Below are 72,089 nucleotides of genomic sequence, written 5' to 3'. Positions count from 1 at the left end.
TATAGTTCCATAATCTCTTTCTTATGAACAAATGCCAAAGATTATAGGGTAGTGGGGAATATTGAAGATGAGGTTTTACCAAAGGATTTATATATGAGAAAATATTATATTTTGGTTTCGGAAATTTACTTCACCTTCTGCTAGAAGACTTATTGTTTCCCCTATAAACAGATTTTTACGACATTTGTAATTTAGTCTGTCTTTACTGCCTTTAACAATACTGTGTTTGCATTATTTTTTTAAAACATTTAAATTAACCCCTTCGCGACCTTTGCCGGTTCAGGACCGTCATGACAAGAAGGTCACTAAATGACCTTTGACGGTCCTGAACCGTCAAAAAATTAAATAAGCTTAGAAAGTGATCAACGATCACTTTCTTCGCTTAAACGGCGTTACTGTAATGCCTCGATGTCGAGGCATTCAGTAACGCCGAGATCGGCATCGGGGGCCATGTCTGGCCCCTCCCCGGGGCGTCAACAGCCGCCGTTTTAAAAGCGTTTAGGAGGCGATCAACGATCGCCTCCTAAACTTAAATGGTGTCGCTGGAATGCCTCGATCAGGAGGCATCCAGCGACACCAAACACTTACCTTTGGATGGGCTGTGACCGCTCCGGAGAGCGGTCACAGCCGCAGCTGCCGGTGATCTTCGCCATCAGCAAGATGGCGGCGGCCCGGGAAAAAAAACAATAAAGAAGAAAGAGTTCGCTAGATGGTCTCCTGACCCTCTAGAGAACTCTGGCTCCACTTGCAGGTTGAATACAGGTACTGCATTCAACCAAGCAAGTCAATGGAACCCAGCTTTCTAATCACTATGTGATTAGGAAAATATTTAAAAAAAATAAAAATGTGCTAACATTTAAAAATAATTATGCAGTGATGTCACTTGATGAACCATCCAGTACAAGCAAAATGTGTAAAAAAAAAATATAAAAAAAGTATTAATAAAATAAAATAAAAAAATAAAGTTTATTATTTTGAGCAAGTGCTAAAATTTCTCAAAAATCTCAACAAAGAGTTAAAATAAAAGCACTTCAAATACCCAAGGGGTGTCTAATATATATAAAAAATGGCTGATGGGGTAAATTGGAGTGGCCGAGCTCAAAGATAGGGCATAGGTACAGACTGACCAAAATGGAGAAAAAAAGCGCACTTCCCAAATGTGGCATTTTAAATCTCAAACAACCCGACAAACCCATGCATGTCGGGTATCACTGCACTCAGGAGATGTTCCTGAACACACATTGGGGTGTTGTTTGACAGTGACATATACCAGAACCTGTATATCTATAACTAAAGTACAATTTGTGTGAAAAAAAAATTACTATTACAAAGTTTGACAAAGTGTAGTTCTATAATTGGTGCATGGAAAGGGTTAAAATAACAGCATTTGGAATACCCTAGGGTGTCTAGTTTTCAAAAATATATGGTTTGAATGGGTTAAATTGAGTTAACCGGCTTCAAAGATGTTCCAAAGAGGAGATGGAGGCAGAATGACCAGATTTGTTAAAAAAGATTTGGAAATCATAAAACGCTGCTTGTACTTATTGCCCTATAACTTACAAAAAACAGCAAAAAAACATAAAAACATTGGGTATTTCTAAACTCAGGACAAGTAGTAGAATCTATTTAGCTAGTTTTTTTACTTGCTTTTTTAGGTGAGTAAAAGATTTTTCAAATAAAAGTCATAAAATGTGTTTTTTTTCAATTTTTCACCATGTTTTTTTTATAGTAAATAAGATGATATGATCAAAATAATGGTATCTGAAGAAAGCCCATCTTGTCCTGAAAAAAACAATATATAACTTATGTGGGTACACTAAATGGGTGAGGAGAAAATTACAGCTGAACACAAGCACCACAAAAGTGTCAAAACAGCCTCGGTCCCACAGGGTACAAAACGAAAAATGAGCCCGGTCCTTAAGGGGTTAATGACTTTGCTGTTGGGTTCTATTATTTACATACTAGTGTTAATTAGGGCCCCTATTGCAGGTTTTCAATAGGAACAGAATATATCAACTTAAGTAAACTTATTTTATCATTCAATGAAAAAATATCAAGTAGTTTGTTTTATTATTAGTGTGTGTCTTGCACATCTGTGGCATGAATCAGCCAACTTGAAGTCCCTACTAATTAAATAAGCATTTGAAATGTTCATTTTACTTAAAATGTGCTTTTACTTTTTAGTTATGTGTGCTTTTGTTTTAAATTGCTGTTCCAGCAAATTTGAAATGGTAATACTAAGAATTTCAAGAACCAACCTAGACCCACACTATGGATAATGGACTTGTAAAGTAGAATTAAATGGTTGTAAATGGATTAACTAGGAGCATTATTGTACATGTCAATCTATGATCATAATGATTTATGAACATACTTTACAAATCCAAAACTAAGGCAAATAAATGCAAAGGGATACAATTTAATCTCATGGCTGTGGCATCATTAATTTGTGTGCTGATAAACCCATCACCCTCACCTAAATAAAACACACCAACACAATGTGATGGGTAAAATATTGGCCACCAACCAAATTGTCAATACAGTCATTTTCAGCATTACCACCAAACATCTCGAGTTGAAAATTGCACCCCGTCCAACCAGAAATACTCCAGGATAACTTCTTCAACTCCAAATGCCTAACCGCCACCATTTGTAGCTTCCTAAGAAAACTAGCTACCAGCTTGTTAACTTTGCCCCTATAGCTGGCCACCACTTCCTGATTCCCAGTATGCTATAAATTCAGCCAAGGCACCATCTCAGACAACACCACTACCACTTTAGGAAATCCTAAGGTTGTGCTTCATCCGTCTGTTCATCTGTCACCAACCACAAACATATACCCACGTGCTTATAACAAACACTCAACTGAGGGCAATATGGCAGCACTTGCAACGATGTCCTTTTTACCGATTGGAGGATCGGGGAGATGACGTCACTGCAAGTGCCATCATATTGCCCTCAGTTCACCTGTGGTAAAAAAAAGTGGTACGCATGTTCTAAAGGGCTAATTTGGAATCAGTTGGAGAAATGAATAGAAAGTACACAATGTGCAGGATAAGATATTTACAAAACAGAACTAAAGGCAAAGCCATCTGGTTGTTTGGTACCAAGGTAAGAAAGGCAAAGTACAGAAATCTTTTGGTTTCTGCTTCAATACCAAGAGAATCATGACAATGGAAACCATGTTTTTGTATAAATGTACATGCACAATAAGGGTTGCATTAACCCTATACTCATTAGCACTGTGTATTATGCTAATGCAACCCTTATTGATCCCCATTTGCATTGATCCCCACAAGATAATGATGAATTATTCTTAAACAAGCAAAATTGTCTTATTGTATTATCTGTCTATTGAGTGGGTCCTTATTTTACCCCTCTTTCCAGTAATAAAAAGGATTCAATGGAATTATTTGTTGGAATAGGGAATGCATTCATCTATGAAATGTTGAAATTAACAACAATTACCCTCTGGTAATCAGGCTACATCTTCAAATATTAACATGATTTAGCCAGACAATGATACAAAAAAATATCAAAATTATTAAAAAGATTAAAACAAGAATGAATTTATGAAAAGAAAACTTTCAACCAATACAGAATACAGAATAGTTTTCCCATTATCTGGTAATATTTTAATTCATGTTAAGTGTTATTTGTAGCCCTGTGCGTATATTTTTGTTATTATTTATCCATTTACACCATCTGCACTGTTGCTTTCTTCATAAATATTTGAAAATAAAAAAAATTCCCCCAAAGTTGTATTGTTGTATGGAATGTTAGATTTATTATATGAGCATGATGCAAATGAAAATAGCATTATCAAAACTTTAAAGCTATTCAGCAACATTTAATTGACCAATAATGAAGAGCACTGGTTAAAATCTAATTGGCCTCTTATGTTTTTCATTGAATACAGTTAACAGACACACGGCATATGGCCATAAATTTAGCAGGATTGTATAGAGGACTGCACATTACCCATTACCCTTCGGAAATTAAAATTCTACATGATTCTAGTGAATAATAACAGGCGTATAGCTGCTAATTTGAACATAATGTTTTTTTTTACGAGACAAAGGGGTTTGTGCAAGGCAGGTATTATGATTACATAATACTTTCTGTGGCTCATTAAAGTCACTTAGGGAGGGAGTTTTTTTCATTGTGCTGAAAATGGCAATCCAGATCAAGAAGAAGTTCATTTTCTATTATGAACTATGAACTATTATTGCATTTATAGAACTAAATATGACAATGGAATAGCTAATATTTAATGAGGTTGTTGAAAATATCAGACAGATGACTGAGAATAATTAAACAATATGTCACAGAGATATAAGCAACCTCATTTATTAGACTTTTTCATGACAAACAAAATTGATTGAGATACAAGTTTTGTTTATTTCTTGCCACGTTCGAATTTCGTTTTCTGGCTGTTCGGTTCAGATAAAATTCGGAGGGCTTTTTTGATTTGGAAACAAAATTCAAGGGGGGGGGCTCAAAGGTGAAGGTTCCTGCCACATTCTGGATTCACCTTTCACTTATAGCTTCAGTATGTCAAGGTTTAGGAAGAGATCCAGCCTCAATTTTGCATCACAGGACCACCACCAGCAACAGCAGCACTGCATCAACGCATCAACACTAGACTTGCGCATTTGGATTCATATGAATAATTTGCAGATTTCGTCAATTTATAGGAATCTCCAAAAACGAGTAGTACTCTCAACGATTGGAGAAACGGGGGAGAGGGTGTCTGGAGGCACTGAGAGACAAGAATAGATTTGCTGAAAAAAAATAAAAGCCAGAAACGGAGATTGCGACCCAAGCCTTCTCGTTCAACATCAGTGCCTTCACAAATTCTCTACTGATGAATGGGCAAAATTCCCACAAACACTCCACAGCCCTGTGGAAAGCCTTCCCAGAACAGTGGAAGCTGTTATAGCTGCAAAGGGGGGACCAACTACATATTAATGTTTATGTATTTGTACTGCAATGTCACCATAGTCCTTGTTGGTGTAATGGTCAGGTGTCTTTAATACTTTTGTCCATATGGGGTGTATAAGTATATGTACAGTGAAGGAAAAAAATATTTTTTTCCCATGCTGCTTTTGTACATTTTCCAACTGGCAAAGGCATGATCAGTCTATAATTTAAATGGTAGGTTTATTTGAACAGTGAGAGACAGAATAACAACAAAAATGATCATTGAAATTCCACGAGGTGAGATCTTGCTTGACAGTTATTTTGTGTTTCTTCCATTTGCGGATAATCGCACCAACTGTTGTCACCTTCTCACCAAGCTGCTTGGCGATGGTCTTGTAGCCCATTCCAGCTTTGTGTAGGTCTACAATCTTGTCCCTGATATCCTTGGACAGCTCTTTGGTCTTGGCCATGGTGGAGAGTTTGTAATGTGATCCATTGCTTCTGTGGACGGGTGTATTTTATACAGGTAACAAACTGAGATTAGGAGCACCTTTAAGAGAATGCTCCTAATCTCAGCTCGTTACCTGTATAAAAGACACCTGGGAGCCAGACATCTTGCTGATTGATAGGGGATCAAATACTTTAATAATACTTAAATACTTTAATAAATCAAAAATTTATAATGTATTTGAAATGCGTTATTCTGGATTTTTTTTGTTATTTCGTCACTGTTCAAATCAACCTACCATTAAAATTATAGACTGATCATGTCTTTGTCAGTGGGCAAACGTACAAAATGAGTAGGGGGATCAAATACTTTTATCCTATCTATCAATACATATATGTTTGGTACATGTGCAATGTGGCAACAGCTGAACATCACAGTCAAAGTTATTAGTTCCATTTAAGCCTTATCTCTTATTTAATTATTCCCATTTTGCACTCCTTAGCTTCATGAAGAACTTAAATTGCACTTTTATTTTGGTTGCTTTCAAAGTGTTGCAGAGATATTTGTCTTCTAAATGTTCTGTCTATTCTCATGTGTGGCGCTTTTCCCTTTTGAATTTGTTGTTAAAAGTTAAGAATTGGATTTAGAATTGCTTATTTATTATTCTGGAATGATAGGTGTATCTCTGTAGATACTATTTATTGCTCTAGACTCATTGATGCTTCAGTAAACTATTGCAGCTGTTACAGTCAGCCAACAAAAGGGCATTCCAACTCTGAGATGATGTTATCCCAGCGTTATTAATTTACAATGCTTTCTTTATTGCTGGGAAATAAAAATCATGTTTTTGAATGCTATTATCAATAATGGGGTAAATTATGGAAAAACAACCTTATCTGTAACATAACCACTTACTGTGATGATTATTTTGTATTACATTTACACCAAGTAGCACTCCTTGATACATTTTGCCTTTGTATTTTTCTATTAAAAGGGATGGATGTATGCTTTTAAGAGAAAGACTACACTGGGGCTAGGGTTCCCACCTTTTGCCATGCTGTTTCATGGACAATTTTCAAGAGATTGGGTCTAAGAATATTACTGGAGTGTTGCCATAGACATATTTTGATAGATCACAGTTAAAATGTTTATTTTATTGGGAGAAAAGCATGAGAGGGAAAAGAACAGAAAATAGGGAACAAAAATCAGGAAGGCTTCCCAGCACTCTCCATGCAAAATGCTAAATTATATGGCCATTAACCCAACATTTCCTGAGAAATAAATTAGATAAATCAGGGGCCTGTGACATACTGTGGGACCCTTAATCAGTATGAATAATAAAGTAATGAAAAATATAGTCAAAAATTGTAAAAGACAACCTTTAACATAAATGCATTACAACAGTATTTAATCCATGTTAGACAAGAAAATGAACACAGATTTGAGATGATCTGTTTACTAATTAATATGCATGCCAGCGAATGAGCATACACATCACAAGATAAGTGTAGCACCTGTTTTATTATTTTAATGTGTTTTTGTAATTTCATGAATTTTATTGTAATGCATAACCATTCCCTTGTGGTTACCTACATGACTTATCAGCTAACAGCTTTTTGTTGTTTTATAACATATTTTTTTCCTTGATAAATGTTTTAAATTTATATTTAAAAAAAAATTATACATTGTATGCTGATAATATAATATTTTATAAATGATCACCATGGAGACTAGAATATGTAGTGTACTGTTTTTAGGTTTTTGCTGTAAAATTAGACCATGTGTAGCAAAACAAGAGAGATCTGTTGAAAGGAAATCATGTAATATGTACTAAAATAATAATTATTAACTTAAAGATGACAACGTATTACTATTATGGAAAGCATGAGTTGATAAAAATGGCATTTGCCAGAGGGGTAAACTTGAACAAGTTGCGCTGGGCAAATCCTGAATGAATCCATGCTGGATTCTAAGGAGGTTTGTCAGGAAGAATAAAGCACATAACGTTGGATTCAAAGACCTTTCTTAAATGCAGGCTTCATCCAAAATCCATACCTTTAAGCCTTAAGTTCCAGAGAACATAGGCGAGTAATGGCTGGTAACAGCTGGGGGGGATGTGTCCAGTTTCCCTTGATACAATCTTAAACTGACACAAGAAGCTTTATATATACATATATATATATATATATATATATATTTAGAACCATACACATTTTTTTTATGATTATATGTTACAACTGTTTTGCATACATTCATTAGAATTTGAAAATGTCTTTAAATAACTGCAAAAAATGTTGGGTCAGTGTGGAATTAAATGTGTCAGCATTGCAAATATATACTCTAGCCATCAAATGGACTTGAAAGGTAAAACATGGCACAATCATAGGATCAAATAAGTAGAACGTGTATGTTGTAAAGATACACAAATATTTAAATATGCTTAATTCATAGTTTACCTCTAGAAACATGAAAAGAAATGGTAACAATAAAAACCATTTTCACAATAGTGTTTCTGAGCAAGCCTATTACTCAGTTAATCAGCATAGGAGAAGAGGTCATCACCACCTCAAATATCCATAAGGTGCACCTAGGAAAGCTATTTAACAGTGAAACTGGCAGTGCAACATAGCTACCTGAATTTTTAGATATACCGGGACGCAGTGAGGATAATGCTTAAAGAAACTGTTGCTGTGTAACCTTTGTCAGTGTAGAAATAGATTGTGATTATTGGGACAGCACAGACACTTTCCTTTTTTTGGTGTTTTTTTGTATAGGTGGTAGAGGAATGACACTAAATAAGAGAACTTGCTGCATGCCTCTAACACTAAGCCATATACATTTCTTTTTAGATATATACTGTAGGATTGTAATATTAATTGATAACAGTTGTTTGAATCGTAAGCACCTATATCTCTTTCACTGAATTGTTCTAAAATAGGATGCCACCTTTGCCATAAGTCAGTTTGTGAAATGTCTGCCCTGCAAGAGCTCACATAGTCCACTGTAAGTACCATTATTGTGAACTGGAAGCCACTAGGAGCAACAACCGCTCAACGACCAAAACTCACACACTCACAGAGCGGGGCCATTGAGTGAGGAAGTGTCTAGCGCATGAGGAAGATAAATTGCCTATCCTCTGTGGCATTATTCACTGTATAGTTCCATCATTCACTGCCTCCGGAAGCAACATCAGCACTTTGTGTAGGGAGCTTCATGAAATAGGTTTCAATGGCTGATAAACTGTACACAAGCTGTAGATCACTATGTGTAATGTCATAGTGATCTGCCAAAACAGTGAGAATGCGTTCCATGCACGTTTATGGAGGGGCCTCATTAGACCCTCCTATGATGTTCAAACAGCCAATGCTGAAGCTGTCTCTCCCTAAGTATATCACATGGATGGAAAATAGCTGGGGCGCAGGGGGAACTATAGTGACCAGCACATAGCTCTAACTGTAACCTTGTTAAAAACATTTGGGATGAATTGGAACACTGATAACAGGCCAGGCTTTAGAATGGGATATTCAACAAGCTCTTATTTTTGTGATGGTCAGGTGTCCATGCACTTTTGGTCATATAGTGTATATAGAGGCATAACCAGTTCACTCTGTTTTCAACCATGGAATATATCTTTAAACAGATTTAGTAAAGTTTATAGAACACCATATGAGGACAGAATGTTTAATGCTTATTTTTGCAGTTTATGAATAGAGATTCTTGACTTCCTGACTTTTGGAGACCCTTTGAACGGTAGGTCATCTGGTACTGATTTAATGAGCTGACATAAACATTTAGTTAAATCTGCATATGATTTGCATAAAATTGGTTTTATGAAGAGAATTTCAGCTTCAGTGTAGATGACTTTGCTAAAAGTGAATTCTTGCAAACTTTGCTAATTAATTGTGAAACACTTGTCTTTGTCTGGTTAGACATGTCTCTTGAATTTTTATTGGATTAAATGTCTTCTAGATACTTTTTATGCACAGGAAGCTGGACAGTCTATGTACTGCATTTGATGTGCCTGCTGTCTTTCTGTTGACTGACTGAGTTTATTATGACCTTGTTTCTGTACTCAACAAAGCAGATCTTTGAGGTTCTGCTCCAAAGAAACTTTTGTCAATATTACATTATAGCACAGAGTTGATGCACATTAACACCTTATCAGGTAGATATGCAATGTGTTCCTGGTAAACAAGACTGACAGGTAATCACTACTCTTATTAATTACAGAGGATTTGTTTTTTTGTACAAGTCATTCTAAATGTCCTTTTGCAATTTCCTATTACAAAGCTCATTGGCATCATTGATTATGAAACTTAGTTTATTCAAATGTCTTAAGATTTTGTAGAAAACATTTTATTTGTATTTTGAAAGTGGGAAGAAGGCATGTTTTATTTCTAAGGGAGTATTAGGAGGGAAGGTCAAGACCCATTCAGCTATATACAGTATTAGGACCCTAGAGAAAAAACACCAGTGTGTTACCAGTTGTTTTGATTAAGCAACCTAGGGAGCATGATGAATGCATTTCTGATTTCTTTTAACTGTGCAATATTTTTGTAATAATATGAAAAAAGAATGTGTCATACAAACATGACTACCCTTCAATTAGGACCCATAGGTCAAAGTAATGTTCATGCTCATCTTATTTAGGCATACCTGGGAACTTTCTCTTCTGAGCGAGTGGCTTTGTGAAGGAACAGGTCTAGGCACAAGGCATTTAGTTGCTGGTTAAGTGTGAGGGAAGTGTACCTCCCAACAGTAACAATTTTCACAGGACATCGTCTGATCTCCTCTGACTGGCCCAGGGACGTGAAAAATCAATGGGGGCCTGTTTTGGGACCTACATTGGAGCTTTCAGTGGTAAGCCAGGAGGATGGCCATGCCATCTGTCCTGTCTCTTCTCCGGACCAATCAAGCCCGCTTCCAGGGCAGACCAAGCCTCTCTTTATTTTTCTGAAAAAAGGAAAATATATACACAGGCAAATATTTGTAGCTAAAGTTTTAGATAACAAGAAGCAGGGGCATAGTAGTAGAGTAGTTGACAGCTGAGAGAGATCCTATATTAGGCACTCCATTGACCGCGTGCGGCCCCTGGTAATTCACATATGCACTAGGACACACATTCTCACCTTTGCACAGACTTACACACTAATGCTAACAAACATGAACATGCACATACTCACTAATACACACTTACACCCTATACTCCTCACACTTACACACACATTTATGAGCGCACACACACTTGTACATTCATACTCACACACACTTACACATAAACATTCATGCTCACACACACACTTAAACATACTCATCCATACTCACACTTGCATGCATGCTCCCACATACACATCCATGCTTTGCTGTAACCCACTCCTGGATTTCCTTGTGTTCTGCCATTTACTTAAACTGCTTTGTTTCAGTCCTGCTCTTAGCTTCAACTTTATAAGGTGTGCCCCACCCATTTGTTATGTTTGTCTCAGTCAACAGTCTAAAGATATGTCCTTCTCAGTTCTGTGTTTAGATTCAATGTTTAGTTTCAGCTTATTAGTAATTCAGTAGGCAGGGTTTAGCGCTAGGACCCACCGAATATTGGAGTACTTTGGCGTAGTGGTGGGCTAAGCATAGTATGGCCATAAGATGTTACTAAATCTCCAATTGTTATCATATAGTCCTAGGCTAGTCCTGTATTTATGTGTGTCGATTTTTTATGTTCCTTTCTCCTCTCCCCATGTCCCGGTTTAAGATATCCTATCCTTGCTTAAGGTGAAGCGTCTAAGGATCTCGGCTCTTCACTCCACCCCTGTGTTCCTTGCCTTGCTCCCTGTCCATTGATGTTTCCTGTACAGGCATGTCTTGTCAAGGTTTCTTGCTCGGTCTCCCTGTTCCTTGTTCTGTCCCGTTTGCTTGCTCTGTCCCCCTTGCTTGCTATGTTTCTGCTTAGCTTCCCTACTCCCAGCCTGCAGCATCCTGCATATTTCTCTGTTGAGCTATGTCTCATGCCTGCTCCAAGGTGCCTGCAGGCTATCACTTCTGGACAACATCCGCTGCTATGTCAGGGCTCTGATATGTGGCCACACAACTAGGGTGACCACATTTTATTTCTGCCATTCAGGGACCCACTATGACACTCATGAGATAACACATACACAGGTCTATATATATATGAAATAAAGACCGTGATTGAAATATTTCAAAATAACAGCTCTACGCTCCCTAGCATGCAATCACTCCCTCCGCTCCCACACCAAAATAATATTTGCCACACTGAATCAGACATACAAATCCTGTATTTGCAGGCATACAATAATAATGGAAACACTGCATCACAGGTATAGATAAACAGAACACACAAACCCAGCATTTCAGGTATAGATAAACTCAGCACTGACGGTGTAGATCAAATAAACAACACATGAAAAAATAGCACTGCAGGTATAGATCAATTGAATATGACATACAAACCCTGTATTTATATGTATATATAAATAATGTATGGAAACATAGCATTGCAGGTATAGATAAACCTCCTAAATTACAGGCATAGATCACAGGTTGCACACCCCCAAAGCCAGCCCTGGCGACCACACTGCCTATATAAAACCTGACCAGCAAACAAATTACACACATAGGACTTGCCATCTTTGTCCCCTAAACACCCTGCCTGTGCCATCTTTGCCTTTCCACAAATCAATTATAACTCTATGATACACACAAACAGTTTTACAGTCACTCACCAATTCATACTTTTATTCACATAATTCATTCACACAATCATTTACTCTCTCACTCATTCACACAAATCATTTACACATATTCATTAATGCATTCTCACTCATTCACACAATTCATCCACACATTAATTCATTCATTCTCTCACTTATTCACACAATGCATCCACAGATTCATTCTGTGATTTTCTCACTCATTCACACAATGCATCCACACATTAATTCATCCATTCTCTCACCCATGCTCACTCTTTATTTCAATATTCTTACTACCCCTTTCTCACTATCTACCCCATCTCCCCCTTTGTAGTTCACTTACCTTGCAGACATCCTGCGGTGGGAGCACAAGGCCTCTGTCTCCCTGCTCTGCAGCGGTGTGCGCTGCTTCACTGCTGAGCGACAGAATATGACGTCATATTCCCAAGCCCAGCGTTAAATGCAGGCACTGCGACCAAGCTAGAGGCCTCGTGGAAAAGACTGAGGGGCGCCGAGCAGTTGCTGAAACCTTATTCTTGAGGGACCGCTCGGCGCCCCTCTCTCTCCTCCGTGTCAAAAAAAAAAAAGGTCGACCAGGCCCTGTCCAACTCCGCTACTATGCAATATCTCATGAACACCATCTTTGGGCGCTATGGGTCATTACAGTCGTCTGTATGGACCAAGTCCCTGACACTTACATATTCATGCTCACACAGAAACACTTACATATTCATGCTCACACAGAAACACTTACATATGCATACTTCCACACAAATCTATGCTCAAACATAGTTACACATACACATCAATGCTCACAAAAACACATTCATGCTCACACATTTACTCATACACATTCATGCTCACATACACTTGCACATACACATCCATGCACGCATATAAACACAAACACATCCATGTTAACCCTTTGAAAAAGGGTTAAAAAATGTATACATAAGTTTGCCGCGCATACTGCATCCCTCACCTTCTCCCCTCACACCTTTACGCGAGGTTCTGTGACCCCACTATGTTCCTGCCTCCCTGGTTAGGTCCAAAATTGTTCACAAAAGGCTGGTCCAGTCCAGGTCTGAGTGGCCCTTTGTGAACTATTTTGGACTAACCCTGGGGCAGCCTGCCATTGTGTGCAACCAAGGCGTACCCCCCCTTTATATGCCACTGACAGGAAGGAATTAATATTTTTTTAGTACATGTAAAAATATACTTAAGATATGAATCTGTGTGCTATAACTTTGTATTGATTTGTAATTTTGAAAATTATAATAAATTTGTATTTTGTTAATTTAGCACATAACTAAAAATCTTTTTATGTTATATATTATACTGCATAGTTGTTATTAACAACCTACATAAAGTAATAGTTTCTGACATTGGACATCCAGTTACTATGTCAAACCCTGAAACTTTTCAAGGTTTTCTTTGTATCATAATAGTGTTGTTTTCTATATCACATAGTCACTGCCTCACCAGTGCTTTTTGATATTTGGGTGATGGCTGTCGTCAAGGGCAATGGCTGACAAATGTAAGAGTAGACTCAATGCCCTCAAAATCTGTATGATCAAGAATATTTAAAGACACTTATAGTGATTTATAGGAAGGGGCAAGGACCAGAGGGAAATCTAAATATAGAAGGAACACAGTAGTTGAAAGAAGCAGGTATTTAGCCAGGAGGCAAAAATGATGTCTTTTTGAAATGTCTGCATGCTGTCACTCTGTACCACATCCTGCACTTGTCAAAGCTGTCATGGATTTCCTTTGGACTGTAAACAAATGTTATTGAAAGTAAGAATTGTAAAACCTGGAAAGAATAATATTTAAAGTTTGGCTACATCTTGAAACACTATAAATGAGACCAAATGGACTTAATTATTGATGTTTGGACTTTCTCGTAATGTACCGTATTTCCCCATATATAAGACGCACAGTGGTGGTAGATCATCTGCAGGGGACCTGCTGCTTACCTCTGTGTTGCTCAGCAACGTCTCTTGTTCCGTCGAGGACACACAGGAACCCAGTGGAGTCACGTGACTATACATCACATGACTCTGCTCCATTCCTGTTCCTGTTCGAGCAACGCAGAGGGAAACAGCGGCCCCCACGGAAGTCTGCGAACGGCACCAGAAGATCTGCAGTTCAGGTAAGGGTGGGGGAGTAAATGAATGTGTGTGTGTCTGTGATAGCATGGATGTGTGTGTAGGGGGCACAGGGAGGCTGAAAGTGATGTGCATGTGCTGGCTGCCTGAGCATGATAGGAGTGTGATTGCTAACAATTGCTAGCAGCTAAAATCACACTCATATCATGCCCAGGCATCCGGTACAATAACTTTATGTAATATATTATTTTTCAAATATTGGGCCCCATACATGTGGAAATACGGTATATTGCCTCCATTAGGGAATGAGGGTGTTACAGCATAAGTCCTATCATTATATAGTGATCCAAACACTAAGGATGGTAAAACATGATTCCTATAATTATATAGCAAGGGAGACACAGACGGTGGTACAGCATAACTCCCAGCACCGAGCCAGGTACATATGATGGTACACTATGACTCATATCATTATTTAGTAACCCAGACATAGACAGCGGTAAAGCATGACTCCTTTCAATATCTAGCAAGTCTGACACAGTTGGCTGTACAGAATGACATATCATTATACGGTGAAGGTGGTACAGCATGTATTTGCTCGACTATAAGACTACACTGATTATCAGACGACCCCCCCAAAATTTTAACATTAATTTAGGAAAAAAAGAAAAAGCCTGACTATAAGACTATCCTATAAGAAAAAAATGTTATTAGTAAATATTCACATGTAAACTATTTTTTCATATTTAATAAAAACTATGATTTAGAAAATGCAATTTTTGTTTTTATTTCCTTTTATTTGCCTTCCCCTGTTATGCACATCTGCCCCCCCAGAAATCCCGTATACCATTACAAACATGAGCAGATTAAGAGAATTAACTCCTCTATTACCAGGCATTACACACAAACAGACACACAGATACACAAACAGACAAGCACAATGACAAGCAAACACAGTCACATAAACATAGTCAAACACACAAACCTGGTGCTTTCTCCTGAATGACTGAGACCTCCTTCATTCAGACGTCTCAATTCCGGTACAATGCATTATCCTGAATTGATGCTGCCCGGGACCCGGGATTTAAAGTCCCATTGTGGGACTGTCCCAGGTAATCCAGGATATTGGGTGTATTAGAAAGTTGCCACATAAGAAACAAAACTTTTTCTGTTCTATTAAAGATTTAAAAACTATATCTCATCTTGTTCATGTCCTTGAGTCATTAAAACAATTTGTCATTTTTTTCCAAATCATACATTTTACAGTTCAATACTTAAACCTGTGTAATAGTTTTGAAAGGAGAGAACATCAGGGCAGGAAATTGATTAGATAATGCTCGCCCTGACACTCTAAGCCATAGATCTGATGGCAACATCTTTTTGTGTTCCTTAATATAATTACCAATCTACAGTTCTCCAGTATGTCTAGTTTTTTTGCTGTTAAGATAAGTAGTGATATATATTAAAGCCTTGGTAAGAATCTCTCTGTCATTTATCTGAGCTATAGCAAATTTTGTGCAATCGTAGTTGCTAGTACCTGCAATGTCGTGTAACATAAAATGTTGCAACCCCCCATAAGCGGGGGCTCCCTCTCCTTGTATTTATTACATTGTGTCTCTAAATACCTATGCCTCTTAATATATCATGCCATATATGTGAAAATTCTGTTTTGGTTCGGACGAAATTTGGGGGAATTGTTTTTCCGAAACATAATTTGTTGCCAGAAAATGTTTCTCTCTCTCTCTGTGTCACCCAGTCCTGTCAGTGCCCACTATACTCTCCTCCTGCCTTGTATCTGCCTCCCTACTTGCTCACTTACCTTCTCCAGTTTTTTGGTCTCCACTGCAGTAGTGGAGACCATGCTGATAGGTAGGGGGAGAAAGGGAGGGGAGAGGGGGGGTCAGTGCCCTGCTCCTAAGAAGAAAATGACCTTCCTTCAATGGCGTCGCTAAAATGCCTCGCTAGCGAGGCATTCAGCGACACAGAACACCAACCCCAGGACGCGCTGCAAGATTTTGCCACTCGCAAGATGTCCTTTCATGTTGGAGTTGGAGAGTCTGGAGAGACCATCCTGAGAATTCTGTCTCCACTTGCAGGTTGAATACAGGTACTGCATAACAATGTGATTAGTAAAATAAATGTAAAAAAAAAAAATTTTTTTAAATGGTAACATGTAAAAATAATTTCCCACTGATATCACCATCAGGGGAACCTTCCAGTTCCAAAAAATGTTTTTTAAAAAGGAAAACAATAATATATATATATTCATATATACAGTATGTGTATATATATATATATATATATATATATATATATATATATATATAAATATTTTTATGAGCAAGTCCTAAAATTAGCGCTTTATTTTCTCACATGGAAAGAGTTAAAATACTGGCATGTTAAATGCCCATGGGGTTTCTACTTTAAAAAAATGTATGGGTAAATAGAATTGGGTTCAACAATGTCCCAAATAACACACGGGGAAGAATGACCACATGTCTAATTTCAAATTTGAAAAATGCACATGTCCCAAATGTGGCTTTTTAGCCCACAAACAACCCGACAAATGCATGTGGGGTATCACTGTACTCAGGAGATGTTTCTGAACACATATTGGGGTGTTGTGTGACAGTGACATATACCAGGACTTGTAAATTCATACCTAAAGTACAACGTGTGTGGGAAAAATACACACAAAAAATACTGCTGTAAACTTTGATTGTAAAATTTGTGAGTGCAAAGAGTTAAAGTAACAGCATTTGAAATACCCTGGGGTGTCTAGTTTTCGAAAATATATGGTTTTATTGGGCTCATTGAATGGGCCAGGCTCAAAGATGTACCAAATAGGGCATGGGCAGTGGATCACCAAATGTCAAAGTTGAACATTGAAAAACATGCCCCAAATGCGGCTCTTTTTCCCCAAAACAGCCAGGCAAACCCATGTATGGGTGGTATCACTGTACTTGGGAGATGTTGCTGAACACATATTGGGGTGTTGTGTAACAGTAGCATATACCAGGACCTTTAAATTCATACATGAATTAAAATGTGTGTGAAAAAAATGCACAAATATGACTGGTGGTAGAATTAGTGCATGGAAAGAGTTAAAATACTAGCATTTGAAATACCCTGGGGAGTCTAGTCTTCAAAAATCTATGGTTTTGATTTTTCAAGTAAAATTTTTCACCGTCTTTTATACTTTTTTTTAAAGTAAATGATATGATAGAATCAAAATAATGACATCTAAAGAAAGCCCTTCCTCGTCCTGAAAAAAACCCAATACATAACTTGTGTGGGTTTAGTAAGCGGGAAAGAAGAAAATTACAGCTAAACACGAGCACTGCGGAAATGTTAAAACAGCCATTGTCACGAAGGGAACAAAAAATAAAACCAGCCATTGTCACGAAGGGGTTAATCTAGGGAAGATTTACTTTACTGGGAGGGTAGTGGATATGTGTAACAGTCTCCCAACAGAAGAAGCTTGCAATCCACAGGATCCATGAGAATTAGTTTTACAGTCATCTGAGAAAGGATTGTTTCAGATTTGTCTGGCATTGCAGCAGTTTACTTTTTTAGCTCCTTTTCTGTCTATTTTATAATTTCTGTCAACTGTCCCAGAAAATGTGTGAAAGGGAGAGATGACTCAGGCATAGGAGGCAAACAAATGAAAACGTAACAACATTTTTTCTATTCATTTTCGTTTGTTTTGTTGGCTCCCTCCTTGTTATCTCAGATACATACAAATGCACAAAATGTATCAGATGCCATTAGTGGCAGCATCAAATAATCCATTTATGCACTGAGAAGCCTGTGTTGCATTCTTGAATACAGGCTTGGTTGATGCAGGACAGGAGATCAGAGCCAGTGGTCACCCAATTCCCTAATCCACTTGTCAGGTTTGGCTGTTTCAATGCCAATCAAGGCCTTTATGGATCCAACAGAATGCAGTTTGAATGCCGACAGATGCACACAAAACCTATGTACAAATAGATGGAATGTGTACATCATGTAATCTGTCTACTAGTGGCAGACACCCACACATGAGCTTGATGTTTAGACAAAATAATATATATTCTAGAAGAGTTCTGTGGAAACATAAAAATAATTAGACAAAAATAATACCACCTGCTTAATAAAGCAAACAAAATTCAGTAATCCTGACAGGAAACATATTTTGTTATCATAATAATTAGTTTTTATGTATCAAAATCCCATAGGTATTTTTTCATGCATATAACCGGCATCTGCTAGACTGCTAATCAGATAAAAATTTGTAATTAAAGGTTCATCTGACTCCTCAGGTCATTGTTTCCCTACAGCTTCTCTTCCAGGAATTGTTTCTACTACAAAAATAGAACACATGATATGTCTAGATATTTCTAATTGAAAATAATCTATGAATTTATAAATACTTGATAAGTCAAACTTTTCTAACAGAAGCCACCTTAATTTGAAATATATCTCATATGTATGGATATATTATAACCCTTTCCACATGCCATTTTGCAAAAAAAATAAATTATGAGGAACTATCTGTGAGTAACATTGTGTGTGATGGATGGTGAGGGTCCCTCATAATTTAATGTTATTTTAAATTTACTAAATTATCTATGAGATGTATCTTTTTCACTTGAAACTTGTGAAATTTAACGTTGCATGCATGCAGGAACAACTTTTATATTAATGAAAACATGGAAGCCATGATGTATGTGGGAGCCATTATATAGCTGCACATTTTATATTGCTACTCTGCCCTCATATACACAGGTTAATAACTTCATATGACAGGTTATGAGGATGACAGCAAGTATATTTTCAGAATATAATCATGGTCATTGAGTTTTGACATTTACATTTTTATTCTTTATCCCAGTCATTTTATATTGTGAAAGACTAATGTTTTAATAATAACAGTAAGATGCAAAGAGAAAAAATACTGCGCATAGTTTTGTTCAATAATTAAAATCACTATGGGATGTAGACTTTAACGATTGAATCCTGCTGTTGCGTGGAACTTCCTTTAACTGTTCTGATATTCAATAACCTCCGGGAAGTCAAGGTAGAGTTTTCATTATCCGATTCCCTCCCTCTGATACAATTAGTCCACACAGTTCTCAAGAGAAAAATTCCTTTGATAATATCTATCTAAAAGCAAACTAGTCGGTAGCCAAGTGGATTTTTTTATTTTCTCTTGTTAATAGTATCCTTAAATTTCTCAGCACTGTTTCATCATTAGTTAAAGGGTATAATGTTTCAAAATGCTTCCACTTAGGTTTAACATATAAAAAAGGTGTCAGTAGTAGTGATGTTGAAATTTATATAGCACATCTATGATATGTTGATTGGCTAGTTTTATTGTTTAGTTGTATAGCAGATGGGGTAGAGCCAGACTTTATCCCCTTCAGGATCAGTACCTTTTGATACCATCATTCCCAGATTTATTTGCCATTTTTACCATATGTTGGTTTAATCAAGATTCACATTTTCCATGTTTGAGGTAACTTCACAAATTATATATCCTTTTTTCAGGACAAGTAGGGCTTTCTTTTTAAACCATAGAAACACACACTACATAATAATTATCAGTGATAATATGTAAATAAAACCTATCCTAAAATAAAATATGCAAAATTGCTCAGCATTTCTTAGGATTTCTTCTACACAGTAACCCAATTTATGTTTGGAAACATTCCGTAATTACAGGGCCACATCCATTACAATATTTTTTATTTGCAGTGCTGGGACAATAAGATGTTGAGGCACATAAAAAATGTAATTAAAAAATATATATTATTTTATCCCCTATATTGTTTTTTATGTATATTTTTTAAAAAAACTTTTCTATTTGTTAAGAGAGGGAAAAATTAAGTTTCTCACTCTCCTACATCCGACCTTCCCTGCATCAATCACACTGTGACCAGCATGCTGTGATCAGCTGGCAGGGGCTCAATCATATTCCAACAGGGTATATCTTCTACTCAGATGACCTTCCTGATCATGTGATTGGCATTCCTGTTAAAACAGTGTATCTCTGGTTGTTCAGCAGGAAGTGAGCAATGCTGGATTCTGTCAAGAGGGGGAATTTAGATTGTCATTACACAGCCTAATCTTCTGTTCAGGGACAGTGAGATGTCCCTGCTGCTGCAAAAAAGTTAGGACATGCAGCTACGTCCTAAGAGGCATATTGGAACACCTTTATGAATGTACCTGTAGGTCCATAAGAGCGTTAAAGGGTTAAGGCCAGCATATGGTGTACCTGCAGATGCTGGCTGGAGTCACATGGGAGCATGTAACATTTTTATACTCTAGCAAGCTGCAGGACCTAGCCAGTCCGGGCCTGGCTAACATTAATTGTTGATTTTCATCTTTTCACTGTCTGGTCTTGGATGCTAGATGTCAATTAACTGGTTAAAACAGCACGGTGGCACAGATTTAGCAAACAATTGAATGCAGAAAACCGATTATATTTGTGTATTGTTCCATTTTTCTAGCTTAAACGTCAAATCAGTGATAAATATCCACCAATCATTCACAGTTTCTAGAAAAAAGGGATGAAGTGATTTGCTGTTTCACATAATTAATAGAAAGGTGTGTGTAGATATCTATTGTTATACATTTATCTAGCCATCACCATAATGCCAAATATCTTTTTTATTAATACATAAGGGTCTTTTTATCTTTGAAAAAAATATTTAGTGTCATAAATGACAAAAGCAAAAAAATCTAATGACTTTCCTGTCCTGAGCTCAGCTGCCACTCCTCTCTCCTAACTCAGTTTCCAGCAGGCTATACATCATTATGCAGGCTTATTAAGCTTACTGAACTGTAAAATATAGGATTTGGGAAGGTGAAGGGCCACTACAATGGAATGCATTTTTAAATTACTATATGAAACCGTAAAAGTAATGGTTAGTTGCATGATTTGATGAGGCATGTAGGTCACCATTCATTAAACATTAAGCATATCAAATCTACATACCAAGTGTGGAATGTGTTAATCTTACTTGATCTCACTATAAGAATCAAGGTTTACTATTCAATTTAGATGTCTTAATGTAGATGGCCATACATGGGTACTATGTCAAGATGCCCCTTAGGACATACCTGTATGTCCTGATTTTGTTGCAGTGGCAGAGACATCTCCCTGCAAGGGACCTGGATCCTCCTCTCTGGCAGCCGGTGGATATCTGCGTGATGGACTTCTATGACGGAGCGCCAGCATGACATGATCTTCAGGCGCTCCCTTATAGAAGCCCTGGGGGAAGTACAAAACACCAGGTAGTCTGGAGCATGTGGAGCAAGTCTGGGAATGCATTGGTGAGTCTGGGGGCAGACTGGCATATCAAGGGGGCAGAGTTGCAAGCCTGTGGCAGATGTGCATAACTGGGGTCAGATGTGCATAACTGGGGGGGCAAGTTAGCAAATAAAAGGAAACAAAAAATGCATTTTTCTCAATCATGGTTTACTAGTAAAACTTTCTTTCCTATAGGGCGATCTATATTTAGACGTTTTCTATTTTTCCTAAATTAATATTCAAACTTTGGGGGCTCGTCTTATAATCGAGCAAATATGGTACTTTAAATTTTGCGAATTTTAGGAGAAGGCATGCAATTTTTCAAGGATACTTGCCTGAAACTCAATGGACGGTCTAGAGAAGCCGGCAGACTTCAAGTCTATAAATAACATTGAAGTCTATGGGGGCCACATCAATTGAAGTCAATGGAGGATACAATACAGCGTCCTAACATTGGGGGCCACATGTGCACAGAATATGTACGCTCTCTATCAGCAGACATCTGTTGCCATCCGATTATTATGATTTTTTTCCCTTTTTTTACTTCTTTGATTTTTTTTCCTTTCATTTATTTGTATGGCCCATTTTCTTGGGCATGTATGGCCTTGTGGATCATCACTTTATGGGCTCCTAAAAGGTACGATTTATTTTTTCCCTACAGTTTGCACCCTTTGAGTGCCACCCTCGTAACGTAATCTACCTCTACCACAGAGACTTTTGGTTTATGGAGGTAGGTAGGGACTTTTTTTTTACACTTACCTATTATATATTGGGTGATATAATATATCACCCAGGTTTCTTTAATTAACCAACCACCCCTTTGGTCCCAGTTTCTTTTTGTTATTATTTATTTTAATTAAATTGTATAGCATGGAGGGGGATATCACGTGTCAGCCTCACAACCCTCTGAGGTTATAAGGTGAATTTTGTAAGTTGAAAACTCTGATTTTCAAATTGCATGCAACTGAAATTGAAAGTTTTAACATATTATTAATATATTAATATTAAGTACATTCAACATATTTGAAAGCCCTTCCCATCTATACCTAATATCTAAGTTAGTTAATATGTCTGAAAGGAAGATGAGGTGGCAGCAGCCACATAAGTTTGCTTTTGAATGATTTCTTCTCTACTTCCAGAGAAGCATTAACTTAATTGTGTTCCTCCAGATGCAGATAAAATCTATCATGCTACATATGGCGATGATGATGCCTATCAGTGACCTTTGCATAAATCATTAAAGAGAACACATTATTGTATGTAAAATAAATACAGGGCCATTTTGCAGTTTAAATTGTTAAAACTAATTACTGGACTGGCGCTGTGGGGCACGCTTCCTCAGGCTGAGTCTGTGTTGGAATATGACGTAATTTCCCGGTGCTCAGACATAGAGTGTGAGGACCTTGAGGGAGCAAGAGAGCTAACACCAGCCTACCCCTTCTGATAGCATGTGTATATGTGTTACTGCATGGTGTTAGATTGTGTAAGTGTATGGTGTTAGCATGAGTGTATATTAGTTTTTGAGAGACACCAATGCCACGGCCCAGTCACAATATGTCACTCTTGACACACCCATGTCCCCCCTGCATCATGATCATGTGTGCCCCCCAATTGAAATGCTGTACTTAGTAGCAAACCTAAAGGGGGGTCTCATCAGGGTGCCACTCATCAGGGGGTGTGGGTGGCCTGATGGCCGCTGTAAAAGACTTTCCTCACACAGTGTGCAGGTGCCACCGCAGTAAGCAGTGTGCGGGCCCATGTTATGCGATTGTGGGGCCGCATAGACGGCCCCAGTAAAGCTCGGCTGGTCCTCAGACCACTAAAATCTACAAGAAAGGTAAGGGGGTGCAGGAGAGTGAGTGAATGAGTGAGTGTTTAGGAGCAGAAATGGGACAAGTATGCTGACTGGAGGGGCAGAATTGGCACAAGCAGGCTGACTGGGGGGGCAGAGATGGCACAGGTAGGCTGTTTCAGAGCAGAGCTGGCACAGGTAGGCTTTCCAGGGGCAGAGTTGGCACAGGTAGGCTTTTCCGGGGGCAGAGTTGGCACATGCAGTACATGCAAGGGGTAGAGGCGTACCATCTCAATGTCTGGCTTATTGTATAGTGATAGGGGTTATGCTGCACTACTGTCAATGTCTGGTTCAGTGTATTGTGATTGGAGTTACGCTGTGCCACAATCAATGTCTTGCTCAGTATACAGTGATATTAGTTATGCTGTACAATATCTGTTCAGTAAATGTTATTTATTTAAACGTATTTATTTATAAGTTAATAATTTATTTTTTCAGATTCCTATTCTTTTACCAGTTGATATACAGTTTACAAATTTGCGAAATAAATATTCTTGCCAACATTAATTTTTTTGTGTGTGGGGGTGCCCCAGGATTCACCCCGGATGCCAAATACTCTAGGGACACCCCTGGCCGTACTTTCATTGTTTTTTTTTGTGTGAGTATGATTGACGATTCCAAGTGCCCCCAAGTGATCAAAGGATCTACTCATCCCTGCAGCTACTACTGCATATGTGCACCGCGACCGGCTGCACCTAAAGCGGGAGCAGACTCCGAGATAGCAGACCATCGCAAGGAGCAGGCACGCACTCAGACACAGCCCCAGCACCCCACTTGTGATCTGGTACTTGGTAGGAGACCACCCAAAACATAGAACCTAAGAACCATTCCCTTTAAAACCTTAGTATATTTACTATCACAAAGCAAAACTCCAAATTTGAATGTTACTGTGGTTTTTAAAAATCTGTACATTTGCATGACATAAAGTTTTTTTGCTCCCGAATTCAACATGCACAGCAGAACTTCAAAGACATAAGTACATATTATGTAGTTAAAAATGCATGTCTAACGCAGATTATAAGATGATCCTGATTATAAAATGACCCCCCAAAATTTGGATATTAATTTAAGAAAAAAAGAAAAAGCATGAATATAAGACTATCCTATAAGAAAAAAAGTTTAATTAGTAAAACTAATAGGGCCAAGTTCTGTATTGAGATCCTGATTTCATCAGCTGGTAACTAGACTTGGGCACCAGGGGGCTCTTCGTGTTCGTCTTCGTGCTCGTCTTCGGGGAAAAAAAAATCTTCGTATTCCGCGAATATTCGCCCGTTCCTGTCTTCTCTTCGGGCGAATATTCGCGGACATTCTTCGTGCTCGTTTAATCTTCGTTTTCCTCCTGGTTGCCTAGCAGGGGTTAATACGGGGTTAATAACACATCACAGCAGCAGCAGCTGCCGTGAAGGTACGTGTGTGCAGCTCTATTGGTCGTTTCGGCAGGGGGCTGGTCTGGCATCAACGAGTGAATTGCAGAACTGCAGAATGCACTTCATTCGTTGATGGCAGGCGAGCCCCCTGCCGAAACGACCAATAGAGTTGCACACACATACCGAGGTGTACTGTCCATAGATGTTTAATAAAAGAATAGGGAATATTTTACATTTTTAAATTGATTTTGGACCACTTTACATGCCTAACATTTGCTACCTATTTACAATGGCATACTTTGCAACAACCCAACTTACTTATTGGACAGGACTGGAAAATAGCAGGACTGTCCACCAAAATCTTGGGTGTGTTGGCAGGTATGCTGATGGAAAAATGTTGGACAAGAACTAAAAAATAGCTTAGGGTTAATGTACGGTTATGTTTAAGATTAGTAGCAGTGCACTGGTTTGGTTAAAGATGGATTATGTCTAAATAATAATAATTTAATTTTAATGTTTTTTTTTAAAAAAAAATAGGGGTTTATTTAAATGTATTTTAAAGTTAGATTTATTATTTAGTACTTGATTATATTTATTAAATGTTTATAGTAGCGTTACCTACCGAGCTATAACTACCTATGTGTATTTGCATTTTGCATACCTAGTTTAGCTAAATTAGATGGGACAGGACTGGAAAAAAGCAGGACTGTCCCTGAAAAAGTTGGGTCTGTTGGCAGGTATGTGGATGGAAAAATGTTATAGGGTGAAGTGTGAGTTATAGTGTTAATGTAATGCTATTAGTGAGTGAAGGCCAGGGCAAATAACAAGGAAAAGGTCCTTGTGTTTTGTGCATTGTAAGTGTGTGTGTTATGTGTGATGTCACTGTGTGTTATATGTGTTATATGTGTTATTGTGTGTGTTATGTTTGGTTGGTTGTGTATCAGAAGGAAAATAATGAAATGGAAAAGGAAATGGGAAAGGCAAATGAGTGGGCAATTGGCGACCCGCTCACCTGTTTCACCCCAGGGCAAAGCACCCAAACACTGTCAGTCTTAGACGTTTGGCAGCAGACTTCCAGAGCTCAGACACAAGGCCCTAGCGTAAGCTGGCCACTCCGGCGGAGGTAGCAGGCGTTGCCACACCGCAAACAGAGGCAGCCAGGGGGGAGAAACTGCCCTTACCATTAGGGACATTTTGGGCATGACTCTAGCCAGGAAGCGAACTGGCAGAGAAGAGATGCTGGCACCACCACCAGCAGCAGCATTGAAAAGGCGAATGAGTGGGCAATTGGCGACCCACTCACCTGTTTCACCCCAGGGCAAAGCACCCAAACACTGTCAGTCTTAGACGTTTGGCAGCAGACTTCCAGAGCTCAGACACAAGGCCCTAGCGTAAGCTGGCCACTCCGGCGGAGGTAGCAGGCGTTGCCACACCGCAGACAGAGGCAGCCAGGGGGGAGAAACTGCCCTTACAATTAGGGACATTTTGGGCATGACTCTAGCCAGGAAGCGAACTGGCAGAGAAGAGATGCTGGCACCACCACCACCACCAGCAGCAGCATTGAAAAATGGGAAAGGCGAATGAGTGGGCAATTGGCGACCCACTCACCTGTTTCACCCCAGGGCAAAGCACCCAAACACTGTCAGTCTTAGACGTTTGGCAGCAGACTTCCAGAGCTCAGACACAAGGCCCTAGCGTAAGCTGGCCACTCCGGCGGAGGTAGCAGGCGTTGCCACACCGCAGACAGAGGCAGCCAGGGGGGAGAAACTGCCCTTACCATTAGGGACATTTGATTCATGACACTAGCCAGGAAGCGAACTGGCATCGAAGAGACACTGGCACCACCACCAGCAGCAGCAGCAGAATTGGGAAAGGCGAATGAGTGGGCAATTGGCGACCCACTCACCTGTTTCACCCCAGGGCAAAGCACCCAAACACTGTCAGTCTTAGACGTTTGGCAGCAGACTTCCAGAGCTCAGACACAAGGCCCTAGCGTAAGCTGGCCACTCCGGCGGAGGTAGCAGGCGTTGCCACACCGCAGACAGAGGCAGCCAGGGGGGAGAAACTGCCCTTACCATTAGGGACATTTGATTCATGACACTAGCCAGGAAGCGAACTGGCATCGAAGAGACACTGGCACCACCACCAGCAGCAGCAGCAGCAGAATTGGGAAAGGCGAATGAGTGGGCAATTGGCGACCCACTCACCTGTTTCACCCCAGAGCAAAGCATCCAAACACTGTCAGTCCTTGGCGTTTGGGAGCGGACTTCCAGAGCTCAGACACAAGGCCCTAGCGTAAGCTGGCTACATTGGCGGAGGTAGCAGGCGTTGCCACACCGCAGCAAGTGCAACCAGGGGGGAGAAACTGCCCTTACCATAAGGGACATTTGAGGCATGACACTAGCCAGGAAGCGAACTGGCAGAGAAGAGACACTGGCACCACCACCAGCAGCAGCAGCATTGGAAAAGGCGAATGAGTGGGCAATTGACGACCCGCTCACCTGTTTCACCCCAGGGCAAAGCATCCAAAAACTGTCAGTCCTTGGCGTTTGGGAGCGGACTTCCAGAACTCAGACACAAGGCCCTAGCGTAAGCTGGCTACACCGGCGGAGGTAGCAGGCGTTGCCACACCGCAACAAGTGCAACCAGGGGGGAGAAACTACCCTTACCATTAGGGACATTCGAGGCATGACACTAGCCAGGAAGCGAACTGGCATTGAAGAGAGACACTGGCACCACCACCAGCAGCAGCAGAATTGGGAAAGGCGAATGAGTGGGCAATTGACGACCCGCTCACCTGTTTCACCCCAGGGCAAAGCATCCAAGCACTGTCAGTCCTTGGCGTTTGGGAGCAGACCTACAGAACTCAGACACAAGGCCCTAGCGTAAGCTGGCTACACCGGCGGAGGTAGCAGGCGTTGCCACACCGCAGCAAGTGCAACCAGGGGGGAGAAACTACCCTTACCATCAGGGACATTCGAGGCATGACACTAGCCAGGAAGCGAACTGGCATTGAAGAGAGACACTGGCACCACCACCAGCAGCAGCAGAATTGGGAAAGGCGAATGAGTGGGCAATTGACGACCCGCTCACCTGTTTCACCCCAGGGCAAAGCATCCAAGCACTGTCAGTCCTTGGCGTTTGGGAGCAGACCTACAGAACTCAGACACAAGGCCCTAGCATAAGCTAGCTACACCGGCGGAGGTAGCAGGCGTTGCCACACCGCAGCAAGTGCAACCAGGGGGGAGAAACTACCCTTTCCATTAGGGACATCTGAGGCATGATTTCAGCCAGGAAGCGAACTGGCAAAAGATACTGGCACCACCACCAGCAGCAGCGTTGGAAACGGAAAAAGGTGAATGAGTGGGCAATTGACGACCCACTCACCTGTTTCACCCCAGGGCAAAGCATCCAAAGACTGTCAGTCCTAGGCGTTTGGGAGCGGACTTACAGAGCTCAGACACTAGGCCCTAGCGTAAATTGGCTACACCAGCGGAGGTAGCAGGCATTGCCACACCGCAGCAAGTGCAACCAGGGGGAGAAACTACCTTAAACATTAGAGAGAAAAAATTTAACTTTCCAAGCTAAGAGCTGGGTAACCCAATTTGGGCAGATTGAATTTAAGAAAGGCAATCTGCTCCATCAGATGAGGTGCCATGCGTGAGCGCTGTGGACTCAGTATGTTTCCAGTCATAGAAAACACGCGCTCACTTTGAACAGTGGTTGGCGGACATGATAGAAGCTGCTGCGCAACCCATGAGAGTGCAGGCCACACACTCTTCTTTTCATCCCAGTAGCTAAGAGGATCAACATTAGGAGCAGAAGGAACTTCACAGAGGTAAAGTTTGACCATTTCAGCAGCACTACTCTCCTTTCTGCTGCTAGCTCTGTCAGATGGTCCAACTATACTGCCAAGTGCCTCTTCCCAAAACGCAGCTGCTCCACTCAGCTGTGTTGTGCTGCTTGTGGCACTGCTGCTGATGCTGCTGCTAGGGGTAGCAGACCACATCATCTCTTCCTCCTCCTGCACCTCACCCTCCTCGGACAGCATTCCCATTTTACGCTGCCAGTCACGCACCTTGTTGACCAATTGCTCCCGGTAGCTACTGAGAACATTGAATTTCAAAGCTAGCTTTCCCTTAATTCTTGGATCACAAAGGCACGCTAGCATCATTTCGGGACTCTCTTCCATTCGCTTGCGAAGGTGTACTTTTAGCAGATCCTTCAGCTTCCTGACTATGGCTGCTACGTCAGGATGTAGAGTGCCACCTTGAACAGCCTCACGGTTTCCAAGGAACACATCCATCTTGCTGCCTAGATGGGAGAACACTGGGATTACCTGGGCCAGACTGGCAGTGTTTGAGCTTAAATTTTCTGTGGCATCCCTGAATGGTTTAAGGACTGCCACTAGCTGGGCGATCACTGTCCAATCCTCCCTATTCAATGGAGAGGTAATCCCAATATTGTGCTCTGAGGCAAGATTATGGATTGCCCTCTGCTGCTCCAAAATCCTCTCTAGCATGTCTAACGTGGAGTTCCACCGTGTACTGACATCCTGACGTAGGCAGTGTACGGGAAGACCTGACCTCTCTTGCTCTTCCCTCAAAAGTTGGCTAGCCTTAACACTATGGTGAAAGTGCCCAGCGATCTTTCTGCAGCGGGACAGAACTACTGCTGCCACATTAGTTCCTTCTGACATTGCTGCCTTCACTACAAGATGGATGATGTGGGCTGCACAGCGCACACCAACAATATGACCATCTCGCAGCGCTTTCACCATATTGGCACCTCCGTCAGTTACCACAAAACCAACTTCAACATTGGTGCCCGCCTCTGCTCCCACCCAAAGGCTAAACATTTTCCTAATCGCATGCAGAATATTTTGGGAAGTGTGCTTTTCATCCATCACTTCTGCATGGAGAAGGAATGATCGGTAGCCTGCTGCAGCAACTTCCTTAGACACACCGGGCTGCCACCAGTGTGCTGTCAAAGAAAGAAAGGCATGCTGGGCGCTAGGTGCACTCCACAAATCTGTAGTGAAATGAACACACTGACCAGCAGCCTTGGAAAACTCCTCTTTCACTGCTGCAACACAGGACCGATACAGCGAGGGGACAATGTTCCTGCTGAAAGTGGAACGTGACGGAACTGTGTATTGTGGAGCCACAGCCGCCATCAATTGTTTGAAAGGATCCCCTTCAATCATGGAGAAGGATGCCCCTCCAACAGCAATGAACTGACCAATAAGTCGCGTTACTTTATTGGCCTGCTGTTTGGGCATCGTTCTCTTGGAGTGGAATGCCCCAAATTCTTCCAGGGTGGGCTGGGCATGCAGTGCTCCAACCTGCCTTGGTCTCTGGCTGCCAGCACTAGTTGCTGCTGCTGCTGCTGCTGCTGCTATTGGCTCAGAAGAAGAAGCTGTTGGGGTTTTTCCACGGCCACCAGCTATGCTGCCTGCACTAAGTTTTACCTCTGCATCTTTCCCCAATAGCACAGCGTTGTGTTGAGTGCTGAGGTGATGCTTCATGCTAGCACTGGTAAAATGGCCAGACACTTTCCCTCTGCTTATTAGCTTCCCACAATGTTTGCACTTTCCATAGCGCCCTTCTTCAACATTTTCAAAGTGCTCCCAAATTGGGGCGCGCATAGCCTTGGAGTGTGCCTTGGGTGCTGCTCTTACTGCTCGGGGTGGATGAACAGAGGCAGAACTAGTGGTGGTGGGACTGGTGGTAACAGTACTGGCCATAGTGGGACTGCTAATTGCTTTAGATTTGCTAGGTTTTGCTGCTGCTGCTGGTGGTGGTGATGGTGATGATCGTAGCGGAGAAGGTGGAGGCTCAGGGGAAAATTGTGCACTAGTCATTTGGACACTGCTCCCTGAGGAATCTGATTCCTGACCACTCATCTCCTCTACTTCCTCTGGCTCATAGTCTAGCTCTTCATTAGCCAGATCGAATGGAATTCCTGCTAGGCTGGAGCTAAGACTGATATCGTCGTGAGACTCGTGACTAGTAGTAGTGCGAGCAGGAAGAATAGACTCTGCACTTGGCCTCTCAGTCTCAGGCTCCTCTGCTACCTCGCTAGGTGGAGTTCCACTATGTGTAGCCCTCTCTCTAACTGTCTTTACAAAAATTTTGTAAGGACTTGGTGGCTTGCTAGAGGTACTAGGAGGACATGGCGTGGCGGTACCAGTGGGAACAGTAGGCGCAGCACTAGTGGTGGTAGAGGCGGGGGTGGTGGTGGTGGTGGTTTTCCCTACAAAGGAATGAGATCGCTTTGGTTTGGGACCCCTCTGAGTCTTGCTGCTAATTTGGCTCTGCTTGGTACCTTGCATGCTGCTGGTGGATGGGGAAGATGCTGCTTGGGGCAAAAGGCACTTCTTTTTAGTCACTGGGCTGGTACTACTTGTGCTACCCTTTAACTTTGAACGTGCTTCTGGTGCTTTAGGCTTTCCGTAAAAAACCATAGAGCTTGTGGGCCTAGCCGCACTACTACTGCCTGCTTTTGGTGCCTTTCCTTTACTTGATGATCCTTCAAGCAATGCTTCCCCAAATGATAAGCGAGAGCTTGGCCTACTTGGCCGACTAGACTGACGCAAAGGCTGCATCTTAGAGCTGGTGGTGGTGCTGGTGGTGGTGCTGGTGGTGGTGGTGGTGGTGGTAGATGGAGCTTGTCCCTCCTTAGTCCCAAAAGGAGGATCCATTTCAAATTTTGTGTTGTGTGTGTAGTGTAGTGTAGTGTAGTGTAGTGTAGTGTAGTGTTTAAAAAACTATAAAAAAAAAAATAACAAAATAAAAATAAAAAAAAGGAAAAACGAATTAAAGACAAAAAAATTAGAGGAAGTTCTCTTCAGTGCTACTGCTTAAAAAGTAAGACTATGCACTACTGCACTGTGCTGTGTGCAATCTGCCAAAATCCTAAAGTTATTGAAATTATTAACTCAAGATTAACTATTTAATAACTAGCAGTATTTTATTTTTAATTTGAATTTACACGGGCCTAAGAGCTTAGCCTACCACTATGCTAGCCTAAAGCTATATTTCCTTACTATAAGTCTACCTCTAGGCAGACGCTCTCAAACCCACTAAGCTAAAGTGAGGTTAAATCAGATTCAGTATATGATTTATTAATTAATATTAAGTTATATAATATTAATAGATTAGAACTAATTTACTTATATATTATGTATTATAGATAGAAGAATATAGATTATGAATTAGAATTTAGAATTAGAATTACTTATATTATAGATTATGAATTAGAATATTATTATTTATAATATATTATAGATTAAGATTAAAGAAGATTAGAATTATTTTAGTACTACAGCTAGTAGCTTGAAGCTTTGCTTAGTACAGCTCGTCACAGTCAATTTTTCTTGAAAAGAATTAGAAATAAAATAAAATGTCACAGCAAAACAGTTATCTTCACTGCTTGCTGCACTCACTAGCCCAACAAGTTCACTTCACTGATGGACTGAGGTGAGCAAAACACTAAGGGTACTTTTAATAAAATTGAAATAAAATGTAAAATAAATGAGAAAATCTTTGCAAAACAGTTAACGTCACTGCTTGCTGATCAAAAAAAAACACAGCACTTATGCGGCTGCACTCACTAGCCCAACAAGTTCACTTCACTGATGGACTGAGGTGAGCAAAACAAATGAAATAAAATGAAAGATTAATTAAGAAAAATTGACTTGGTCTCTTACTGTTGCTAAAACAAAGCACAAACTATAGAGCTGCAGCACCAGTACTAATAAGATTAGCTGAACTATACGCTAGTAGTAATTAATTAATATTATTACTTTTATTTATAGCTAATTTAATTAACTATTAAGATAAGAAAGAATTAGAGAATTATTGATATTACTGATTTTAGATTAGACACTAGTAGATGTTCTGAATGTCTACAGTACACTCTACACTAGTATACTATTACTAACTATAACTGACAAATATATATATAATTTTATAATGAATTCAATTATTAATTATATTAATTAATATTACTGATTTTAAATTAGACACTAGTAGATGAATGTCTACAGTACACTCTACACTAGTATACTATAGTATATATATATATATGACTGACAAATATATATATATATAATATTATAATGAACTATTAAATTATAGATTCTATTAAATTGTAATTTATAAATTCTATTTAATTTATTTAAGCAGGACAGGCAATAGGCACTAGTGCCAGCCCAGGGCAAGGGCACCCCAGTGCCACTGAGGCACTGGGTGCACTGTCAACTCAACAGCACTTACACTAAAGTTGATGACAAATTAATTTAAAAAAAATTAAATTAATCAAATTATTATTATTAAATATATTAATTAAGTAGCACTGAAGTGAGGATGAAGTACACAGTGAGAAATGGCAGGCTAAGGCTTACCAGTCTCACACAGAACAGAACAATCTCTCTCTGTAACGCTCGGATGCAGCACAGCAGTGTTGCCAAAGCAGTCACAGCGAAAAATGAATGGATCTCTCAGGCAAGCTCTGGTCTTATAAAGGCGCCTTCAGAATTCAAAAAACAGCAGCACAGGCATTGGACGAGACCCTTAGCATTACGTCACAAGAGTGAGCTGATTGGACAGACGAGGATCAGCTCACTCCTGTTTGAAATTTTGGCGGTTGCGCGGCAAAAACGAAGACGATCACGAAGAATCTTCGATTCTTCGTGATTGTGAGTCTTCGTCTTCGCCTACGGTTTGCCGGCACTGTATTCTGTTCTACGTTCCTTCGGAACGAACAAAAAAACGGCCTCTTCGTGCTCGTTTTCATGTTCGCCCGAAGACGAATGCACAAGTCTACTGGTAACTGATTAATAGATTTATGTGATGCGTGCAGATAACCTTAGCTACTGCCTGGCACTTCCACTGGGGCTTCTATAATGGAGCACTGGAAGGTCATGTCACGCTGGCCTTTGGTTATAGAAGCCCTAGCGGAAGTGCCGGGCAGCAACGGAGGTTGTCTGTGCGCAATGCTCAGACATCCACCGGCTGTCAGAGAGGAGGATCCAGGTCCCCTGCAGCGCTGCAGGGGATCTGGATCTTCGTCTTATAGTCAGACCTTTATTTGAGGTTGGATTATAAGATGACCTTGCATATAAGAGAATGGATATTTTTCAGAGCCTTTGCTCTGAAAAAACCTTGTCTTATATTTGAGCAAATACGGTATATATATATATATATATATATAGTGTATATGTAGCATTTTGTAATTGACCCCCCTACTTTGGTCCCTGCCCCCCCTAAATATGAAAGCTGGAGACACCACTGCAAGTCAGGCTTCCATCAATGCCTCGTCTGTCAGATGTGTTGCTCCCCCATCCTCAGAGAAGGCTGGAGAACTTGAAGAGAGCAGTGTTGGGGTTGGTGGAAGGGGATGGGCCTGTAGTCAAGCATGCTGTGCAAACCCCTGTCATAGAGAACCAACAAGATGTTCAAGGGGGCAGGGTCTATCGCATCAGGAGTGAGGTCACATCCAGCAGCCCTTTAAAACCTCCAGTAGTGCATCCGGTTTCATATATTCGTGTGTCTCTCCAAAAATGAAGGCGTTCGCAGACAAAACTGATAAAAACGCATTTCAAAACTGATGAAATTTTGTTACATTTCCTTTATCTGTGTGACTGGTATAGATGAGTCATCACTACCTCTCACACATTTTTTGTTGACAGTAATTGTAAGATGCTGCTTATCTGGGGTGATACAGGCTTAAACAATTTATAATTAGCATTTTTTAAAGCATTTTGGTGCTGCTTATTAATAATTAGCAAATATAAACGCTGCAGGAAACAATCAAAGACTGGCCCGTGCTGGCAGCCATAACAAGCCATTGGTCAGCAGGAAACCAGGGATGCTATCAAACGACAACCTAACCTCTCATTCAACAGCAGGGAGGTTTCCCTGCCTCTGCAAGAAAGTCAGGCAGTACATGTTTGTCCTGAAGGTATTCACTGAATGCTTTTTAGGATGTAGATGTCCATCTATAGGGGATTAAAATGGTTAACCCTTTGTCTGCTGCCTGCCATATTGACCTTGGACTCTCTCAGCGTATGGTTTTGGGAGTGTCAGGGGTAAAGATAGGGCTAGTGATGCCTGGGAGAAGGAGAAGAGGAGGAGCAGGGGAAAGAATGTGTGTGAATGTAAGTCTATGGCAGTTAGTATGTTTGTGTGCTAGTTATAGGGAGGCCTTGAAGAAACAGTGCATCCAGGTGCCCCTAACCCTAAGCTTGTCCCTGTTCTCATAAGGTGTTCTTAAGGTGGAGTGATGAGTTGAGCCAATTGGGATGGGCATGGGGCATGCTGATGGGAGGGGCACGGGGGCCTAGACAGTAAGCATGTACTGGGCCCCAACATTTTTGATGGTGGCCCTGCCAATTTGCTTCAACATGCCCATATTTCATTTTAGTATTAGGTTTTAAATTGTTGTTTTTCTACCTTCTGCAATACATAGTATAAAACATTTTATTAAGCATTTACATTAAACGAAAGTTTCTAAATCTGGAAAGGACTGTTGGGGTGATTTTAACATATAAATGTGGTAGGAGTTAACAGAAGAGTTTACAGGTGAATTGCAGTTTAATTTGCACCGCTTCATTACATATTATGATTGTCCAAACCCATTGAGCACATGCTGTAAGGATAATGACTATATTTACCATCAACCTGCTTCAGTGCTGGCTTGGCCAAGACTTCCAGAGGGTCTAAACAGACTCTCTATACACATGGACAGAAGGATTTCTTGCCAGTGCTTTAAGTAGCCAGACTGAACCCATTAATTCTATGCAGAAGGTCTGTAATAGGATGTAGTAGCTCATACCAGCTATGCACTGTGCTCCAAAAAAGTTCATGCATTATTTACCAGCCCATGTTAAATTAATTATCTTGTAAATGATCAATAGGTTGCTTTTTTTATGATGAGAGAGTGAACAATGCCTCTCAATAATATGCTGTTATGTGGCTCTTTCATATGAAAGAATATTATCAGGTTTTTTAAATAGATATCTCGGTTTTCACTCGATAAGCCAACACATTAATGGAGTATTCTTCAATCTCAAGCTTTGAAATGTTCCTTCCAATCTAAAAATAGCTTTGATGTTGAAGGATCCATTGAAGAGGTCACAGTGTATCTATAATGAAAGTTTGCAGGCAACAGCTTTTTTCTTACTGTGCTAAACAGTTTATTTGGAATTACTTATTTCTATAAAAAATACATATTGCACTTATGATGAAACATAAATAAATGCGCATACAAAAGTACATTTATATACAACAAATCTGTGCATACACAAATATACAGTTACACAATACAATAAAAATGAAAAAAGCACATATGTGTAAAAGGCAAATATATGTCAAAATATTCTACATTTGCACCAATGTTTTAAGCAAAATTGATTCCAAAATTTAGAATATAAGTAACATTAAAGCTACAGTAAACATGACAGTAATATGCACATGTTTCATTGGCATTTTGTTTTGTTCAAGAAACAAAGGGATTGGGATGGATGGGTAGATGGATAGATAGATGGATAAATTGTTCAACAGAAACTAATATCCTAAAAGAAGCACTGAGTGCCAAGGGGAGTATGTAAATACATAAAATGTATGGGAAAATGTATGGTTTGACTCCTCCATGATATAAAATTGTTTTGACATACCATATTTTGCTATTTACTAATCATACATTTCCCATGTTTAATGTTACAATTGAAAGCCATTCCTATTTGATACTTTATTGCGTATATTTAGTCAAACCAGGCCTTATGTACCTGCCATCGACCACTATACCAGACATCCTGTCACAAAAGGGTGTAGATTGTTTGGTATTTCATCCGGTCCTGGCTGTTTCACAGGATGCTTATTTTAAATCTGTTGAAACTTATTTTTGTCCGTTTCTATAATGTGGCATTCGTGTGTCGTTTTGTGTTTTCTTGATGAAATCTGAATGGCCTGTGCACAATCCCACCCCTGGTATATATCTATACTGGGAAATGGTAAAAATATGTTTTATCAAATAGGTTATCTCAAATGATGTTGCCCATGCATAAAAAATAATGGATACAAATGTAAAACTTAAGTGGTAACATTATATTACACTAAAGTGTAAACAAAATGTTATGTAAGCTAAAAGGACTACTGATTAGTAGTAAGACAATATAACACAATAAGGCTAAATTTAAGATAGTGTAATGCTAATATATTAACATAAATGGTGTTTAAAAAACTGCGTTATCTATGTTTCACCACCCAATACTAGTATTTATAGCTATTTTAAAGGTACAGGTTTATTGTATTCTGTTTCATTAATAACAACTTATGTTGAATGTTGCCTAAGACACCACTTCTTGCCCAAATGCTCTGTATGCAGTGTATCTGCTGAGATTTATCTTTTGCTACTGTTTAATGTTGCATTCTTACTTCAAATTCTCTGTGTGTACTGAATCAGAGGTGAGAACTATCATTAACTGCTGTTTAAGGTCACAATCCAGCTTCAAAGTGCCAACCATCATTTACTGCTGCATTATACTACCATACAATTACAGAGGCTATTCGTCCAGTGTATTAATTCTGAACAAACTTTCTGACGTCCAAAGTTTTAACCCGAGTTCACAAAGTTGGCATTAGGAATATAAACTAGCATTAAAAAAGTTATTATATATGAAATTCACCTTTTATCTTTAAAATGAATAGATGCAGATCTGCAATAAGCATTGTCCTTTCTGACATTCTGTATTGACCAACCAGCTAGCATCGGGGGAGAGACTTGATATTAGCTTTGTTTCAGTTAATGTTCTCTCACCACCTCTTGGTAAAAGAGACATACCCTACTACTCAGATTGAGAGAGACAAAGAAAACATGACTACAATAAATATACAAAATTAGAGAGCACAACCTAAAATGCTTTGAATCCAAAAAAAATCAGATTCTTGGGCTGCTGCTAGAATAATAATAAGTACACAAAACAAGAATTCACTGCATACCCAGTGAATACAATTCAAAGAACACATATCTAAGGCATAAATATTGGGGATTATGGCCATATATTCCTTAGCTCTCTACTACGTCATAATACTCAGTTTGGCTATGTTGCTTACCAAGCAGGTTAGTAATTAGTGGGACTGCTTTGCAATTAAACCCAAAGGATACTCTCAAGCATTTGAAACCTTCTCTTGACATCAGTAATGAAGCACCCGTATGGCCGGAGGGGCTGCTAAACCCTTAGTTTTGATCAGATCCTGCAAATATGCATATCACAAAAAATACAAAAACAGAGGAGTGCACAACCTAAAAAGCATAAAAGACATTGAAATTCAGATTTCCGGTTTGCTGCTGGAATAATAATGACCAAGACGTACACAAAAGAAAGCAATTATTCAGCGCATACCCAGTGAATACAATTAAATACACACCTATGTAAGGCGTAAATATTGGGGATTCCGTCACATTATATGGCCATATAAATTATATATAAGTTTGGCGAGTCCTATCCAACCTTTCATGGCTACATTACTTACCAAGGAGCTGAATCAGTGGGACTGCTTTAGACTTAAACACAGAAGAGACTGTCAAGCAATTTAAAGCCTTCTCGGACTAAGCAATACATGTCCATATACCATGACTGAATCCTCAATATTTATGCCTTAGATTGTATTCACTGGGTATGCCTGAATTCTTGCTTTGCTCTCTGTACTTATAGGTCATTATTATTCTAGCAGCAACTCGAGAATCCCAGTTTTATTCCTTTTATGCTTTTTAGGTTCTGCACGCCTCAATTTTTGTATGTTTTTTGTGGTGTGCATTTTTATTAAGACATCTGCTAGCAAAACCTCTAGTTTATTGAAAACAATAAATTAATTGATAAACATTGGTCATTGGACTGCATAAAAATTCCTGAGTAGGGTTATACATTTATTTTTTATTTTTAATGAGTACAACATTTTGTGAAATGTCTGTAAAAAGGAATTATTTCAGTTTTCATGAGTTTAGCAGAGCTGATGACAGGCGATTACAAAAAGTTGTCTGGTATACCAGTCTCAAGAAGGCTGAAGCCTTCTTGCTCTGAGTCAAAACTACCACAAGCATTTCTGAACATCCTGATTCTAGTAGCGCTAAAATCTTGTCCACCCTACCTACCAAAGTAAGGCGAGTTTTTAGTTACTACCAAGGACTCATGGAGGGGTCTTGTGCTGGTGACTTGGCGAGTCCCATCTTGTAAGCTATTCTATGGTGAAAACGCAGAATAAAACTACAGCCAGTGTTGCCACAACTACTACAAGCACTGCCCAGGGCAAAGATGGGCATGCACAGTCAGATGATAGCAGTAGATATGTTTGGTCCAGAAAAAGGTGAGGAAGAAGAGGGAAGTACAACTCTTAAATCCAGTTGGGAGGCCATCCAGGCAGGTGCTCATCAGGGAGGGTACACACTGGCACACAGAGTAGGGCTGCCCCCGGGCTGGTCCAGACTTGGTCACAAAAGGACCAGTTTGACCATCTTGGACCATACATGGCAGGCAGAAACGTAGCCGGTGTCACATAACACAAGGTTGCGTGAGCCAGCAGTTAAATTGAGGGTGGGTGAGGAAAGGAGGGAGGGAGATTGCATGTAGTACTGTATGTAGGTGTACAAGTGTTTGTGTGTGAGCATGTACTGTATATATGCATATGTGTGTCTGCAGGAATGTGTATGTATAGGTTTGTGAGGATGAATATGTATGTATATGTGATTTTGTATGTTTATGTGTAAGCATGGTTGTGTGTATATGTGTGGGAATGGATGTGTATTTAAGTTTGAGCATGGATGTGTAAGTGTGTGAGCATGCATGTGTAAGTACATGTAAGCGTGAGTATGTATGTGTGTTTGAGCTTGGATGTATATGTGTAAGTGCATGTGAGCATGAATCTGTATGTGTAAGTGTGTATGACAGGGAGTATGTGTTAACATCAGTGTGTAGGGTGGAAGTGTGTGTTGGTTAGTATGTGCATATGTGGGGTAGCAAACATGGTGAAAGCAGTTGGAGATGGGGACTTAGTGGGTTTGTATTGTGCCACACATATACTACACCTGGTGGTAAGGGTAGTTATTTAAAATGACGGGCAGATTGCCCAGCACTTTCACACTAGTGTAAAGGGAAGCCAGCAGCTGAGGGAGGAGCAGGTTAATGCAGGTCTACCCCACCACCGTCTATGTCAGAATGTAGTCACCTGGACATGATAGAGCGTATGCTAGAAGAACAGAGGGCTCTTCACCCCATGTCCTCTGAGCAGAACATTGGGGTGTCCAGCCCATTGGGCAGAGGGGAAGGGGTGTTAATGGGGCATGTGTTAGTAGTCCTGAAGCCATTTAGGGATGTGACCAAGAATTTAAAGTTTTGTTGTCATTCATGCCCATTCACTCTCATGTGCTTTCATGCTCTCTCATAGTCTTTTACACTCTCTTACACTTTAATTCACTCTATCACATGCCCCCCTGAAATGTCTCCCTACCTTCTTTGCCAACTGCCTCTTCTCTTGCACCTTACTGGTCTTACTGATGTTTTTGTTCTTCTGACCTCTGTCGTCTTTCTTCATCCACTTCTCTGTGGACATGTCCTCTCAAATTTTTCTACAAAATGGTGGAGCTTCCAGGCATCCTATCTTGTCCTTGATTGGCTGTTTGGAGCAGCAGAGTAGTAACTCTTCTTTAAGGAGCCAAAAGGCGATTTGCCTTATCATGTAACAGTGATTATGGAGCATTTGGATGTTTGGGTACTTAGTATAGCTCAGCGACATCACATCCATGATTGTGATAACCATGGCAACTATGTTTTAAGCAATAATATTAAGAAATTATTAGGCAAACAAACCCTTTGAAATGTCCATCACAAGCCCTGCAGGCTATTGCAAACATGAAACAAGCTGTCTTTTCTGCAATGCCTCAGACACAGAGCTGCAACTAAACCCTCACTGCTATTACTGAGCCTAAAGGAAGAGATGACTCAAGTCTTGAATGCAACACAAAATAATGACTTTTTGTCTCATTTATTTTTTATTGTATTACTATATTCCAAGACTGTGAAACCCTTTAGTGTTAACTCGTTCTAGACATTCAGAAACATTGAGAAATCTAAAGTTTTTTTTGCCACTAAACTGTGCATTTAGGATGATTTGTAATGTAGCACTTTTTATTTCCTTAGATCCAGGGGTATTTTCTAACCTAGGATGACAGTAGCAGCCTCTGTGCCTCATTAATGTGGCCATAGGGCTCCTGGTGCACAGGTGCTCAATAGGCCAATTTGGGTGATCTCAAATGTTCCTTGTTATCAACAAAGGGCTATGCCTATACAGCACACTCTATATACCATCTCTTATCTGCACTATGGGTCTTGCTGAGTGGAGAAGCAGGATGTGATATTTTATCTCACCATTCTGTATGCAGGATACGCAGACATATATTATAGTAGTCTGATGTTTAATGTACTTGATAACTTTTGTTGGCCTAAGTAAAGGAATATAGGAGCCTTAGCATAACGTGACCAGATTTCCCTTTTAATGTATTTTAATGTATATCTATATTTCACAGAAAATACTGCAGTACAATATGTTGTTTGATAACCCCAGGGAGAATGTAAGGGAAAATCTGTAATTTAGTTTGGGGTGTAGCATTTGGAGAGAAGGGAGGGTCAATGCCCACTCCATAGTTTACCAGCAGCACAGCAGGTGAGTAGTCCAGTCCAGGAGTTCTGGATCACCCAGGTAGTTAATCACCTGTTAGCAATGAGCAGCAGGATGCTGCTACAAAATTTCCCTGTGAGGGATTCATTGGGTAGGACACAAGCAGTGAGCGGGACTGCATTTCTCTCAACACGAGTCTGCTGAACTATTGCTTAAAAATAAATAGGTCTGTGCTTCATTTTGTTTTGTTGGCAACAAGTAACCTACCCCACTATAGTCAGTTACAAATGTTAGTTAGGCTTTTCTTTTGTTTGTTTTATTATTATGTTTTGTTTGCCAGACCCTTTAATAAAAAGGACTGTAATTTCTATAGAAATATAACCTTGTGTGGTGTTTCCAACCCTAAGACTATATGGCTATATGATCCCAGGTCACAGTATATAACAGTTCTGCAAGCTGCATTTATTTTCTTATTGTCCATGGTTAAAAGATACTATCCAGTTAATATTGACTACTACTACTGTAGGGAAATCCAGATGCCAAAATGAGAGGAATTAAAGGAACAGTCATGTCAGAATTTTTTTCCTAATACGATTGTTCTGCAAGCAAATATATTCACTGAGCTACTTGGCCCTGTCTACATCCATGATCTGACACGCTAGCTTGGGCCACAATATGGGAGAATAGCCATGAACGTATTGTACGAATACTGTTTCCAAGACAAACGTCAATCATTGTTAAATATATGGCATTACAGCATAACCAATGTTTGATTGACTGATTCCTGTAAGAAACACACAAATGTGCTTTAACACATTTTAAACAAAGCAAGTGGAAAAAAAAAACCTATGAAATACTAACGTTTTGCTCGGGTAGTTATGGTCATACATACATCTTATTTTCAAATACATATGATAATCTAATTTTTCTGCTAAGTACAAAACATTTGGAAATGTCTGAGAAAGAGTGATTCCAGTACAGGCATGTACAAAAAAGGTGAAACCTGGTATACCGGTCCCAAGCAGGGAAAAGCCTTCTTGCTCTGAGTCTCTACCATAAGCCTAATGCAGCAGCAGCAGCATCGAACATTCTAGATTTACTAGCACTAAAAATATTGTCTACCCCACCTACCAAAGTAAGGAGCAGCTTTAGTTACAACCAAGGACTGATGAGTCATGTGCTGGTGAGGTGCAGTGCAAAGATGGCTTGTAAGCTTTTTTTATGGTGAAGTACAGAATAAAATCACCACTACTAGTGCCACCACAACTGCCCCTGGTGCTACTACTACCTCCTCTGGTACTACCACAATTACTGCCAGCACTTACCAGAGCAAAGATGTGCAGACACCTTCAGATGATAGCAGCAAATCTATTTTTGATCCAAAAGATAGTGTGAAAGATGAGGGAAGGTGCACTCTTTCAGCAGAAGAGAACCTTACTCCGGTTTCTGTCCAGGTGGAAAAGGAAATGCTCATTGCCAACAATGTTGTAGATGATGATGATGATGATGAACTGGATTTAGATTATGAGCCAGATGTGGAAACACAACTTCCAGCAATAATTGCTCTGTTATATGTGTTATATGGCGGTTATATGCAGCATAGCTATGCCACAGGTTTCACTGGCTGCACTACCATCACCACCAACAAAAAAAACACCACTACTACCTTGTCTGGTGGGCAATGCCATACCATCCACTTAACCTCTGACACATAGGAACGCCACTAGTGCACTGCATGCCTTTTTTTTTCTACACTGAAGGCATACTGGGGGCTAGCCAAATATTTGGAGGAAAGTAGCGCTGTAGCTGGTGTAGGCACACAGGGTGGCAGAGGGGTAGAACTGGGGAAGATGGGCAACAGTGTTTTAGATATACTTAATACAAAATGTATTATACCTGGTGAGAAAAGAAACTAAAAATGATTGAAAAGCGCCATAACATTACTGGGCAAGACAGCAGCTAAGGGGGTAGCAGGAGGAGGCAGGTCTACCCCAACACTGTCTAGGTCAGGATGTAGCCACCCGCTTGAACTCCACCATGGACATGATGGAGCAGAACCTAGAGCAGCACACTCCATTGTCCTCTGAGGAGAACATTGGGGTCTCCATCCCACTGGGCAGAGGGGAATGGGCATTTATATTGCAGGTGATGGCAATAGGGATGTGACTGAGAATTTAAGGCAGAGTACTGCCATTTTTAGCCAGGTTATACCCTCACTTATCTACCTTAAACAAAAAATCCAGGCAACAGATTACAGGTGGAGCAGGGGTTTACCTAAAATGTTTGGCACCCTGGGCTGATCCTTATTGTGGCACCTACCCCCAACTTTAAAATGAAAATTGTATTTAATAAATGAAATATGTTTAAATAACATTTACTGAGAACATAATACTGTTTTCTGTAATAACAAAACAAAAAAAAACACTGTCCAAAGTGACCACTTATTCTGTAAAGGTAAATTGATTTACATGCTCTGCTTTGGAGACTCAATTTCTGCAAACTGATCATCAAAGCTTCATGATCACTATATATTGAGCCAGGTACTGATGGTGGCACATCATAACTCCCATCACTATATACTGAGCCAGGTACTAACGATAGCACTTCATAACTCCCATCACTTTATACTGAGCCAGATACTGATTCTGGTACACCATAACTCAAATCACTTTATACTAAGCCAGGCACTGATTCTGATACACCATAACTCAAATCACTTTATACTAAGCCAGGCACTGATTCTGGTACACCTCCTATCAATAGATACTGAGACAGACATTGATGGAGGTACAGAATAGCTCTTATCACTATATACTGAGCTGAAAATTGGCGGTTGTACAGAATAATTCCTCTACTCTATATTTGGAGCCAGGCATTGACCGTGGTACAGCATAATTCCCATCACTATATATGGTGGTTGTACACCATTACTCCCACCACTTCATACTGAACCAGGCATTGTGGTACACATTAACTCCTATTATTTTATATTGAGTCATGATCTGATTGTGATACACCATCAAACTCTCACACTCTCTCACAATGTCTTTTTGGCATCCCCGCATCCCTGTCTCCTTTCATATAGCTCCTCTTCATCCTCCCCTTGGTTCTTCTTCCTCCCCTCCTCCTCTTCTCTTCTTCTGCGTCTTCCTTCTGGTCCAGATGAATAAGGGTTATGGGCATGACTTCAGTGTTGAGCACCGGGATATGACATTATATCCCTGCGTTCAGCATCAGTGGCCGCCGCAGACCACAAGGGAGTAGGACAAGGAGGTCTGTATGAACAGATCTTTTGCACTCTTGATTTAGGGACAGTTAGTAGGAGATGCATGGTCCTCCAGCGATGAGCAGTAAAGTCTCTGTAAGGGTGCACATCTGGGGCTGGCCCTGGTGAAAGCCTCCTGATGAATATATTTTTTAATAATATATGGGGGATTCACTCTTACAGTCTTTGCCTGCCCTGTGCCCTGTCCTGTCTCTGCTGCTGAGATCAATTCTTTAAATATTTTTCTAATTTTGGGAGAAAATTCAGTGCCCTGTACCATGGAACAGGATGTGTGGATCTGCCAGTGTCTACCTAGTGCCCTACTTCTACTGCTACTGCCATATCACCTTCATTACTTGAGGAATCAATTAATCAAAATTGTGCAATTGTTGGAGAAGTTCAGTTTCCTAGCGTGCTACTTGATATATGTATCCATTGGGCAATGCTGCTGGTGGTAATGGTGGACCCTTTGGGAACACCACCGAATGTGGTTCCAAATCAAAAAAGTCCCCCCAAAAAGGTGTTTGTTGCCCGAAAACATTCTCGGCAAAAACAACATTTAAATTTCATCCAAATCAGTTTTGCTTGCCATGGACAAGTCTATTATACCTGTACTCCTGAGACTAGCTAATACATCAAGATGGTATATTAGGATAATCATATAGGTTGGCATACCATACTTGATTCATTAGTTAGTCTTATTAGTATGTCAGGATGATCATCTTGGTTGCTATACCATACAGACATTGCTGCTCAGAGAAAAACTGCAACTGAGCGCACAATAAAACTGGTTTGAATGACAAATAGTTCCTATGGAAACACCCACCCACATAGTGTGATGCCATTTACACTGAAATATATCACACATACTAATATCAACACATATTGACAAAATCTCATAGACTCGCTGGCTAAAGAGTAGGTCTATGCTTATGTCCTTATAATCTCAGTGAGCTGCACTGATCAGTAACCTGGTAACATGGTGCATTCACAACACCTTCCTTTGTGCTCTTTCTGCTCTTGATCGGCATGTACTGGCTACATCATTAGTATTTAACTCAACTCCTCAGAGGTTATGAATAGCAGGTTTTCAGATTACAGATTACTTATATGCCCACTATGAACAACAATAGAAATGCATATGACTGCTCCTTTATAAATTAAATGTGATTGTCATACCCTCAGCTATTGAAAAAAAGCAAACAGAAAAAAGACATTCATTCTATAGTCACAGTGTTTAGTTACTAAACAGAGAGTTGTAGATGAGTTACAGACTGACCATAGAAACATACTACTGGGGGTCTCCCTCATTAGCGCCGTGGAGGAGCTGGACACATAGAGTAGGCTTAAGGTCTCTCCCGGCCACACAGCAGACAGCCTGGGGATGTGTAACCGGCAGGAGGTCTCTCTTGGCAGTGCCGGGCCAGGCAGGTAAAAATTTGCACAGGTAAGTGCAATTCTTACCAGAAACAGCTGCCATGAAACATATAACGTGTACTCATAAAATGTCCACTGAAACAAAAGAGAACATTGGAAATGATCCATTAATTCTAGGTGAGGTACATCTTTAATTATAATGTCAACTTCCTTGTTTAGTTTTGTACTTTCTTTTAGCTGATCTAACTAAATATGAACACCTAACCGCTAACTATGCCATTTATTCTGACCATTTTATTTGTAATAGTTTTCTAAAGTAATCCTTGTAGTTTTCTGTCCATTAGGCTACCGGTGTTTTAAGTTTAGAAACTAAATACTATGTCACTTTTATGGTTTAAAATATCATGTTTACGTGTTAATGTTTTATTTAGCTGTCGCCTAAGTGGTTTGCCATAATCATACTGCTACTAAAATGTGCTTTTTCTTTCTCTTTGGCTATAAATCAGGGAGTACAATCCATGTGGGTAAAACACCAACACATTGATTTTCTTTTTAGAGTCATAAAATGTTATGAAACCTTGTGGTAGATAGAACATTTCTATTTCTTCCCCACATTAACAGCAACATATATTCTGTTGAAGTGGAAACTATGTTCAGTGCCTTATGTCTGCACTATAAGGGAGTGGATTAACATTGATTTTGATGTGAAACTTTGAGTGACTTTCATGAGTGACTAAATGCGGACACATAACTTTGTGACTTGGAGAGTTACTCCCTTGGCTGCATTAATAGTAGAACAATGCTCCTAAGAAATATGTATCTGGGGTTTTTTTGCATACCAAAAATATCTAAATTTTTGGTATGCAAAATTGTGCAATTATTTTCCTAGATTTAAGTTCCAAACGAAAGTGAGCACTTTAGTTTGTTATGTTTATATAAAAATGTTTGAAGACTAGAAATGTAGAATTTGACAGTAGATAGGAACCATTTGGTCCATCTAGTCTGCCAATTTATGTGTGCACAATTAGCTATTTTTGTGGTTGATTATTTGTACAGTACTCTGCAAAGTTGTTATGAAAGTGTGAAAAATGCTGTAAAGTAAGAGTGAACAGAAGAAGAATTTAAATCAAATCAATATTTGGTTTGACCGCCTTTTGTCTTCAAAAAAGCATCAATTCTTCTAGGTAAACTTGTACAGGTTTTTAAAGGAACTTGACAGGTAGGTTGTTCAAAACACCTTGAAGAACTAGCCACAATTCTTCTGCGGATTAGGACACCCTTGGTTGCCTCTCTCTTCATGTAACCCCAGACACAAGCCCTACCATGACTTTGAGGACTCCTTGTTCTTCATAAACTGAAGATAGTTCTAGATGACTTTGGCTGTATGTTTGGTATAAACTTGGGCGCTGGTGAAGTCTTTGTGTTCGCCTTCCCTTTCATCTTCGATAAAAAAAATCCATGTATTCTACAAATATTCGTATACTTTCTTCAGAATTCATTTTTTTCTTTGTTTTCTGCTGATGGTCAGGAAATGCAGTGAAACGATGATATCAATAAATGCAACTTGCAACTTACCTACAATCACTTACCTACAACCTGAATTTGACGGGACAGGACTAAAACAAAAACAAGACTGTCCCAGCTATGCAGATGTAAGAAAATGGGTAAAAAACTCAAAATAAGCTTAGATTTAGAGGGTTAATGTATGGTTAAGGATAGTAGTAGTGCACCGGTTTGGTTAAAGATAAATGATTAATTTTATTATCTAATTCAACATTTAATAGATGTTATTAAAATAAGGGGTTCATTTCTTCTTATATTATTAAAGTTATTTAATTTATTATATTTATTTATTCTAATTACTTTACCCGAATATGACGTGACAGGACTGGAAAAAAACAGGACTGCCCTGGTAAATTTGGGACTGTTGTCAGGTATAAGACTAACCTATGGGAGCTCTGACACCTTATTTTTGAAGTACATAGCTTATACTGATTTATTAGTTTTGAGGTATTAAACATATCTTCCAAATGGGTAACATTGACAAGAGAGAAGGAAAATATGATCATCAGAGACAGATGAAAAAAGATGCATAATCTGTTGATGACGGGAGATCTGTAACATGCCTTTTTTTAGCATAAACCTCCTCCATATTACACCTCCTGTGCAATGCTCACTCATGTGGACTGGTTAGATGGAGACTTCCCAATCCCCCAACCTACTCTTCTCTGCTGCCTGCTGCTAATGGTGCCTAGGTGCATTGAAATTACAAGCATATGCTCAGACATGAGCCTGGAGCATCAGCTGCTATTAATACAGCCTTGCTGTGATGCCACTTTCTGGTGCAGAATGTAAGGAGAGCTGTGTGAGGGAGCTGCCCATAAATGAGTGAGGAAACTGTAAAAACATGATCTTGTGCTGCAATAACGTTTGTGAAACAAAACCAGATACTATTTCACAATGTCCTGAACCACTTTTTATTATGTTGGTTATACTTGTATTTACTTTAGTGAGTATAGATACACTGTTACAACACCATTTAACACTGTATTTTTGGTATACAGAATGAAGTAATGAAATACCAACAAATACAAATAATAAAGATTAATATCTTCCAAATGTTTTAGACGCCACTAGTACATTTGGCTGGTTTTACACCAAAAGATACCAAACCTTGCCTTTAACCACACAAGTATTGCATATTACTGCACTTGATGGAGAAAGTTTGCAAAACTCTCTTTGAATTCTATGGTTTTACATATCAGGCCATAAAAACAATCATCACTTCATTAGCAAGTCTAAAAATTAGGTAAATCCAACCACATATGAACAACAACACATGTTGTTGACATTGTGTCATGATTTGTTCAACAAAAATAAAGGCAAAATGGAGAAGCCATGTGTGAAGAACTATATACGCTGTTACTGTTTCCATATGAATTAAGATGCTAAGTAGCAGACAGTTGCTGCTAATCAAATGCACTTGATTAATGAATCATCAGCAGTTTGCTGGTCTGGAGAATGCAGCTGTGTGTTAACACAATGCCAAGCAGGAAAAACATCAGTAATGTAGAAGCATGCTGCCTATCAATCTGAGAAGAGCATCCAAGCATGTTAAAGTCAATCATTCTGTAATGAGAAAGAGTATTCAAAAGTGGAAAACATTTAAGACGCCAATTTTCTCAGCAGTGGTCGTCCCAGCAAATTCACCTCAAGGTCAGACCATGCAATGCTCAGAGAAATTGCAAAAAAGTTATATCTCAGACTATACAGTCCTCAGTTAGCATGTTAAATGTTAAAGTTCATGAAAGTACAATTAGAAGAAGACTGACCAGGTATGGTTTGTCTGGAAGGGTTAACAGGAGAAAGTCTATCTCTAAAAAGAATGTAGCAGCATGGCTTAGGTTTTCGAAGGCGCATCTGAACAACAAGACCAAACACAGCATATCAGCACAAATACCTCATACCAACTGTCAAGCACGGTGGTGGAGGGGTGATTACTTGGGCTTCTTTTGGAGCCACAGGACCTGTGAACCTTGATTATTGAGTTAACCATGAACTCCTCTGTATACTGAAGTATTCTAGAGCCAAATGTGAGGCCATCTGTCAGACAGCTAACACATTGAGACATGTAACAGAACAAATATCCCAAGCAAATCTACGGCAAAATCACTTAAAAAAGAAAATAATCAAGGTGTTGCAATGGCCCAGTCAAAGTCCACACAGATTGAAACGCTATGGCAGGATCTGACAGCTGTATGTAAACAAATGCCTGCAACCCCTTAATGAACTGAAGCCACACTGTAAAGAAGAATGGGACAAAATTCCTCCTATGACTGATAAAGACATACAGAAAACAATTACTTCAAGTTACTGCTGTTAAAGGTAGTTCTACAAGCTAATGAATCATAAGGTGTACGTTTTCACACATGGCTTCTCCATTTTGACTTTATTTTTGTTGAATAAATAATGGCACGGTATAACATGTCATGTGTTATTGTTCATCTGAGGTTGTATTTACCTAATTTTAGATCTGCTAAGGAACAGATGATTGTTATTATGTCCTAGTATGTAAACCCATAGAATTCAAAGGGGATGACCCCCTGAAATCACCACATTTACAGAAACTCTTATTGATGGCAGTAATCCAATCATCCAATGAAATGTTTTTTTTTTCTTGCGTAATCAGAAACTGCCAGCCCTAATGTACACAGATAAAAAGCTATGTATGACCTCTTAACGATATTGGCAGCACATTTTCATCATGTAAGTGTCAGGGGAGACAGCCGTGCAGTGGTTAAAAAGCCCCAGTGCATAACAGAATATATTAAAAACACGGGGGGGGGATCTAGCAGATCAATGCCTATAGCTATACCTTGTACTGCGCGAAACCAAAACGTGGTACAAAAAGGTGGTTATGTACTTAACCCAGGTTACCATGTTCAGGGCGTACCTGCTGTATACCAGAATTTGGGACTGGAAGCAAGCTTTCAGTCTTAGACTTTAAACTGTGCAAAGGGAAATCATGCCTGAATCAGCATATGGTAAAAATGGCAAACAAAGTTCTGGTCATTAGGGCATAATATGCCCCAGGATTGAAGGGGTTAATAATAAATATAATAATATGGATGCATGGTATAGATTAGGATGGGTACACTGACACCCCTGGCAGTTTATTGACCACTCCACATATAATTTAGATTATATATATATATATATATATATATATATATATATATATATATATATATATATATATAATCTGTACATGTTTTATACAGAATGTTCCAATTGGATAACAAATGTAACTAGTGCATTTCAAAAGGCAATTGCATTGTTAGTTTACTTTCATTATTTTAAACAGCCTATGTAAGTCTGCTTATGTTAAGTGTATTTGTACATACATTTCTATTACTGACTTCATTTTTCTTTAGTGTTCTTTGACATTTTATCTACTTTTACATTCCAGGGCACATCAGTATTCGGAACAGCAGCATTTATCTTGTGTACATGGTTCCTTCACCATCTGTCATAACCAACCACAGTACAGCATCGCATATAAACACGACCTTTCAGTAAAAGGGCAGCAACCTTGCCATTTTCAGATGCATTATAGCATTTTTATCTAAACTATCCAGCAATAAACAACTTTTCAGTACTTTTGATGTCACATTAAAAATAGAATATCCTCATTTAGACAGTCTTAATACACACACAAATGGCATTTTTTTTATTTCAAAATTCAGTATAATTACCTTATTGCATGAGTGTATGGTCTTACCAAAAAAGAACATTAAAATGCAATTTATTTAATGATGTTATTAACAAAAATCCATTATGTTGAATAGATTATTTAAAAAATGGAATATTTTTCTATGCAAATTTTGGCCATCTTACTTAAAATACTAGTATATACTCAATTTCAAGTATATTTCAATATGTTTATGTTGTTTAAATGATTTTTTGTGATTTTAGTCAATTTACATGTATTACTAATCTGATTTCATGTTGATTTAGATTTAATAACTGATTTTATTTTATTGATTCTGCTTCTTTCTGTGCTCATGCTCTATAATATCAGGGAGCTCTTTTTCTTGCAAAACACTATTAAAATGTCCAAACAACAACTTATACTTTTGAAACATAGAATTTGACTGCAGATAAGAAGCATTGTTTTACCATCAAGTCTGCCAGTTTTTCCTATTTAAAACCCTTAAATCCTTGGTCTTGCCTTATAGTAAGGATCATCATACACAATACATACATATGAATATTTACCCCTTGAGGACAATTTACAAATTTGATGGGGGTAAATTGAACTGACCATTTTCAAAGGTGTCCCCGATAGGGCTTCCGGGCAGAATGATCACATGTCAAAATTCCAAGTTGAAAAAACGTATAGCGCATGTCCCAAATGTGACCTTTTACCCCTCAAATAACCTGACAAACCCATGCATGGATGGTATCACTGGGTTATTGTTTGACAGTGACATATACCAGGAGCTGTAAATTTATACCTGAAGTAAAATGTGCGTGCAAAAAAATTTACTATCACAAAGATTGACAAAGACTGGTAGAAAGTGCATGGAAAGAGTTACAATACTAACATTTTAAATACCATTTTTCTAATGTTTTATATTTTTTATAGTAAATTATATGATACGATCAAAATAACAGTATCTAAAGAAAACCCTTCTGAAACAAACATTATATAACTTGTGTGGGTACTAAAAACGAGTAAGAAGAAAATAACAGCTAAACATGAGCACGGCAGAAATGTTAAAACAGCCATTGTCACAAAGGGCACAAAAATAAAAAAACAGCTCTGTCTCTAAGGGGTTAAATTACCTCACTGTATTTACATCTACCACTTCTACTATCCTCTCGGTAAAATAAAACTTTCTTACATCTAAGCCTCGGGCACTCTAGTTTTATACTATAACCTTTTCTAACATTCTCCTCCTTTGAAATAAACTTCTCTTCTGCACTTTGTTAAGTTCCTGTTTATGTTTATATTTACTCGTATACATCCACTCGTCTCTCCTTTAAGCTATACATATCCTTTAGTTCTTTCCTGATGGTTTTTATAATACAAAACATTCACAATTACAGTAGCTCTTTTCTAAACTCTTTTTAAATGCCTATATTAGGTCTGACCAGAGATATGTGGCATAACACCAGCTCCTTCTGTCTCCTAGCAATGCCTCTAGCTATATAACACAGCACCTTGCATGTACTTTCTGCAGTTTTGTTGCATTGTCTGCTTATCTTTAAGTCCTCAGAAATAATTAGCCATGACTGATGGCCACTGCATACCACAAACACATACCACAAACGCAATGTAGCAGTTTACATGACTTTAGTATAAAAATCTTTTAGCGGAAATGTCCTAATCAATATATTTGTATTACCCATTAAGTTGATGCGAAGGAACAGCCACATTAACCTTAAAAATAAATGATTGTGAAAAGCCCATACTAAACACTGGTTAGCACTTTACTAAGTATTATGTAAAATTCCATGTTCAATCTGGACAAATCTTCCTTATAACATAGTTTCCACAGAAACATATTTAAAAAGCGCACATAACATTTTCCATAAAATCTAAAATATTGAGAATACAAAACAGAGAAAACTAGTTTGTACGGTGAAATTCTACATTTTAATTCCCTATTGACATTGCTCTTTTTAGCGTCTGCTAAAGGCCAGGGGAATAACTTAATTTACAGTTAAAGGAACTATCACAATCCTAGCTTTTAGCATAACTTAATTCGCTTTCTGTGAATACCTATATAGGTTAATTCCCTAAAGGTTGAATGCAGTAGCAAAGCTGTTGGGCTTAATTACATTTTTAATACTGCCAACTCACTGTACACTTAATGAAAATTCCACAAGCATCAACTTGCCTAAAAGGTAAGACGACCCCCCAAAATCTGAATATTAATTTATGAAAAAAGAAAAAGCCTGAATATAAGACGACCCTATAGGAAAAAAGTTTTACCAGTAAATGTTAATTCATGTAAACTATGTGAACATTTTTTTTTTTAAACTTCTTTATTACACGGAGAAGACAAAGCATATAACATAAGAACAAAATGGCATCTAGACTTGGTGACATGATAACCAAAAAATGACATATACAAAGACAAGCGATGTACAGTTCTAGTAGCGCATACCGTTCAAATAGGAATCTGGAAGACCTAAAGTAAGGTTAGGTGGATGACAATCATGGAATCAATCATCAGGTACAAAAATCCCCCTACACAATGATGTTATAACCCCTACAAACGCAAAACTCCGGGCCACAACACATATCCCTCCCTCCCAAAAATAAGATCAAAAGCCAGGTATGGGGCGAGTACCCCTCAGGACCTGAAGGCAGTACCATTCCGTGGTATTAAAAGTTTGGTACAACGATAACCTGGTAGCACCATCTAGCGTTGCGATAAATGGGGACCAACGGTTAAATAGAAATTTGACTTTACTCTCCTTATGAAGAACGGCCTCAAGCCAGTCCATTTGAAACAAAAAGCGTAATCGCGACAGGACCAGAGGCAACAGCGGCGGCTGAGGAGCAATCCATTGAGACAATATTGCCCGCTTGGCCACTGCCGAGATAGTAAGCAAGAGAGAGATTTAGCTTTCGCTACAGAGGGAGGAACATGGTCAGGGAAGATACCAAAAATAGCCCATTCAACAGAAATGACAAAACGAATGCCCAAAGTGTCTGAGATATATAATTGTAAGGCATCCCAAAAGGGGACAATAGAGCCACAGGACCAAAAGCCGTGAAGGAGATCAGCCCCAGGTGAGCGGCATTTTAAACATTGAGAATTGTCTGATAAGCCCATTAATAACAGGAGTTTGGGGGTGACATACGCTTTATGCAAGATTTTAAGGAACATTTCACCATAATCCCTAGACACCAAAAGTTTAGAATTGCGGGTGTACGCCTGGAAAATTTGTTTTGGAAAATCAGTTGTCCAGGAGGTAACACCAGCTGTCTGGGACTCCCAGTCGATAATTGGTCTAAGCAGATTATATATGGTGGACATTGTGAGCATGGGGGCGGATGATAATATTGTTACCTGGTCTAAGGGGTTGTTGGAATTAGTCCCCGAGAGGTGGGGGAGTAACGTGTTAATATAGTTACGGAGCTGGAAGTAATGAATAGGATGAATTTGAATAGTAGAGAATTTAGACCGGAGCCACGAGAAAGACAATAATTTACCCTCACGCTGATCAAGGAAGTCACCTACAGCGCCACCCCCCGCCCGGGCGAGTCGCTGAAAGACAACATCCTCCCTCCCGTGCTGAAACTGCGGGTTACGAACCAGGGGTAAGAACCGGGAATAATGAACCTCCAAGCCCAGGCGACGTCTAACATGTTCCCAGGCCTTCAATCTATGATACAACAATGGATTGGCGACAACCTCGGATGGTAAAGTGTGTCTGGGCTGATGCAGGAGAGAGGCCAAAGAAATGGTCGGAAACAGTTGCTGCTCAAGGCACACATTAGCGAATCTAGATCTGCCACGCAGCCAATCCGCCACAAAACGGTAGTTAGAGGCCAAATTATAGTCTAATAAATTTGGTAAATTCACTCCCCCGTTGTGAGCAGGCTGTTGAAGCTTCACCAACGAAATTCTAGCTTTCTTGTCGCACCACAGAAACCTACGCAGCAGGGCATTATGATATTGGATATCTTTCTTCCGCAAGGTAATGGGCAACATGTGGATCGGGTACAATAATTTGGGGAAAAGGGCCATTTTATATAAGTGGCATCTACCTAAAAAGGAGAGGTTAAACTTGGACCAAAGTTTAAAAGAGTCTTCCATTTGACGCAACAGCGGGGAAAAGTTTCGTTTATAAAGATGTGACAAATTTATGGGAATTGTAAGGCCGAGATACCGCAAAGAGGGAAGTCGAGTCCAATTGAAGGGGAACGCTCCCCCCCAGCCACGTTTAGCCTGTGGGAAAATGGAAAGCGCCACAGTCTTAAGCCTATTTATTAAGAATCCCGAGGCCTTATGAAATTGATCAAATAGGTGAAGGAGATGAGGCATCGCCGCTTTAGGGTTAGAGAGATATAACAAAAGATCATCAGCAAAGGCGGCAACCTTTAATTCGACATCACCCACCCTGATTCCCTCAAGCTCGGCGGATCGCTCAATAACACGAATCAGAGGTTCGATTGCCAGATTAAAAAATAGAGGAGACAGGGGACATCCTTGGCGAGTACCCCTACCCAGGGAGAACCAACGGGAGTTCACCCCATTCACCGTAACCTGAGCCAACGGCGAATGGTACAATGCTCGAAACATTTGTACAAAAGGCAACCCAAAGTGATGGAATTTAAAGAAACTAACAAGGTATGGCCAGGAAATTCTATCAAATACTTTATCAGCATCACAACTAATTATTATAGAGGCCTTACTATTAGTAAGTTTGGCAGTAAGAATAGCTGAGATAAGGCCCCTAATATTTTGAGTGGAGTGGCGCCCCTTAACAAATCCAGTTTGAGAGGGAGAAGTGAGTTTCATTAAAATAGGCTGCAGTCTAGAGGCCATAACTTTGGCATATAGTTTGAGATCTTGATTCAAGAGGGAAATGGGGCGATAGGAGGAGAGCAAGGTAGGGTCCCTGTGTGGTTTGGGAAGGACTATGATGCGGGAGGCTGTGAATTCCTTCGGGGGAATCCTCCCCTGCAGATAGCCATTATAAACATCAGTAAGGTGTGCCGGTAGGTACGTAGAGAGAAGTTTATAATATTCGGCACCCAGGCCATCCGGGCCTGGGGATTTGCCATTAGGAAGGGATTTTATAGCAGCAGCAACCTCAGACGGAGTGAACGTTTTGACCAAGCGCTCACGGTCTGCAGGCAACAGCTTTGGAATATCAGCCCGCTGACACATTTGAAGCGCCACATCAGGATCAGTAGGTTCTGAAGAATAAAAATCTTCAAAGTAATTAGCAAAGAGTTGCATAATTTTATCAGGGTCGGTCACAACCGATTGAGGAGAATCCTGGAGCTGGGTAACAGGATATTTAGATTTGGAGTGACGAATGAGATTGTCCAGGAGCTTGCCGGGCCGATTGCCCCAGCGGAAAAAAACATTACGAGTATAATTATAAGATAGCTGCGCTTTTTCAGTAACCCAAGCATCGTAAAGGGATTTAATCTCCTTATATTTTTTAAGGGTATCTGGACTAAGATGGTTTTTATGGGCAACATACGCCCTGGAAAGATCATCAGAGAGTTGGACAAGTTTGGCGTCGGCCTCTCTCCTGCGCTGCACAACATAAGCAATGATGTGCCCTCTCAGAGCCGGCTTGGAAGCACCCCAAAATAAATCAGGGTCGTCGAGATGTTCATGGTTATCATCGACATAATCATTCCATTTGGCAATCAGAAATTGTTTAAATGCTTCCGAAGTGTACAGATAATTAGGAAACCTCCAATTACGGGACACCTGATACGGGGAAGCCAGACAGAGATCCAGCCAGATAGGGGCATGATCAGAGACTACTATTTGACCTATGTGTGCACCCTTCAACCTATGTAAGAACGACACCGGTATGAACAGGTAATCCAGCCTGGAGAAGGAGTTATGGGGGTGAGAGTAAAACGTATATTGCTTATCCGTCGGGTTAAGAAACCTCCAGGCATCCCGCAAACGAAGGTGATCCAGCACGGGCAGGGAGGAGAGCCCGACCGGGCGAGAGGAAGGGCCGGACACATCCAAAGAGACGTTGGCCACTAAATTGAAGTCACCCCCCAATGATGTTGGGGGCCGAAATCTCCAGCAGTAGGGAGTAAATTTTGGCCAGAAAGGCAGGCTGATCCGAATTGGGGGCGTATAGATTAACAAAAGTGAAAGATTCATTAAACAGTTTAACCTTAAGAATAATGTAGCGGCCGTCCGGGTCAGTAATCTCAGACTCAATAACAAAGGGCAACCTTTAAGAGAGTAGGATGGTGGCCCCCCTGGATTTCTTAGTATACATAGCGGAGTAACAAGCGCGAATCCACGGAGCTGACAGCACGTTTTTGACACGGCCAATCTCCAATTGGAGATAAATAACGTCTGGGTGCAGTCGTTTGAGATGAGTAATTACCTTTTTGCGCTTAACAGGCGTATTTAAACCTTCAACATTCCAGGACACAATACGTAAGGAAGAAGGCGCGGCACATCCACTATCAGAGTGTACCATAACAACAATAACAACGGGGCCAGGAGGTCACCCGATGCCCCGCTGAGGAAAAGATAAGCGAGAGAATAAACCTGGAGATTGCGGCCCAGGGGAGTCCCAGCCAGCCCCCCCAAATGCCCAACGGACTAAATAGCGAAGAAAACCATACATCACCAATTGTAAAGTGCTATGCTTCTCCCATTTTTTGTTTTTTTGTATAAACCGAAACTCGGCACATACAATTTTGTGCCTAGAAACACAACAGAGTAACCAAAAAAAATAAGAATAACCTAGAACCAACAAAACATTGTACAATAGCCAATAAAGGCAAATCAGAAGATTCGTAGCCAAAGACCAATGGCGTTTAGAGATCTCGAGCCCCAGGGGAGACAGGCGGAGAGGAGCGAGGCAGAGAAGCAGGACGAGAAGGAGGAGGAGGGGAGGCCTCAGGCACCGCCGAACTATCAGCCGGAGAGGGAGAAGATCTGGAACCAGCACGAAGAAATTCCTTGGCCGCTGCAGGGGTGTCAAAAAAGTAGGCTTGCCCTTCATGGGTAATCCTGACTTTAGCCAGATAGAGAAGGGCGAATTTCACACGCTTGTTGTAAAGTTCCGTACAGATTTCGGAAAACTGGCGGCGTTTGACCGTTACTGCAGCCGAAAAATCTTGAAAGAGTAACAGCTTGTGCTTGTGATAAAAAAGAGCCGTGACCTTTCTATAAGCGTCCAGGATCTTGACCTTGTCAGTATAGTTGAGGACCCGAAAAATCACCGCCCTAGGACGAGACGTAGCAGAAACTGGCAGTTGACCAATACGATGGACTCTTTCGATGATCAATTCACCCTGAGGAAGCACCAGGCTTAAAGACTTGGGAAGCCAAGTCGTTACAAGGTCTTGTAGCGCAGTGCCCTTAATCTCCTCAGGCAGGCCAACCAGACGCAAGTTATTGCGTCTACTACGGTTTTTTTAAGATCATCAATACGGTCTTCCAATGCTGTGATTAGATGATCTTGTGAGCGGAGGGATGCAGACATGGAAACGTTCCCATCTTCTATGTCAGAGACCCTGGATTCCAGAGAAGTGATCCTCTGTCCCTGCGAGACCAACTCAGCAAGAACAGCATTGATGGAATCAGACAGTTTTTCAAGCTTTGCATCCAAAAGTGGAGATATGACACCAACAAGGTCTTGAGCCGTCAAGGGATCTTTTGAGGGGGCGGCAGACACGGAAAGCCCCTCCGCAACAGTGGAGCTTGACCCAGGAGGTGGCACCTGCTTGAAGGTCGCTGTGGATTTATCTCGTGCCTTGCTTTGCCGGGTGGATGATTTAGATGGTGAATCCATATATTTTTCCATGTATAGACAAAGGCCGTGAGGAACTCACCCCCAAGAGTAGGAAAGAATAGGATAGCACAAGGGGGCAGGACACAAAACTACAATCTGTGCGCAGAGCTTGTGAGACTATCAGACACCCAAGCATATATATCCAGACAGAAATATCACATAAACAGTGAGCAAGGTCCAGCAACAGCTGAGAATAGGAGAGACCAAACCTAAACCCCAAAAAGAAAGAGAATAGAGAAGCCCGCACCCCACCACCCCACCTAACTAGTGCCCAACCCAACCCACAAACTAACTAAATGGCAGAAAGTCAAAGAAGCGGCCAGGCACAGTCACGTGGAGATAAGGTCCTGCGCACCTGAAGCTCAATGTAGGTCACCTCCACACGTGGCACACACCACTGTAAATTGGGCCAAGCCACCCAACAGAGCAATCCCAACCCCACCACCCAACCTAACTACAACCCACCCATAGCCCCCATCTAACTAATGACAAAGTGCAGCAACAGACAGCTGGCATATAGTCCAGTGGAAGGTGCAGAATGACTGAATAGTGCAATATGTTGAAGCCGTCCGTATAAGGCAGAACCCAAAAACCAAAACCCCCCCACCCAACCTAACTAATACCCACCCGTACCCTCTTCTAACTAATACCAGGTTGTAATAGAAACGAAAAGCAGAAAATAAACGAACGAAACAAAAACGCAGAGTACTCGCCGGACACGTGGGTAGACCTCACCGATCTCCTGTAGACACCAAAGGCGGTGAAGCAAGCGTGAATCCCGAGAACTGTTGGCGGCCATGATGGATCAGGAGCTGCGAGGGACACACTAGATGAGGTGAGAGAGGCCGCTAACGGTGCCACAAATCAAGGTGGTGGTATCCACTCGGCGTCCGACGTAGGTCAGCAGGGGTAGCACCTGTTGCGATCCATATCCCGAGCTTGGTTCAAGCAGCCACTGCCCGATGCGTTGTCTGCAGCAGGAGAAACAAAGGCGGATGAACACCAACCAAGACCGCTGCTCCAGCTCCGCGTACCCACAGCAACGCCACCAACTGCGCGAGGGCCCAACAAGACTCCCGCGGCAGTACGGCAGAACGGTCACAGCTGTTCTGAGCAGAGGATGAGTAGGTCTCGGCAGAGAAAATACTGAGGCAGAGATGATATAAATCGGCAGAGCGGAAGGGTCTCCACTCCAGGCCCACGGCTTCAATCGAGGCCTTGACTTCCAGGCCACACCACGCAGGGTGGAGGACACACTCCAAAAGTTAGAAAAAAAAATCAAAATAAAGTTTAAATCATGTGCCCAACAGATAGCCGATGAAAAGAATGCAAGTGGCGTTCCGAAAAAAACGGTATAGGACGGCAGATGGCTATAGATTCTTGGGCAAGGTGAGGAGCGCGATTAAAAAGCAGCCATCTCAAGGGCCCGCCTCCCGGAAGTCTCCGAACATTTTTTTTTAATAAAAGCTATGATTGAGAAAAATATTTTGTTTTTATTTCCTTTTTTTTCAACCTGCCCCCCCAGTTATGCACATCTGCCCCCTGGCTTGCCACTCTGTCCCAGAAATGCCTTATACCCCCTATATGCCACTGTGCCCCATGATATGCCTTTTAACCCTCTAAATGCCACTGTGTCCCATGATATGCCTTTTGACCCCCTATGTGCCACTCTGCCTCCAGAATTGCCTTATATTACCAGAGTGGCATATAGGGGGTTAAAAGGCATATTATGGGGCAGAGTGGTATATAGGGAGGTATAAGGCATTTCAGGAGGCAGAGTGGCGTATAGAGCGTTAAAAGGCATTTCTAAAGGCAGAGTGGCATTAAGGGGGTTAAAAGGCATTTCACAGAGCACACAGAGCCTCCAGAAATGCCTTATGCTCCCCATTTAATACGCCCCCTCCCTCCTCCAAACTTACCGGAGCTGCAGCGGAAAGTGTCTACGCGAATCGCGTAGAGCTCTACACGCTGCCCGGTGCTTAGTCCGGGCAGCGTGCAGAGCTCTACGCGAATCGAGTAGAGCTCTACACGCTGCCCGTACTAAGCACCGGGGACTCAAAAGTATCGGTAAGTTGGGGGGGGGGAGACAGAAGGATCCAGGTCCCCTGCATCGCTCCGGGGGATCTGGATCTTAGTCTTATAGTCAGACCTAGATGAGGTCTGATTATAAGACGACCCCGATTATAAGACGAGGGGTATTTTTCAGAGCATTTGCTCTGGAAAAAACCTTGTCTTATAATGGAGCAAATACGGTAATATAGAAGTTAACTCCTGTTACTGATGAGTTGATGCTAAGTTGAAAATTACAATTGAAATAGGGCTTCAAGTCAAAATTTACCCAAGCTGGCAGTCTCACAAAAATGCAAAAAAAAAACCCTACCTCTGGTAAAAGTTGAAGCTCTGCATCCTCAGTTGCCCTACTTCTCCATGGTCTGATGGAGTCAATCAGTGACTGGAAAATGCTCTCTGAAACCAATGTGAGCACTTTCCATGTATGAGTGCAGGGGTTTGCAGCATTCGCCGACCCATCGATAGAGCTGGCTGGCAGGAACACATCCCCTGTAATAAAAATAGCAGGGTGTCTGTCAAAGAAACAAGAAAGCCTATACAACTTTACTTTTAATATAACCACTAAAATTTGGAGCCTGTTAGCCTCCTACACATTATAAGGGATAGGTACATATTACTAAAATCTTTCTTTGACTTGATATTTTCTTATTTTAGTGGTTATATTAAACAGTAAGTTTTATAGATCTTCTTGTTTCCTTGCAGTAAATACTAATGGATTTAATTCCAACTCCATTACAGGCTATTATAAAAGTTATTGTTTGTACGTCAAATGTGCAAGTTTGTATTGGAGGATTCCAATATCACCTCATATATCTGGAAATGGGACCCAATGGAAATTCAATATAAAAAAAGTGTCCCTTTAATTAAACAGTTCCATATGAAAAAATACATACAGTATAAGAAAAAAACAAAATATAACCAAGGTTGCCTGGCAGAGATCTCCTCTATCTAAGAGATCATCACTGTGGTTGGCCTTTCACAATGTGTGTTGACGTAAGTTGCACGTGAAATCACAGTTTAGTGATTTAACTCATAAATGATAATATGGAGTTTTCTTAATTATTTCACAATCTTATGTTGTCTAGCTGTGCACCCAATAACAACGCCAATTAGAGAATCTAATATTCATTTTGAATACAAATATTCAGCTGTCAGTTAATGCTATCACTATTGTACACGAACAATCTGGAGTTTTATAGACCGCCAGGATTTACATGGGGAGAAAAATGCAGCTGCTTCTACTAATCAGAGGTGTTTTGTTATTATTAATAATATATTATGCTATGTTCTCCCTAGAGCTAAATTGGATGTGGAGTTGAATTAGCCTCCACACTTTAAATAATGTTGACTTTTCCACAGGGAGCTCAAATTGGGATATTTTTTCAAGCAAAATCCAATTAGGAAATCTGATTCACAATAGGCTTAGAATTCTGTAATAGATTTTTGTTAAATTTTTTTTTAATTTGAAATGAATATTTTTTTGATATGTCACAGGCTATTTCAGTATACTGGTGAGAAGCGGACAAAGAAAGAACACAGAAGAACAAGAAGAGGCAAGAGAAGAACAAGAGATGGGTAAAAGGAGACAGGGATACTGAAGCGGTTGTTGGAGGAAGAAGAGAGAGATTGAGAGAGACTGTGAGTGTCAGAGAGCACGAGTAACATCCCTGGGAACTTGTGGGCTCTGGCCACCTGGAGCCTACCCTTGCCGGACACGGACAGGACGGCCCACTTACATCATGGGCAATTTCTGTTGACGTCAATGGGCGGTCCCGCTGATATCACTAGTCATTCCCACTGACATTGTGGGAAACACCCCCATTTAAAGGGAAAATGGGCAGGAGTGGGTCATGTTCGGACCCTGCTTCTGCAACCCAGAGGATTTGAGTGTTAGTGGAGAACCAGAGAATAAGCGTTTTCCCAGGAGTTCTCTGGGCCACACCCGGAGAGTACCCAGGTATGGTGAGTAAGAGTGAGAGCATGAGTGAGAGTATGAGTGTGTGAGAGCAAGTGAAATTGTGAGAGCGTAAGAGTGAGCGTGTCAGGATCCACAGGGATTTGAACCAGCAACCTTGTGGATTCCAGATGAATCACCTATCCACTACTCCACCAGGTGGATCTTTGGTTGTTGTTTCCTTCTGCCTCTCCTTGGCCATGTTATTCCTGCGTGCTCTTGACACACCTGCCCCTCGTTCAAGCAATTAAGGCCCTATATAAACCGGGCATTATCCTAACCTCAGTGCTAGAGCATTGTGTCCTGGCCTTTGCATTGTTTATTTTTTTATTCCTGTCCAAGCTGTGTGCCCTGCCTGAGGGCTTCCAAGCCATGTGCCCTGCCTGAGGACTTCCAAGCCATGTGCCCGACCTGAGGGCTTCCAAGTCCTGTGCCCTGCCTGAGGGCTTCCAAGCCCTGTGCCCTGCCAGAGGGCTCCCAGCCATGCTTCAGCCGTGTGCCCTGCCAGAGGGCTTCCAGCTGTGTTCCTGCCGTGTGCCCTGCCAGGGGGCTTCCAGCCGTGCTCCTACCTCTTGCCTTGCCGGTGCGCTTCCAGTTTCCTGTCTGTACCAAGCTTGTCACCCCAAGTATATTTCCTGCTAGTTCTCAGAACACCTATAGATGGCACCCAAGAGAAGGACTAAGGCTAAAGTTGAGCGTAACCCAGAATTGGATACATCATCAGCCTTCCTACAGCCATGCTCTGAATCTGAACCCTGCACCCAGTGTCCTTTACAGAGTGAGAGTGTGTGTAAGACTGAGTGAGAATGTGAAAGAGTCAGTGAGAGAGAGTGAGCGTGTGAGAGAGCATGACTAAGAATGTGAGCGCATGAGAGAGTGAGATTTTGAGAGGGCGTAAGAGTGAGCAAAAGTCTGTCTGTGAGAAGTGTGGAAGTGTGAGTAATAGAGCATGAGTAAGAGTGAGCAAGAGTGTGTGTAAAAGTGTGTGAGAGAGTGAGTGAGAGTGGCGGTGTTTTGTTATTTTAATGGTGGGGGCCAAATATAGGATTCATGGTATACAGCCCTAATTGGGAGAATATTTAAGTGAAATATTAAGTGTGTAAGCCCATAGGATGAGAGTGTATGTGTTATTTTATGTTGTTGGAACAAGTGTTTGCTTGTTTAAGTGTATGGTTTTAGAGTGTTAGTGTGTTAAAGCATGAACATTTCCCCAGACCAGTCCATTATGCAACAACACATAATTCAATTAAAGCTTCCATGTGGCCACCTTGTGACCATTTAAAGTTAAGTGCTGATATATGACATTTTAGAGATCGCAAGGGGGCTGCAAAGGCAGATCCTATCGCCTATCCACTCGCTATATGCCCAATGCCAGACTCACCCCAGCTCAACAAATGTGGAGTGTATGCCAAAGCCAAGACAGGTCAAACTCTTGTTTAGGATTTTGGGCATTGGACTTCAGTTCTGTTGTATAACCCCATGCAAGCTTGGCGCAGTCAGCCCATATGCCTTTAGTTAATGCATTCATCTTTCTCTTTGGTTGAAGTATATGCTTCAAATTGCACAAAATTTGTAAAGTTAGATTTAATGTAATTAATCATTGTTGAAGGTGTGTTTTGTCAATAACACGTTAACTGCTAACGTCTTAAGTATTTTCCTTTATTAACACATAAAAAGCAGTAATGAGTATAGAACATGTTTCATTAAATGTTCTTGTTTATATTATTTACACAATAAAAATAAATTCTATATGTTTTTATTGGAAGCCTCTGAAATATTGATCATACAATGCCTCTATACTCTAGCAGTTGCTCCTTCCACAGGCTTCAAAATTTTATCACTGGATTATACTCCTTGGGTTTAATGCAGATATCAAACTGGGAACAATAAGGTTTATATTTTTCTTACAGATGAGAAATCCTTAGTTCTTCCTTTTCAGACATTTTCTATTTGCTTGCTCTTCCCCCGGGGAAGGACAGACAAGCAATTATTCTTATCCTGTCTTTTCCCAGCTAAAATCTCTTTATGCAATTTCTGCTGGGGTCCTTCTCATATCTTTTGTCACATGTACCCTCTGCTTTAATGCTGCTTAAAAGGGGAGTCAAGAAACATAGGGAGAGAGGTGCACTCTGCAGGATACTATGCATTCAATTTTTACTGGAGATACACAGGAATAGAAAAAACCATTGGCATTGTGTAGTTGAAATACATTATTTTCTATAGTGTATGGCAAATAGTCCTGTCTTTAGTCCTCTCTTTTTGGAAACCTTCTTTCAACCTATAAGAACAAAATAATTTTTTTTTATCTGAGTTTATAATATTTGTCCCGAGTTTGGGAATACCCAATGTTTTTATGTTTTTTGCAAGTAATATGGCAATAAGTACAAGTAGCATATTGATGTTTCAAAACTACTTTTTAAAAGTCTAGTGACACTGCCCTATGTCCTATTTGGGACATCTTTGAAGCAGGTCAGTTTGATTTTCCTCCAACAACCAATATATGTATGTTTCAAATCTAGACACCCCTGGGTATCTCAAATGCTCGTATTTTAACTCTTTCCATGCCAGGATCTTTGGGAAGACACAGTACCAATTTTAGGACTTGGTCCTAAAAATATTTTTAATTTTTATTTTCTTACCTGTTTTGTAAATATTTTGAATGGAATGATTCCCATTATGATGTCAAGGTGACATCACTTGGGGTCTTTTTTATTTTTAATTTTTTAAAAATATATTTTTTAACTATTTAAATTTTTTCTACATTTTTACATTTTATTTTACTGATCACATAGTGATTGGTGTGTTGGGCTCCTTGGAGCTACATGGTTGGCTGCAGTACCTGTAGTCAACCTGAAAGGGGAGCTCAGAGTTCTCAGGGAGGTCTGAAGACACCCTGTGAGAACTCTCTTATTTTGAATGGGTGTTGCCATCATGTGAAAGGCAGGATGTCTCTAAAAGGTGACAATTGAAATGCTCCTACCAGCGATCAAACAGGGCCCCTGACTTTTTTGTGTTGCGGAATGCCTCTTTATTGAGGCACTTCAGCAACAGTGGCTAAGTACTTTTATTTTAGCTGTCCAGCCATGCCGTAATTGAAAGGCATATAGCCTTTCAATATGACGAATGCTATCGCTCCTAGGACCGGTCGTATGGGGCCTACATTTAACTTTTTTCTTTTTTTTTGAGGTTGCTGAATGCAATGTTGTAGAGGCACCGCAGCAGTTAAACCACTCGTTTAACCCCATGACATGCCAGGCATGTCAATTGTCATTAAGGAGATGCATTTCTGTGACGTGCCTGGTACGTCAATTGTCGTCAAGGGGTTATACATGCATGGGATAGGCATATGGCCATCCTGAGTATAAGATAAGACCATAGATCGATTAAGATCTTTCTAGCATGAAACGCAGACTAGTTTGTCTGAATTGATGCTATCTGCAGTCAAATTATACAGTATGTTTTTGTGTATACCAAAGGGAATACGCATGTGTATATATTGTTTAATGGAGGGCTTAAATGCAATAGTTATTTATGAAAATGTTATTAATCATGTGTTATGTTAATAATGTTTTACTACACACTTAAACAACACTGTTGGTATTAAATATTTAATATTTTTACCTTAAAGAACATTAAAGTCCCCATAAGATTAACATGTGCTTTATCACTGAGTACTAGACTATAAAGTAACTTGATGCCTGAGTGATCAGTTTGATGAAGCTGTGAGTATATGCATATTATTATTTTTCTGGTACTCTCTAGCGCTAATGCTCATCCAACCAAGTTAATATTAGTTAACTGAGGTATCAAGGTCACATTAAATGATGCTTAAAGTAAATATATGTACTGTGACCTAATTTGTTTTTGCACCATGTCAAAATAAAGTAATACTAATTGATAGAATGAATTTAAGAGAAACCGGCTTACTTAAGGGAATTGGTTTTTCACAGACATTAGGTTCCCTCCATTTGATGTCAAAACAACGGAATAGAATTAATTATTTTGTGTGATATAGACGATTGTTACTTGTTTGTAAGATCCCTTTGGGGGTGGGTTACAGAATTAGGTGTTTGTCAATCTGCTTTCAGGGCTGACACAACGGCTTGAAAAAAGAGTCAAGGCATTGACGTTCATCTGGCAATAGTCACTTTAAATATGGATTGTGCTGTCAGATTCCATTAGACAAGGCCTACGGGAGGAATGAGGCCAACTGGAAATGTAGCGTGTTAAAAATAATCATTGATCTGCAAAATGAGCCCCTGTCAAGCAAAAAAAGGCTCAATTTATAGTTGCCTACGGTAAGTCAAAATGTTTTATCCCTTGCCCTGTACTAGGTAATGCAGAATTATTACTCTGTTGCCTAGGCAGTATTAGAATATAATATCTCATTACATTTTTTTTATAGTATAGGGGATTAAATGGGTTAAAAAGAACACCAATCATGATCCTTTGCTTATGTACATTATTATTAATTATAAATTAATTGCAGAATTACCTTAAGCACTATATACATACAAGGGAAATCTATGTTGAAATGCAATTGTTTTATTTGTTGCATTACAATGTATAGAAATCATCAATTAGTGACATCCAAATAATATTTCTCTGGGAAGATTTTCTCTTCCTATTTGATGATAAAAGCTGTAATGGGATCTGCATTTATACAGAAAATAGCATAATGTAGACCCTAGATGTATGCTGGTTTTAGGAGGCAGAGGGGTAATAAGGTCCTTATTCTCCAAACAGAGTCCACATGAGTAAGGACCATGACAACACCATGTGCAAGCTATTCTGAAGACAATAGAATACAGTAAAGATGAAAGCTGGAAAAGACAACAGAACCTGGAACTGATGGATTGCTATTACCTGAGCAGACTTAATGAGAGAGCATATACACTCACTGGCCAGTTTGTTAGGTACACCTGTTCAATTGCTTGTTAACACAAATAGCTAATCACCCAATCGCATGGCAGCAACGCAATGCATGTAGGCATGTAGATGTGGTCAAGACAACTTGCAGAAGTTCAAAACGAGCATCAGAATGGGGAAGAAAGGGGATTTAAGTGGCTTTGAATGTGGCATGGTTGTTGGTGCCAGCTAAGAACAGGGAACTGAGGCTAAAATCCACAAAGGCTCACCAAAATTGGACAATGGAAGACTGGAAGAACGTTGCCTGGTCTGGTGGGTCTCGATTTCAGCTGCGACATTCAGATGGCAGGTTCAGACTTTGGCGTCAACAACATGAAAGCATGGATCCATCTTGCCTCGAATAAATGGTCCAGGCTGCTGCTGGTGGTGTAAAATTGTGAGGGACATTTTCTTGGCACACTTAGGGCCCCTTAGTACCAAGTGAGCATTGTTTAAATATGACAGCCTACCTGAGTATTGTTGCTGACCATGTCCATCACTTTATGACCACAGTATACCCATCTTCCAGCAGGATAATGCACAATGTCACAAACCTGACAGGAGAACATGACCTGCCCGACTGCATAGTGCGAACTGTAAAGTTTGGTGGAGAAGGAATAACTGTATGGGGCTGTTTTTCAGCGCTTGGGCTTAACATCTTATTTCCAGTGAAGGGGAATCTTAACAAATGGACTCCATTTTAGGATTACACAGTAGTTTACTGCATGCAGAGAGGTACATGTATTGGGGCTAGAAAATTAGCCTCCCTCCTCACTTGGCTGCCTTTACTGAAACAAGGAAACATACTTAACTACACTTCCTGCAGCAGCCAACTGTACCAATGTACCCAATAGCCAGGACATAATTTGATTGGCTGCTGCTACTTGCAATGACTTTCATTTTAATAAATGTATTGACCAATTAACATGCAGTAAAATTCATTGGAGCCCATGAATTTACAATAAAGCTAGAGTGAAACGTTCATAACAGAATGTCAAGGCCACATAGAGTATCAACCAGAAAATAACTTATACATAGAAATTTAATTACCATTTATTTTATTGTATATATGTATTTTATCATATATGTTTGTACCAGTATGTCTTAATGTGTGTAAATGTTATAGTCATCTTTATATACTTATTATCTATTATTGTTCAATCTCCTATGTTGTAATACCAACACTGTATAGAATGTGATGTATGTGTTACCCATTTTATGACAATATACCTCCTAATGACATGTGCTATATTTAAAGAAATATGGGAAAATGCAAAAGAACAGTGCCTATTGCATTTAAATATTATTTGCTTAGTGTATGTTAATTTAAATTGCATTACTTTTCCTGTGCTCCTGGCCAGTGCCATCTGGAACAAAGGAACATGATGTTGCTTTATAAGGCTTTCAGTTGTAGATCTTTTCTTTTAATTAACATGGTCTAGAGTGATTTTGGTACAAAACTGCAAAGAACCAGTATGCAGCAGGCATCAACTTAGCAATAAGGGAAAGATAACTTAATAGGGAGGAATTATCATGCAGGTGCTGAGATGACTACTTCTATAGCACATACAATTTTTCAAGAGGCGAAAAAGGGTTGATGTCTGGTCACAGTGAGCAAAAATTAATAGTTCATGATTAAGAGCGGCAGAGCATGTGGACAAGGAGATGTTCCTCTAGAGAGAATTTTAGTGACAGTCAGTAGAAATTAGACGTGTGCATTCCTTTTCGTACAAACTTTATTTTAAAAAAAAAATTGCCTATTTGTACGAATCAACAAAAATTCATCATGATTCGTCTATTTAATGTTACATGGAGCTGCCGCCATTACAAGCCACTTTGGCGCTCATTGATGAGGTAAAGGGGGAGGGACTGTGTATAGGAGGATACATATCATAGACTGATAGGTAGAAGTAGCACGGAGTGTCACGGAGCTGGATAGTCCAACCGACTACCTCCGGTGACTTGTGCTAGCCTGGGACAACATACTCTTTCCCAGGTTTCCCGGTCACTAGCCGAGACTCAGTGTAGGGTATAACCAAAACGAAGACTGCTTTATTTTTCATACACATGGCTGGATATAGCCAGCAAAGCACACATTAACATAAATCAAGATATTGGGTGTCACGTTATCGACATCGGAGCACTCACCGCAGAATATCTTCGCCCAGTAAAGACTGGGGCTTGGTAAATCCCAACAGCGAGGAGTCCCCGGAGAGGGTTGATGTAGATAGTAGTCCGGGCAGAGTAGGCGGGCAGATCAGGTAGAAAGTAGAAAACTTTGGTTCAGAGCACGATTCGCTAAATAAGGGGTATCCCACAAACCGCAAGAAAACCAACCCGATCACCGGATACGTAGAGGATATACACGAGCAGGCAGACAAGCCGTGGTTCATACGTGGAGATGGCAGGCAGACAAGCCAGCGTTCATACGCGGAGCTGGCAGGGAGGCAGACAAGCCGATATTCATACGCGGAGCTGGGAAGCAGGCAGGCAGACAAGCCAGGGGTTCATAAACGGAGCTGACAGGCAGGCAGACAAGCTGGGGGTTCATACACGGAGCTGACAGGCAGGCAGACAAGCCGGGGGTTCATACGCGGAGCTGACAGGCAGGCAGACAAGCTGGGGTTACGAGGTACAGAGTCAGACAAAAGAAGGTCAATAACTAGCCGAAATCAAAATACTGCAAAGAAGCTCCAAACAGGCTACAACAACAAAGGCCACACCGGGGTATCAGTGTAAAGGACTTCCGGGTTAATAAACCCAATGCCTAATCGAGAGACTCCTCCCCCCGCCAATCACATAATGGGAACCTGGCAGCCTGGTCTCAGGAGAGGGATCCTCCGCATACTAGGCAGAGGTAAGGGATGGATGCCGTGGGTGCCCAGGATCCGAGGAGCACATGTGACATTGGGATACAAACCACCCCCTTAATCTGCCTCCCAGAGACAACAGGGTCAGTAAAGTGATAAATAATACAATAGGGTCTCTACTATAGTAACCTCTACTACCTATTACTGGCCGAAATCAGTTCCAAGGTTTGGCCGGTTCAATGTCTGTAGTGGTGGAACTGGGGGGGGGGGCTGACTTATACAACATATTAGTGCACCATGGGGTGGGGGGGGCTGACATTAAACTAAAACAATGGCTGGTTGCATATCCCGGCTATCTGCCAGAGATAATCCCCTCAGGAAGTGATGAGATGATATACTGCTGGGGGTAGACACAAAGCCAGGGCTCATAGTGGGAAGGGAGGAGGCTGGCTCTCAGGCCTCTCTAGTAGCCCCAGTGATGGAGGGTTCCATCACAGTAAGAAAGAGGGGAGAGGAAGTAAGAATATTAAAATATATTGGGAGATATATAATGAGGAGGAAATGTCAGTTCCCTTGTGTGCAAACTGGATACTGAGCAAGTCCTGTGAGTGAAACCTGGGTGCTGAGCAAGTCTTGTAACTGCAACCAGGGTGCTGGGGCAAGTCATATGAGTGCAGCCAGGGTGTTGGGCAAGTCATATGAGTGCAATCTGGGTGCTGGGGCAAGTCCTATGTGAGCAATCTGGGAGCTGGGGCAAGTCCTATGTGAGCAACATGGGTTCTGGCATATCCTTTATATGCAACTTGGGTACTGCAGCAAGTCCTATGTGTGCAACCTGGGTGCTGGCATGTCCTGTGAGTGCAATCTGGGTGCTGGGCAAGTGAGTTGGATATAAGTTGTGTGCTGAGCAAGTCCTGTGGATGGAGCACAGGGTGACCTGAAAACTTTACCTGATCTGCCCTAACCAGACTCCCATGAACAAGCCGCCTAAAGGGGCTCTATATGCCCATAAAGGCTCCATGTGCCTGACCGGGACCTAGCCGGAGATTCATGGAACTGTACGATGACTAGGAACCGAGGTGATGACCAATGACACTTGGAACTGTGTCGCTGTGGACATTCTTTGTCCCACCACAATGCTCTTTTGGGGCTACACTATGCTCATGGTGGTCAACACTCAGAGGTGGTTATGGAAAGGGAGCTAATTTGAGAACCCTGGTTTTATTACCCATCCTTAGGACCAGGGTTTACCCAGCCGGGGCTATGGAACTCTGGCCCAGCTACCATGCAGA

This window comes from Sceloporus occidentalis, unplaced genomic scaffold, assembly GCF_023333645.1.
Source record: "Sceloporus occidentalis isolate IW3139 unplaced genomic scaffold, rSceOcc1.0.p SCAF_43, whole genome shotgun sequence".
Taxonomy (NCBI): domain Eukaryota; kingdom Metazoa; phylum Chordata; class Lepidosauria; order Squamata; family Phrynosomatidae; genus Sceloporus; species Sceloporus occidentalis.
This window is presented reverse-complemented; position numbering follows the sequence as displayed.